Source organism: Schistocerca americana, chromosome 10 (genome assembly GCF_021461395.2).
Source record: "Schistocerca americana isolate TAMUIC-IGC-003095 chromosome 10, iqSchAmer2.1, whole genome shotgun sequence".
Lineage (NCBI taxonomy): Eukaryota > Metazoa > Arthropoda > Insecta > Orthoptera > Acrididae > Schistocerca > Schistocerca americana.
The window spans coordinates 118,082,266-118,154,354 of NC_060128.1; positions in this window are offsets into that span (position 1 = coordinate 118,082,266).

Sequence of the window (72,089 nt, forward strand, 5' to 3'; positions counted from 1 at the left end):
TACTTGTATAATCTCAACTACCTTGACAGCAAAAAATTAAATGGTGTTCCCGTTTCCAAACAACAATCTTCAGATGTGTTAAACAAACAACTAACCGAAAACTGCTGGCCGGTGTGGCCGTGCGGTTCTAGGCGCTTCAGTTTGGAACCGCGTGACGGCTACGGTCGCACGTTCGAATCCTGCCTCGGGCGTGGATGTGTGTGATGTCCTTAGGTTAATTAGGTTTAAGTAGTTTTAAGTTCTAGGGGACTGATGACCTCAGATGTTGAGTCCCAATGTGCTCAGAGCCATTTGAACCATTTTTTAACCGAAAACTGCCTTAGGTTAAACAGTTTAACAATCTTCAAGATAATACATAATACCAAAGTTTTCTTCGGTCCCGAGTTTCTCACGATCGTGAAAGAAGCAGGGGAGCTGGCGTGTCGAAACGACGGGAGTCAGGAAATAGTTAGAAGGAAATAAGCATAAATGGCTTCCTCTACCACATGTACTTGGAGATACTATCTAATCTAAAAATATCCGACTTCTAATAGCTATATTTATATATTCTGCAAATGACATAAATACCGATGTAATGCTTCTCGGTACACCGTCCCTATTCACCAATAGAAATATCTGCACTTACGCGCGGTATATAAAGAATAAGGTCTTGGTTGACTTACTTATTATTGCCCAGACCAAACTGCTGAAGACAGAGACTTGAAATTTAGAGATGTAGATTTTATAACGTAGGCAGCGTTTAGTAACGGCTTTATGGAAACTTCGTCCCTAAGAGGTGAAACAGGGGATGAAAGATTTTTTGAGAAATGTTTCTATTAAGTTAATTTTGCAGCCATAATTGCGAAAACAGGTGTTTTGTTTCTCGATCAGAAATAAAAAATACGTTTTTAAGCATTTTGTTTTTAACTCAGCCCCGAAGCGGATGAAATAGAGTTGGAAAGTTTTATGGGCATTTTCTATTATGAAATCAGTTTTGGATCGTAGACATGAAACAGAAAAAAAGGAAAAAAGCATGTTTCAGTGTTTCTGAATAGTCATCCCATGAGAGGGTGAAATAGGGGTGAAAGTTTTTTTGGAGATAATTATGACAGGATTACTGCAAGTAAATCTACGAAAATTTGTATTTAGTTTCTCCGTTAGAAATAGAAAACTACATGTTTCAGAGCTTTTGGAAATTCGGCCCCTGAGGAGGTGATTTAGGGAACGAAAATGTTTATGAAAATATTTCGATGTAACGGCTAGAAACAAAGAAGTGTGTGTCAGGGGATGAAAGTTTCTGTGGAAATATTGCCACAAGAACTGAAAAAGTAGGATTAACAAAAACCCCGACTCCAACTATAAAAAAAGAAAAGAAAAAGGTTCAAATGGCTATGAGCACTATGGGACTTAACATCTGAGGTCATCTGTCCCCTAGAACTTAGAACTACTTAAACCTAACTAACCTAAGGACATCACACACATCCTTGCCCGAGGCAGGATTCGAACCTGCGACCGTAGCGGTCGCGCGGTTCCAGACTGTAGCGCCTAAAACCGCTCGGTCACACCGGCGACTCCAACTATCAAAATTGCTTTTTGGGTCAGAAGAAGATTGGGAATAGACCACGCTTCTACGGCCAGTACTAACCATACAGTCTACGTGTGCGGAGAAAACGAAACTACGAATGAGAAAGGTATAATTGGCATGGACTGTTGAAATCTGTGTAAGAGAGGGAGACAGTAATTCAATAAGCGAAATAAAGCCCGCAGCACAATAACAACTACATCGTGGCCCCATCTCCGGCTATCTGTGCAGATCGCGTTACGGCCAAGACGGCTTATGTGGTGAGTATACTGTTGACATTTATTTTATTCCAGCGCCGCCTCCGTTCGCTTCTTATCCCGAAAGTGGCAACCATCCAAGGCGACGGCGTCGTCCTCAATTTGATTCTCGCAAGGCGTTGCGCCCGGTTTGGATTCGTGCCCGCCGCATACGTCTCGCTATCTCTTAGCGGGGCTCGGGTATTTATTCACACTTTGTGAAATGATCTCTTGCCGCACAAGTGCATAAGTTGGCTCCAACGCTCTCACACGAATGGCGTCCCAGAACTACTTCACGTAATATTCACTTTGCAGTTTCTGGCAACACCAGCGAAGATGCATAACTGAACTTTGCATCCCACAAACTACAGCCATTTTCGAAGTATCTATTGCCTTTCTGCAAGGTTGTTCAAAATTATATCCGGGTAACACTTCCGCGTTGCAAAAGGTTTTCACATTAATTACATCAGCGCTCTGATTAGTCACGGAGCTCGATATCAGTTTAGCAACTTAACACAGGAAATTCTTTATTCTGTATTTTCCCCGCAGATGACACCAACGATGTTTCGACTTCATAAATCATCATCAGCTGATCCACCCAGGTAGAAACAAGAAGTGGGCTACTACAAACAAAAACTTACAAAATGAAACTGACTTCTACATGATACTCTGACTCAACAAGAACTCGCGGAACAATTGCAGAAAACATTTTCTCTTCGGTTGAAACCTATAGGAAAGGTACAGAAAGTGGGAAAATAAGTTCTGCATGAACTGAATGAAAGGCAGCACGCAATTCTAAAGACCACATGTGAAATGGTGTTCGCCAGATGCAAGAGAGAGTTGCTTCTGCATCGAATAGTGACAGGTGCTGAAAAATGGATATATTTTGAGAATCCTAAGCGTCGTTAATCATGGGTGAATCCAGGCACACCGTTGACATCCATTGCAAGACAAAATCGCTTCGGAAAGAAGACAATGCTCTGTGTTTGGTGGGATTAGAAGGATGTCATCTACTATGAGCTGCTAAACCCTGCTGAAACCGTTAACACTGATCGCTGCTAACAGCAAATGATCGATTTAAATAGAGTATTACGTGAAAAATGACCGGAATGTGGAAAAAGGCAACACACAGCAATATTGCTCCACGATAACGCCCCATCACACACTGCAAAACGTGTCAGGGAAACGATCGAGACGTTCAGTTGGGAAACACTAGGGCATGCGACTTATTCTGCAGACTTGGTTCAGTCCGATCATCATCTATTTGCATCACTGGGATACTGTCTCGCTAAACAACGTTTCAGTTGGTATGAGAATGTACGAAAAATGCCTCGCTGACTGGTTCGATTCAAAAGAAAACCTTTCTTTTTTGCGTGGCATTTATAGCCGGCCGGAGAGGTGGGAGACTAGTATAAATAGCAATGGAGATTATTTTGAATAAAATATTGTTTATCAGTTTCAAACACCAGACGTGTAATTATTACAACACAATTCAGTTTTGTCCGCTACACCAGGTAGACACTGGTAAAAATAACGCCATCAAAACATCAATCGATTTGTGATTGTATCATAAAGCTCTTGTCGATTGAAGACGTCAACTTAGCAGCCCAATTCTAATTATTTGTGGAAAATTTTAATTTCCTGACTGAACACGAAGAACTCTGCGGTTGAGACTCATAAAATGCTGGTAAGACCTCTGGTGAGGCAACTATTAGTGAAAGAACGAGCAGAGAATAGCTTCAACGCTTCAAGAACGGTGATTTTGAAGTCTAAGACCGGCATACCGGAGGAAGAGGGAAATAAAATTAAGCAAGCAAGGAGTGGCCCTCACAATATAAATCTACTTTATGCCCCCACTGTGACTTCCGTCTTATTCTGTTTCACTCACGAATGGTTCGCGGAAGAACGATTGCCTGTAATCCTCGGTACAGCTCGAATCTCTCCTATTTCATCTTCAGGTCCTTCTCACAAAATATACGAAGGAGGGAACAATATATCTGCTGGCTCTTGTAAGAGCGTGTGTTCTCGGAACTTTAACAGTAAATCGTACCGTGATGCAGAATACTTCTCTTGCAGCGTTTGCCACTGTAGCTGGATGAGCATTTCCCTGACACTTTAGCGCTCACTAAACTAACCTTTAACGAAACGTGCTACTCGTCTTCCGATCGTTTGAATTTCCTCTATCAATCCGATCTGGTATGGATGGCAGATTGATGGTCAAACAAGTTTTCTGTAGGCTACTTACTTCCTTTGTTGTTGTTGTTGTTGTGGTCTTCAGTCCTGAGACTGGTTTGATGCACCTCTCCATGCTACTCTATCCTGTGCAAGCTTCTTCATCTCCCAGTACCTACTGCAACCTACATCCTTCTGAATCTGCTTAGTGTATTCATCTCTAGGTCTCCCTCTACGATTTTTACCCTCCACGCTGCCCTCCAATACTAAATTGGTGATCCCTTGATGCCTCAGAACATGTCCTACCAACCGATCCCTTCTTCTGGTCAAGTTGTGCCACAAACTTCTCTTCTCCCCAATGCTATTCAATACTTCCTCATTAGTTATGTGATCTACCCATCTAATCTTCAGCATTCTTCTGTAGCACCACATTTCGAAAGCTTCTATTCTCTTCTTGTCCAAACTATTTATCGTCCATGTTTCACTTCCATACATGGCTACACTCCATACAAATACTTTCAGAAGCGACTTCCTGCCACTTAAATCTATACTCGATGTTAACAAATTTCTCTTCTTCAGAAACGCTTTCCTTGCCATTGCCAGTCTACATTTTATATCCTCTGTACTTCGACCATCATCAGTCATTTTGCTCCCCAAATAGCAAAACTCCTTTACTACTTTAAGTGTCTCCTTTCCTAATCTAATCCCCTCAGCATCACCTGATTTAATTTGACTACATTCCATTATCCTCGTTTTGCTTTTGTTGATGTTCATCTTATATCCTCCTTTCAAGACACTGTCCATTCCGTTCAACTGCTCTTCCAAGTCCTTTGCTGTCTCTGACAGAATTACAATGTCATCGGCGAACCTCAAAGTTTTTACTTCTTCTCCATGAATTTTAATACCTACTCCGAATTTTTCTTTTGTTTCCTTTACTGCTTGCTCACCTTAGTAATCATTTACGTTTCCTGAGGATTCTTCCAATGAATCTGTCTAGCATCTGCCTTAGCTGTTATTGATTTTGTGTGGCCGTTCCACTTTAAACCGCTCCATACACATTCTCCCAGATATTTTATGCATATGACTGCTGGCAGTCCTTCTTCTGCAATATTGTAATTTGTCTATTATATATATGCGAAGCAGAGTGCATGTATGTATGTATGTATGTATGTATGTATGTATGTATGTATGTATGTCTAAAACATCCTCCCAGACCCTGGAGCGATTTCACCCACATTTGGCACCGAAGCAGCAGGCCTCACGAGTATCAACACTGTTTGATTTACGACAGCCTACCTCCAATAGAAATCGAGATACGTGCATAAACGTGTTTTCTTCAGTCCCGGAAGTGATACTGCCCTGTATTATAGGCATTTTGTGTTGGAGCTGCATTGGCCTGCTATATCGACCTACTTTGTAGAGCAGCCTACATGTCAGGGGCAAGAAACAACTTTGCAGGCCTCTATCTACAGGCTGCACTGTATGATAAGTGTGTTGGGATGCAGTAGTAATGATGATGATGATTGGTTTGTGGGGCACTCAACTGTGCAGTCATAAGAGCCCATACAAATTCCCAACCTGTACACAGTCCAATCTACCCAGTTTCACAAATGATGATGGAATGATGAGGACAACACAAACACCCAGTCCCCAGGCAGAGAAAATCCCCAACGTGGCCGGGAGTCGAAACCGGGACCCTGCGATCCAGAGGTAGCAAAGCTAGCCACTAGACCAAGAGCTGTGGAGTATAAGCCTGCTTCATCAACAAGCTTTGCATGGAGCCCTGTATGCTCCAAGGTTGTGCTCGTCTGTTCACTCCTAGCTATCTTGCTCAGTACATAGCTGAACCAAAACTTTCTATCTCCAAGCTCAATCGTTCCGTTTGCTAAGTCCTAAACTGCAGAGATGCTCACTCTCTCTCAGGCAAGCTGAGTAAAGAACACCATGTCCCCACTCTAGCCAAGCTGGGAATGGAAGACCACAATGGAGACTTCTCCCAGTCTGCTCTTCGCCTCGGTTTCCCCTCCAGCAAAATCACTTACGCCAGTTACAATGCAAGTCGCGTTAAGTATGCATCGCTTCCCAGCGCCATCAATGCCTGCTCTGGGAAGTGAATAAATTCCCACAAAATTTCCCTTCCTCTCAACGTCTGCTACTTATCTCCTCCCAGGCCACCCATCAAGGTTAGCGTCTGTACAAAACACTAATTTTTTCCGGAATTCTGATTCCCAGGAGAGTACTTCAAATTCCTTGGTCCTATGTTCCCACCGGAGGCTGGTGTATTTCATTCTGTCGATCTTCACCTGATTTACTTCAGACTCTGCAGACCGTGAATTCAGCGTGTAGTTGCCATAGTCACGAACACGCATATTTTGGCCTCTGTTGACCGTTCTACTGTAGCTTTGCGTGGCTTTCTTGCATGTTTCACTGAAAACGGGACGACGGACAATTATCAAGAGGTGTACAAGTTCTCTATCTGCTTCCAGGTACACCAGCATGGTGTCAACCACCCTCTCACTGTCACTCATCTTACAGCAGCTGGAGGCCACACCCCGCTACCACTTTCTCAGAGTTTGAGCCGTCCTAAGCTGCCTATTGTCGCTTCCCTTCGCCGCTCTGCAGCTCGGCAGCGGTCAGCTATGAATACTTCCTTGGGATAAACTAGCCTCCAGTAAATCGACGCATTTCCACAAAGTTTTCATGACATGTGAATTACTTTAAAACCATCACCCAACATTAATTATTTCAATGTGTCCATACTATACCCTCTAAAGATGCATTGTGCCCTGTCAGTCATTTTTATTCAGCCCTGCTGTTCACTCAACGTGGGTTCGGTGATCTTTAATGACTTCATGTAAGGGGCATAGTTCTTGCCATCTTACACAGGTAGCGGCCCAACGCTGCCTGCGATGGATAAATTCTTTAGAAAACTGCACTGGGGAATTACCAGATGGATACAAACAGACCAGTGACGCAATTGATCACGTGAAAGACTCATGGTGTGCTCGTGATGTATGCATGTAACTTTAGGCGTCAGGAGCGCATACAAAATGTTCAATTGGCTGAAATAAACTCGGAAGGAGTAAAAGAGGCTATATTTCGATGCAGTTTAAAGGTGGGGCCTTGTGCGGTTGGCAGGGGTAGTTTCGACAAGATGAAAGGAACACTCCCATTGGTCTGAAAAAGCCGTGACGTGAAGCACGAATGGGCACAGGTGAGGTACAGTTTGTTACGAAAGACACAATACCAAAACCTTCGTGGACTCTCTTCTGAACCAGCATCAAGTGTAGAACAGGGCGCATCACGCTCTGTACGATTCCAAAAGAGGAATTTGGATGAATTCAGCTAGAAATTAGCTGAAGAGTCGCTGAGCTCTGACAGCGGAGAAACGAAATAGCCACGTAGTTAATTGTTCTTGTGAGAACTGAGAGGGCAATGAAGTATCCTGCTCCATCCTATGCACGTGTATATCCCCATATTTTCCATACTAGGGATGAGTGCATGTTTTCTCACCTAAAGAGAAACATAGGACAGTTTCAACGGATAAAATCAGTAAAGATTTTCATAGCATTTTCAGAGGGCGAGAGCAGCCATGTAGTTAACAGCACGTCGCAGCTCAAGGTAAATGCCACTAGCAGAGGTGTAAAATTGTTAGATTCACCAGTTTGCATCCACTGTGAAAATGAACAACAGTGAGTAATCTTATGCTCATCTTGTCACAAAAACTAACCATCCTCTGTGGACATGATTCTCATCCTAAATAGTACCAAATTTAGAACCGGAATCGGATGATTTGTCATACTATTGACCATATTAGACAATTCTGCGCCATCTAGAAGTAAGAAAAATCTTGTATATAATCTTCTATTTAAACTTGATATTGTTGTGTTCAGTGTTATTTTGGCTAATCAGGATGTAATGCATTATCTTCACAACTGTCCTGAAATTATCATGTCACAATCTATGTAAACCTGTGTGCTTCTTTGACAACCATACAGACATTAAACAAATTGTGTATGACTGAACACCAATGTGCTCTGTCATAGAATAAGAGTCCACTCATAAACCCAAAAATTATTCTAGTGATGCTAACGCACTCACAGGGCGCTTTCGCTGATGTCTGACGAACGTGAAAAGGAGTGGAATGTCAGAACGCAACTCACATTCGTTTCCTGTGTTTGTTGTCGACGCCTGCCATGCCTAATGCTCAAAATGTTGAGCTTGAGTATTGCTACACGATTTTGATTGATACTGGAGAAAGAAATACCGCACCTTGAACTTCATCTGGACACAACAGAAGGGCAGACCTCTTGTTTTAATGTTCATCACAGATAAAAGTATAGAAGTGTTAACTTTAGTGAGAGTGAATATCATTTTCGTTTCCCAAACGACCGTTCCTGTGCTCTGGAAGGTGGCAGAATAAAGGAAGGTATGTTTCGCACCTTAGATAAGAACTTTATACATCGCAACATGAAGGTGAATATGACACCTAACTTAATTCGGCAGTAATGAGCAAATTCGCCTGTCAGTATGTAATGCAGAAAGGGATGACACTCGGTCGACAGTACAAAGACACCGATCCTATATGATGCATGTCTATAAGCAGAAGGTAGAACAAGCAGTGAGAGGAAACATTTTGGTTTGGAAGCAAGGGCGGGCAGAGGCGAATGCTGCGCCACGGGGAGCACCATGGGAATCATTTGAGGGGTGTCCCAGGTGAGTCTCAATGTCTGACCGACTAGGTGACTCAGACAGGAGAGAGAGTAATGGGCCAGGCCACCAGGAGGAGGACAAAGAAAGCTTTAGCAAATTACATTTCAGAACTCCAAATGGATACGAACAAAACCAGTGACGCATTCGATCACGTGAACTGAAAGTGGGACACACGAACGCATGTAACTTTTTAGGCGTCTGGACCGGGCGCAAAACGTCCGATTGGCGGAAACGCACTGGGAAAAAGTAAAGTTCCGAGATTTTGACGCAGTTTAATGGTAAGACCTTTGTAATTGGTAGAGAGAGTTTCCACAGAATAAGAGGAACGCTCCTACTGTTCGAAAAAAGCCATGGACCCAGGCGGGGAGACAGTTTGGCTATGAGAAATACAAGACGGAAACTTTCAGGCACTCTTCTCTGAACTGGTGTCTAGTGCAGAATGGGGCGCATATCGCTCTGTACGACGTAGAGGAGACACTTGTGTGAACACTGCGTTCACAGCGGCTGAAAAATAGCTAGAAATTAGCTGTAGCGTTGTTGAGCTCCAACTGTGGAGAAACGAACCAGCCAGTTAGTTAATTGTTCTTGTGAGAACTGAGAGGGCAATATAATATGCACGCTGCTCCAGCCATGTGCGTATATATGGCCACAGTCTGACGCTAGGGATGAATTCATGTTTTCTGGCATATCGAGAAACATAGGGAAAGTTTCTGCTGGAAAATTCAGCAAAGGTTTAATTAGTTTTATAGGAATTTCAGAGGGCGAGAGCAGCCAAGCAGATGATGGCTCATCACAGCTATGGTATAAACCGCGTGCAGAGGTGTCGTAAGCTTGTTGGTTCACCAGCTCGCATCCACTGTAAACTGGAGCAACCTTGGGTAATCTCTTGCTCAACTTGTCGCACAACTAACCATCCTCTGTAGACTTAATCGTTATCTTAAAAATAGTACCGAACGTTGGACCATAATCTGATACTGGCCAACATTATAATGTAATCGTAAGAATAATTTTGTAAAGAAACTTCTAGTTAAAATTTAATATTGTTGTGTTTAGGATTATTTAACTTTCTGAGAGTAAAAATTTAATACTGTTGTGTTTAGCATTAGTTCACTTTCAAAGGACGAGATGCGTCATTTTAACAACTGTCTTAGCATTGTCACATTGTAAACTGAGTAAAATCATGTATTTCCGTGAAAATATTGCAATATTAAACAATGTCATTACAGCTTACACAGTTGTGTTCAGTCATAGAATAAGAAACCACCTAACCATAACCTTACAGCTCCCCACATATGCGCTTAAGAGGGTCTGTCGTTACATGCGCAGAATGGGAGGGACATCCGTCATGTTGGTAGCACACGGGCTGCCTCATGTCCAGATGTGTGTATTCGAGTAACTGCAGCAGCAGTATGCCTTAGGAAATAGATATACTTGAGTTTATTTAGATAGCCCTATATATGTAGTCTACATCTACGTCTACATGGATACTCTGCAAATCACATTTAAGTGCCTGGCAGAGGGTTCATCGAACCACCTTCCCAATTATCCATTATTCCAATCTCGTTAGCACGCGGAAAGGATGAACACCTATATCTTTCCGTACGAGCTCTCATTCCCTTTATTTTATCTTGGTGATCGTTCCTCTCTATGTAGGTACGTGTCAACAAAATATTTTCGCATTCGGAGGAGAAAGTTGGTGATTGGAATTTCGTGAGAAGACGCCGTCGCAACGAAAAACGCCTTTCTTTTAACGATTTCCAGCCCAAATCCTGTATCATTTCTGTGATACTCTCTCCCATATTTCGCGATAATACAAAACGTGCTGCCTTCCTTTGAACTTTTTCGATGTATTCCGTCAGTCCTATCTGGTAAGCATCCCACACCGCGCAGCAGTATTCTAAAAAAGGGCGGACAAGCGTAGTGTAGGCAGTCTCCTTAGTAGGTCTGTTACATTTTCTAAGTGTCCTGTCAATAAAATGTAGTCTTTAGTTAGCTTTCCCCACAACATTTTCTGTGTGTTCCTTCCAATTTAAGTTGTTCGTAATGTAATACCTAGGTATTTCGTTGAATTTACGGCTTTTAGATTCGACAGATTTATCGTGTAACCGAAGTTTAAGAAGTTCCTTTTAGCACTCATGTGGATGACCTCACACTTTTCATTATTTAGGGTCAACTGCCACTTTTCGCACCATTCAGATATGTTTTCTAAATCGTTCTGAAGTTTGCTTTGTTCTTCTGATGACTTTATTAGTCGATAAACGACAGCGTCATCTGCAAACAACCGCAGACGACTGCTCAGATTGTCTCCAAAATCGTTTATATGGACAATGAACAACAAAGGGCCTGTAACACTACCTTGGGGAACGCCATAAATCACTTCTGTTTTACTCGATGACTTTCCGTCAATTACTACGAACTGTGACCTCTCTGACAGGAAATCACAAATCCAGTCACATAATTGAGATGATATTCCATAAGCAAGCAATTTCACTACGAGCCTCTTGTGTGGTACAGTGTCAAAAGCCTTCCGGAAATCCAGGAATACGGAATCAATCTGATATCCCTTGTCAATAGCACTCAGCACTTGATGTGAATAAAGAGCTAGTTGTGTTTCACAGGAACGATGTTTTCTAAACCCATGCTGACTGTGTGTCAATAGACCGTTTTCTTCAAGGTAATTCAATGTTCGAACACAATGTATGTTCTGAAATCGTGCTGCATATCAACGTTAACGATATGGCCCTGTAATTTAGTGGATTACTCTTACTACCTTTCTTGAATATTGGTGTGACCTGTGCAACTTTCCAGTCTTTCGGTACGGATCTTTCGTCGAGCGAACGGTTGTACATGATTGTTAAGTATGGAACTAATGCATCTAGCACACTGCGAAAGGAGCCTAATTGGTATACAGTCTCGACCAGAAGACTTGCTTTTATTAAGTAAGTTGCTTCACAACTCCGAGGATATTTACTTCTACGTTACTCATGTTGGCAGCGGTGATAGCAGTGATAGCTAAAGCTGCAGTATTTCCTACCGCCGCCGGCAGTGTTTAATCTGCAGTGAAGTAGAGACCCAGAAAGTCTTTGCTAAATATTCGAGAGACTCCTGTGACGAATAAAATGCCCGCACACGGATTCCATGAGGGGACAAATACCTCTGTATCTTCCACTTTCCCCCTCGACCCTCGAGGATGCCTATGGTGCGAACGCCATGGAGAGTACTTGCGCACCCACCCTATACTATCGGACTTTAATTTCCTCTACACTCAGCTCGATCTGACCTGAACGCGGTGCAGTACAATTGAGATGCGCCAGCAACATCTCTTACTAAGTATCGCACCCTCCCACCGTGGCAGCGCCGGCGCAGCGCTTATGAGACAGGAACAGCAGCGGCAGCGGTGGCGGATGTATCTTTCATGACACAAGTTGGCGCGGTATTTGCATTCATTTCCCAAGTTTTCTGCGCACCAACTTTCCCCGGGGCTAGGCGGCGGCGTCCTTGCTGGGCGGTGGTTTCTTATGGCGAGCGAGCGCGCTACGTGGCAGGGTTGTGGCGGCGTGGGTGAGTTAAGGGGAGGGGAGGGGAGGGGTGAGAGGGAGGGGGGATGTCCGCCCCCACCCCTGCTCCCGGATCCCCCCCCCCACCCCCCTAGGGAGGCGGCGTCCTGGAAACGAGCCGGCGTCCCGCGGGAACTGCGTCCCACAGCCCGCCTCACATCGCCTTTCCTTGCCGCGGGCGTAGCGGGCCGGCAGAGTTACGAAAGGCAGCCACTGTGCGCTGGCTGCTCACAGCCCAAAGTCACAGCAGGGCAGTCGCGCCCACGCAGCGAGCAACTGAGCCAGGTGACTGCTGGGAGGGTGAACGACCACTTGTTTTCGAATTTCTAGACGTGTCACACTCTCTATACTTGCCAATGATCGATATCCATTCGGTCGCATGAATGAAACGGAGAATGTACTTTATTCTCGTAGTTTCGGAGAATGTTCTCATGTTCACATGAATAGCTCCGAGAATATAGTTCACTTGAGGATGCTCTCAGCTCGAGTAAAAGGGTGTGGGGAAATTGCTCAACGTAAAGAACATTCTCCGATATCTTCAACTTTTGTAGTCCTGTCTTCCTCAGTTGCGTGTAATATTACGGTATATTGATAATTTTTACTTATGAACCGTCTGACAGCAACTGAATAAAAAACAATTTTAGTGCCATACGCGTTTCGCGTTTATTTTCTGCAAGGCATCATCAGTGGCAGGTTGCGTGGCCAATCTCTTACATATTACGCTCCTTTTGCATTTTTGGTGTTGTTCTTCTTCTTACGATCGCCAATTTGCGGTTTTTTCGACATTCCACAGCACTATGCACTGAACCCTTGTTTTAATGCAATGTCGAAAAAACCGCAAATTGGCGATCTTAAGAAGAACACCACCAAAAATGCAATAGGAGCGTAATATGTAAGAAATTGTCCACGCAACCTGCCACTGATGATGCCTTGCAGAAAATAATAAAATAAAAAATAAAGGCGAAACGCGTATGGCACTAAAATTGTGTTTTATTCAGTTGCTGTCAGAAGGTCGATAAGTAAAATAAAAAAATTATCAATATACCGTAACATTCTCCGATTTCGTACGAACAAAACTACAGAAGCTTCCCACAAACACACCCGCCCTCTGGGCCGAAGCGCAGGGGGTAGACACGTGTAATCTGGAGAGGGTATTTGTACTTTTTGTGGTCTATGTTTCAACGGTGAAAGTGCGTGAATTAATCGATATACTACAGCGTGTCGTATGGAACATTTTGTTACAGGTACGTCTTTGTTCCTGTTCAGTTCCGATACGCCGCGCGGGATTAGCTGAGCGGTCTCGGGCGCTGCAGTCATGGACTGTGCGGCTGGTCCCGGCGGAGGTTCGAGTCCTCCCTCAGGTGTGTGTGTGTGTGTGTGCGTGTGTGTGTGTGTGTGTGATTGTCCTTAGGATAATTTAGGTTAAGTAGTGTGTAAGCTTAGGGACTGATGACCTTAGCAGTTGTCCCATACGATTTCACATACATTTGAACATTTGAAGTTCCCATACGCCGTGCACGTGACGTATGCGTCTTGCTCTAGCCTGGCGGTTGCACACAATTGTTCCTCCGTTTTTTGAAGTGAACTCTAGCATACTTCGAGCTGAGTAAGTTCTGTTAGCGTTAAATATGATTGTATTTACTGAAAATGGCAGAATTTATGTTGCTCGTAAAGCAAAAAAGATAGACATAGCCCGAAGAAACAATGAAGAGAGAAACTGTACAAGTTTATAAAGGTTTGACAAACGTTACTTGGCCGGCAAACCGCCTTCCCAAAAATCATGAAAGAAGACGGGGGATAACCTTTCAAACGAAAGCAAAATGAAAACATCTTTGTGCTATTTAGCAAACCTAGGTTTTCAGACTGGTCTATGTGCAGACTTAGGTATACACAGACAGTTGCGTCAGTGACATTTTCAGACGTTCAGCATCATTTTTTTCTCTCAGCATAAATCTCATATTTTATTATGTTAGAAGTAAAAAGGCGGATGAGAAAAATTAATAACTGGTTTATCACAAAACTAGCGATTTGTTTCTCGTAATGAAACCGCAAGGACGACCACTTCAGTACTTGCATCGAACGACTCTTGCGCGCCATGTTTAACCGGAATTATCTCGTGTTAGAAAACGCTCACGGAGTTCCGATCTAGAGTAGATACAAATGTTGAAAATTCGGTAATATCGACAGAAAATGTATTCTCGTAAACTGTCCGTAACCGACTTAATAATTTGTCGCCGCACTTACAAGTGAAATCGAAACGCACCGCATTTCCTCCAGAACGCCTTGGTGCCTGTTTCATTTTTCTAATTGAGCAATTTATCTGTTTCATCTAGTCGAATGAAATGTGAGATTACTCGTGGGTCCTAAGCGGGATGCGGAAACGACGCACATTGAGAACCTTCTCAAGGAGTAGGGGAAGAAGTCCCTCCTCAGAGAATACGCTCCAAATTTTCTGTTCGTTCGAAATTGAGAGCTTTCCAAGAGAACGATCCTTTTCTCTGAGAATCTTCTCCGGGCAATGTTCTTATTCGTATGAAGAAACGCAGATCCCACCATTCTCCAAACTCATTCTGAAATTGTAGTGAGTGATACGAATATCCCTATTTGGCAGGACAAATTTGGACATGTGATGTTGAGGCAGTGTTAGATATTTGTGGACTGCATGACAGAAAACATAGGTATTCATAAGGCATGGTCCGACGTCAATATAACTTCGTACACCTACACATCCCTAGAGACTATATGAATAACTTACAGTTCCAGTTCCCTGTTAAAGGTGCAACGGTCAGCACATTTCATTAGTGCTGGTCGTGTTTAGTGTTGGTAGGGTGTGTATGGGGAGGGAACAATGTCAGACGCTCAGTGATCACTGTGAGAAACACGGAGATTCCGTGTACAAGTGTGAGGCAGCGTTATCAGCACCTGACAGAGTTTGATAGAGGTCTTACTGTGGTTATCGATTCGGTCAGCTGGTTGAATCGTACCGTGGTCAGATTTGTAGAGTATTCGGATCTGACAATGGTCCGCTGCTGGGCTGCATGGGAACTTGAGCATGACATTCGCTTTGTCAATGCTCCAGTCGCCAAGACCTCACCATTTTAGTGGGACATTGTCATACTGTGTATGAAGCGCATCGTAACCACTTCACATCCGCGCTTGTTATCCGAGAACAAGTAAAGAAAATGGATACCCTCATCTTATTTATAGACGTAATGGTAGGACCTTATGTAACTACATGCATTGTTACATACACAGGTAGGAATCAATTAGAAGAAATGGTTATTAACCAAGGTGTAAGACAGAGGTGTGGACTATCACGTAACTCTTTTTAACATACTCTAAGAAAAAAGAAAAGCGAGGCATCACAAAGTAATTATCTGACTGGAACAAAAAGCAGTAGATGTGATGTACGAGGGTTGGAACTTTGGCAACTGTTTATTTACAGTTCGTACAAGTAAACAGCTACAAATTCGTTGGGTAATAGACCGCGCCGCTCGAACTGTCAACATAACTGGCACTGTTAAGAGTATCCTACGACTTCCACATCGTTGGCGACGCGTTATACACAATGCTGGTGACTACTTTCAAGGTCAGTAAAACTTTGAAACACGTACCCATCTTCTACGAGCTGTAAATAAATAGTTGCCACTATTAAAGTTCCAACCCTCGTATATTTACAGACAAGCAAATGATTATAATTTCATTAAAGTTGGATGATTCATTCAAGAGGAAAAGCTTCATAAACTGAGCAAGTCAATAACGCATTGGTCCACCTCTGGCTCTTATGCAAGCAGTTATTAGGCCTTACACTGATTCTTAGTGTTGCTGGGTGTCCTCCTGAGGAATATCTGGCCCAGTTCTGTCCAACTAGAGAGTTAGACCGTCAAAATCCCTTAACAGTTGGGGGACCCTGCCTCCTAACGCTCCAAACGTTCATGATTGTGGAGAGACGCGGCGATCTTCACGCAGTCCGCAGCTCGTGGTCGTGCGGTAGTGTTCTCGCTTCCCACGCCCAGGTTCCCTGGTTCGATTCCCGGCGGGGTCAGGGATTTTCTCTGTCTCGTGATGACTGGGTGTTGCGTGATGTCCTTAGGTTAGTTAGGTTTAAGTAGTTCTAAGTTCTAGGGGACTGATGTTCATAGCTGTTAAGTCCCATAGTGCTCAGAGCCATTTGCACCAATTGATCTTCGAGTACAACTTAGGATTTGGCAAGCACGGAGACAAGCAGTATAAACTCTGCCCGTTTGTGAGTCACCATTGGTACCGTGCTGAAATTTAAGCCCGGGGTGGTTTCCCACGAGGGGCGACAAAGCGTGGCGTAGGTCATCGCAGAGGTACCACCGTGCTTTAAGGGTGCCGCGGATGACAACAAAAGAGGTCCTGATATGAAAAGAAATGCGACACCGGACCACCACTCCTAGCCGTTGAGCGGTCTGGTTGGCGAGATTCAGGTTGGGATCTTGTAACGTCCACCCTTGGGCGTACGTTAACTCTTTAAAGCCTGTACTATGATAAGTTGACGGGCTTCACCTTATAGGAAAGGATTTTAGTACATATGTTGACCGCGTGTACCTAAATGGAAGCAAAACCGGACTTATACCCAGTCAGTAACAACAATGATACATCAAGCAAGTATAAGTGCAATTACACATTAGGACAGGTAAGAAACGTACACTGCAGATGCTACTAATGGTTAATAATACGGTCGCCATCCTAATTAGGCATTGAGTGAGTTTTTCCCTTGTACAAGTAGATGTACGTACAAGCATAACCACACGTAGTAATACTGTATTATATGGTGGATTTTAGTGCCAGAAAAATCTACTGAATTAAGATTTTCCCTTTTTGTACTAGTTTGAACAAGCTATAAATACACAACATTACACTACAATGATTACTACGAACTGCGTTTTGTCTATTGATCCGACTGAAATCGGACATAGGTCACCCTAGGAATAGCACTTTTGACATACACACATACAATGTCAATTTTAATAATGGTAAAACACTGATAAATTTAGGTTTTATCTTGACTTTAACTTTGCTGGTCAAATCAGTGCAATCACTTCAGAATTTAAATGAATAGAAAAGAAAAGAGTGAAAGAGGGGAGGGGGGGAGTACCCTGAAACTGTTATGATCACGGTGTTGAAACCATTAACTATTGGAAACATAAATTACTCAAGAAATACAAAATATGAATTATTACTCTTATTGTCCAATTACTTCCTCATTTAACTACCATTATTTTTGTCTCAAATTAATTAAACTTCCTTACTAAGTCAATTCCAAATTTATCTTAGTACTCTGTCAGACCTTTGCTCTTTACTCATATTTTCATTAACAATAAAGCTCATTAAGATTCATTCTAGCATAAATAGGTCTGCAGTTAATTCTTATTAACATAAACTTTAAATCTTCATTTCGGGACACTCGGATTGCACAACATGTGGAAAGGACCCTGTCTAGGTTAGTGATTAGGATAATTCATTGATAGAACAAATCTGGTAAAAGTTAATTTATTATTGAACAGTCAGGAACAAAATTAACACTGGTCCACACGAATACAATTCTAAAGATTCAACCTGTGCGAGTCGATGCGGCGGTTGGCGGGCGGCGAGATGGCGAGACGCACAGTACACATACAATCACAGCTATGGCTTTTGCTGTAGCGGCACCTTGCTTCTTCTTGGCGTCGTAATCCTTTTCAATCCAGTGCCATTAGAATATAGCCATGCTGTATAGTCGTCGGACACGGCACATCCGAGGCTCAATGGAACCACTTTTTCCAGAATAGCCTCCTCGATCCGGTACGTGTTCCTCAGACCGATGCCCAACTCCGACTGTATTACTGAGCCCGTTATGCCGTGCCGCGCCCGTGTGCATTTTCCCGCGCTCGCCTGCCATCCACCTTTTTCCGCTCCCCTACAGACAGGGTATTCACCCGAGGTTTTGCATTCCACATATCTTAATGCATTGCCTACGCATGGACCAGGCGCACAATTACAATTTCAGACATGTTACAATAGATTCAACAGGGATTACACCTCAATTTTGTTATAGCATTGCTTGAAATCTGACATAAATATTAATATTCACATCTAAAGTTGCTTACATTTTCTTTAACATAATGACACGAAAAGAAAAAGAAATGAAATTAAAACATTACGTACATTAATTCATCGAAATTCCAAAGAAAATTTTTATTATATGTTCAGTAGTTGTTGTTACAATCTCACCGCAGTCTGCGCGTCTCCAGACATGTCTTCGACCTGGAAGCTCATTGACTGGAGTAGAACTGCCTTTACTGATGTCCTTTGTCGAATTGAGCCCCAATGACCAGCAAAGTGTCTGGAAACGCTCCGGAGAGCAGTGGGGAACCAGCATGCGTATTCCCCACCATGAGACCCGTCAACCAGGAGTGTTGGTCGGGGCGGCATTTATTTTCATAGCAGGATCTCTTCGAATGTCATCCGCGGTGGCGTTAAAGTACAGTGGTAAGCCGACGTTATTCTACGCTCCGTTTTGTTTCCCTTCATGGCAAGTCATCCTGCGCTTACATTTCAGCAATATTGAAAGAGGACTGTTCTATTTGACGTGACGATTTTTAAGGACGTTTCCACCATAAATGTGAATGAAGATGCGAACTTGACAAATGTACTCAGCCTCTGTAGTATCGATATATCCATGTTCTTTGTAGGACCGTGTTTGAGACCTGAGATGGTGGCAGAAAAAGTCACTTGTTTTGTAGAGACTAGCAGTCTGTGTGTGCTAGTCTACCTATGCATTTGGTTTGAAGAGGATGTAAGTGACCCTGCTGTGTACTGGAAGCTGACAAAGTTTTGAGGAAAAATATTGAAGAAACGAGATCACATGAATGGAAGTATGACAATAGTCAGTTTTGATGGTTATACTTGAAAGGAGAGACAGCATTGGTCGTATTTTTTTTTTTTTTTTGTTTATTATCGTAAATTCGATTTTCGGTCACTTAGTGACCATCTTCAGTGCTGTAATATATAACTTAAATTGGTAAGCACTGGTGTCAATAAGCTTACGGCGATCACATAGACTGAGCTATGTGATACAGTCTGATGGTGATACAGTCTTTTTATATTTGTGACTGTGTAGTTTCTCATTGTTAGAACATTGAGTTTTAAGTATGCTGTAGAAATTTTGTATAATGCTCAATATGGTTTCGTCTTATAGTTGAAACAAATGTCAAGGGAGGTAACTGTATACATGGAAGTTATTAAGAAATATTTTGCTAACTCGTCTGAGTGTGAGAAATTTATGAAAAGGTGAATTGTTGTCATCGCTTAAAGAAGCATAGCTAAACTTTGAGTCTTTGTTCTCTTTTATCAGTCGTTAAGATTAGTTCCCAATTTTCATTTTTTACCTTCACGAACTCTGTTTGCACGCTCGCACTGAAAATCGCGAGTTGTGTGCTGAGAAGCATTTTTATGAAAACTGGTAAGATACCGGTCTTGCATTGCACGTCGCAAGCACGGTGAATGAAATTTGATTTTGACAGTCTCATCATTGTTCCAATAGTGACAGGTTGCAAAGCAGACGAGCGTTCCGTGTGCACAGGCAGGCCCACAAATTAAATGATCATCAAAATTGATGTCCACTGTAAGCTACAGTGACTGTCAGAGCGTATTTGTGAAAATAGTATCAGTTCTGAGGCTTTACACCAGTAAAGGATTTCAGCCAAGTGCGACCTCGTGAATTTTCGAACAGTTTGATCAGACAGTCAGATGAGTTAATTTTTATGTTCATTTTCCATGTAATAATTGTAACAGTTCTGATACCATGGCCGTTTGCATAAAAATTAACAATATACAGGGCCCACATTGTGAGCTGCGTCATTTTGTTTGCAGTCAGTTGGTGTATGTAAATTTCATTGAAAACGGATTGCTTTGTTGTAGACTAATTGTTCAGTATACTGGCTAGCCTAACTTTCCCATCGTGTAGCGTGATCTCCACAAATTTCCGTTTAAAATTAAATTTTCGCTTGGTTCTGTTGCCTTGGACTGAGATTTACGTATCTCCATACCAAAATGACTTTTTTACACATTTCTCACAAGGGAACCTCCCCATCGCACCCCCCTCAGATTTAGTTATAAGTTGGCACAGTGGATAGATCTTGAAAAACTGAACACAGATCAATCGAGAAAACATGAAGAAGTTGTGTGGAACTATGAAAAAAATAAGCAAAATATACAAACTGAGTAGCCCATGAAAAAGATAAGCAACATCAAGGATAATGTAAGCTTAGGAGTGCCGTGGTCCCGTGGTTAGCGTGAGCAACTGCAGAACGCGAAGTCCTTGGTTCAAATCTTCCCTCGCGTGAAAATTTTACTTTTTTTATTTTCGCAAAGTTATGATCTGTCCGCTCGTTCATTAACGTTTCTGTTCACTGTACTAAGTTTAGTGTCTATATTTTGCGACCGCACCGCAAAACCGTGCGATTAGTAGACGAAAGGACATGCCTCTCCAATGGTAACCGAATACATTTGATCGCAAGGTCATAGGTCAACCGATTCCTCCACAGGAAAACACGTCTGATGTATTCTATTCGACACTGGTGACGGCATGTGCGTCACATGACATGAATATGTTGTCGACCCACCTACCTTGTACACTTGGCGAATGGTTAAAAAGATTCTTCTACCTTGCCCGATTTAGGTTTTCCTGTGGATGTGAGAACCACTCCCAAAAAAAAGTGATCACATCGGACGGACAGATAATAATTGTCTGAAAATAAAAAATTAAACTTTTCACTTGAGGGAAGACTTGAACCAAGGATCTCTGGCTCGGCAGCTGCTCACCCTAACCACGGGACCACGACGCTCCTGTGCTGACATTAGCCTTGATGTAGCCTGTCGTGTGCATGGACTACTCAGTTTGTATATTTTGCTTTTTTTTTCATAGTTCCTGTTTTCTCGATGGTCTGTGTTTAGTTTTTCAAGGAATGTCCACTGTGCCAACTTATAACTAAATCTGAGGAGGTGCGATGGGGATGTTCCCTTGTCAGATGCAATAAACTTTCAACATAATGCCAGCTTGCATACGACGAGTGTTTCTACTGCTTGTCCTCGGGCTTGCCAAACCGTACCTTGGCCAGCAAGGTCGCCGGATCTGTATCTTCATCCTTCGTAAATGAAAGCAAACGGAGTATGTAAGACAGCGAATCATGAGTACCTGGAAGTGATTCTGTTTGCAGATGATGTTGATAACATTGCTCAAAAGAACTAACGTGACTATCAAAGATCCGTGTACCAGTTGAGCTAAATATGCAAACACTACAGTTTACAAGTTTCTGATAATAAATCGAAAATATTGTCATTCCGAGGAAAATATTCGGTCAGATCGGAAAATGTTTTATATGATTCAGTTTTATAACAGATCTCTCGAATCACTTGCTTAGTCTGTTCAAAAATGTGGTTCAAATGGCTCTAAGCACTATTGGACTTAGCATCCGAGGTCATCAGTCCCTAGACTTAGAACTACGTAAACTTAACATCACACACATCAATACCCGAAGCAGTATTCGAACCTGCGACCGTAGCAGCAGCGCGCTTCCGGACTGATGCGCCTAGAACCGCTCGGCCAAAACGGCCGCCACTTACGCTGTGATATATGTTTTAAATCTGAACCCTCTACTGAAAATAAAATTCCCATTTAGAATGGCGGATCCTTTATTATCTCAAGAAAGTGAAAGCTAGGTTACTAACCGCCCCCCCCCCCCGCCAAATATATATATATATATATATATATATATATATATATATATATATATATATATATATATATGAGAAACAAACAAAGGGCTGCAAAAGAAGGGGTATCAGTACAAAGGAATACGCAATAAATAAATATTTTTGCTGTTTCGGTACTACAAATAAAGACACATTGAAACTCTGCAGTGTATTAAAAGAAGAATTAAAATGAATGCGTAAACCCTCACAATGAAGTAATCATTATCATCCGTCGTTTCGAGAAGTACGTCCTGTTGCCTCGTATGGCCTCATTCTATGTCTTTTAATGTCGACCCACTTTTCCCTTTCCTGTATGTACTTAATCTATAATTTGTTGACGCAGTCCACATTCTTTGAAGTAATCTGATAGAAGTATTATCTCTAGCTTTTCGACTATTTTCATCTTAAGCTTTTTGACCATGGCACGAATAAGTTTATTATCTAGAGTAAGCAGTTACTCTCAGAAATTTAATTTCAATGGTTGAAATGCTTCTTTTTTATTGATATACTATGACTTCTGCTTTTCATTAATCGGAAGTCGACTATTACTCATAATCAACTACTCTTTAATTGAGCAAATCAACTGGTTTCAATTCTTGGGCTACAAACTACCTTCTATAAATGATCCAGATATATTTTCTTAATAAAAACATTATATTAATATAAACATAAGAAACTCAATTAGAGTGCATTCAGCAACACCTGTGAAGAATGCAGAACCGGTAATTAGTCAAGACAGAAAGTAGTTTATCAGTATATCAAATTTGAGCATTCTAATTAATGTTTTTGAAGGCTTCACTTTCTAAAATCAGGAAATAAAATAGTTAGAATCAGCAGTTAAAATCACAAACTAAAATGTATTAAAAAAAAATTTAACAATAGGAGAATGCTGATTAATGCAAAGGAGAGAAGGAAAACAAAATTTACAGGACTACTAGTTTGGTATAATTTAGCTGTGAACACCTCGAAGTAAAAATACTAGGATGAAAATCAAGATGTGGTCAAAGCAGACCAGTAGAAAATTAGGATGTATTGAGTGGAATGACCTTCAATAGATGTAACCGAATAGCATAGAGGACGAGACGCGGAAAAGAATAATTGCAGGATGAAAGCGTTACTACTAGCAGCTAAGTTGATGATTGCGCCGTATTCATCTCAAATAACGTTATAAAGTATTAATTTATAAGCATTTCTCAGTTTTTGTGTAGTTTATCCTATGATTCATTCGTGGACAATGATGTAATCAAGATATCACGAAGTCTGCCATATCGTCTGCTACAGGAGGTTTCGAACTTCAGCAGTCGGGCGATTCCTTCGTGTAAATTGAATGGCAGTGGTACATCTTCATCAGGTCTAAAGAATTCCCACCGAAAATTCACTAGCATCGCGTAATTCACGGCTGCGGAACGGACCGAAGAAGAAACGTGAAAGAGATGCGACGTAAAAGGGGACGAGAATGATGTGAGGAGAAAGAAAAGAGAAGGAGTACTTTAGTACAGCAGCTATCAATAGCCTCAATCTCGTTTCTCTTAATAAGGTTGGCGCCGGTTGGTGGAGAAGGGGTAGAAGGGGGACGGGGGTTGGGAAAATGAGGGTGGGGCGTAGGGGGTTGAGGAGCAGAGGTTGGCAACATTGATTTATACAGTGGCTCGGGCAGCGCCGGCAGAATGCCGCTCTAATTATCGCCTGGACCTCCACGTTCCATTACCAACCTCACGCCGCTGAAAAGCCAAGGTCCGGGCGAGGAAGAGGTACAAATGCGGTAAGGTCGGCAATTATTACGGCTATTATGAGTGTCATTTCTGCGGCTACATCTGGTAGAAAAGACGCAGTACCAGGGGGTGGGAGGAAGGGAGAGCGGAAGAAGTAGGGAGGGAGAGGTATTCTGTGAAAGAATGGTGTTATGGGGGAGGGGAGGAGGGGGGAGGGGAAGGAGGGATTCTGCTCGCGGTGAGACGCGAGAGCTGGAGAGCGAAGCGCTTGCCAATTAGGCGAGTCGGGCGCGAAGGGAAAATTTAATTGAATCGCGTGAGAAATACAAACGCTGCCAATGATAGCGCCGGGAAATTGCCCCCCGTAGTCCGCCGCGGGAGGCGAGGAGAAATGTTCCCCGGCTGCCGGGCGGCGGTTGGCACCACTGCGAGGCAACTTTGTTAGTTTGCAGTGTTGATATTTCATTAGCGCCGAAGAAACGCGCGGAAATGGAGCCAAGCAACTGTGTTTCCTCGGCCGCGACCCCTCCTGCCGCCTTTCTGCTCGCTGTTTCTTATCTCGTGTGTGACAGAAGGCGGCGCTATAGCACAATGCTGCTCCGACGAATCTCCCCATAAGAGTGCAGCGCTCGCTTCATTTGTTCCATTCACGAGACATTCCGAAATTTTACGCAATAGGTAATGGTGTACCATATGTTGCGTTCTTCGTTGATCCTAATGTACTTAACTTATATTCGGCTTGCGCTGAAAATCGATGGGGATTTTAGTACTTTTTGAAGATGGGGCGCGTACACCGCTCGCCACGAAAAAGACATGACAGGAGTGTCAAATACGTTTCTTCATTTGTGGGTTCACAGCTCGGCGTTACTTTTTGAACGCTAAAACCATTTTTTATGTATTTTTATTCAAAATGAAATTTCTCCAACTGTACTTAAGATTTTTTATATGCTTCGCTACTAGTTTCGGCTTTGCGTCAACGCAATCTTCAGGCACGTACACTTGGTTGAAATCAGTTGTGTGTGGCTCGGTCTAGAAATCCGACTTCGCTTCTAGTTTCGGCGTTGCGTCAACGCCATCTTCATGCCCGTACACTTTGCTGACTTCTAGACTGAGCCACACACAACTGATTTCAGCGAAGTGTACGTGCCTGAAGATGGCGTTGACACAACGCCGAAACTAATAGCAAAGTAAACAAAAATATCTTAAGTATAGCTGGAGGAATTTAATTTTTAATAAAAATACATAAAAATATTCTGATTGGCTACAGGTCACACTAGAATGGTTTTAGCGTTCAAAAATTATACCAGCTGTGTCCCACCTTCGTCCACTTTAAATACGGATGTACGAAGATATTTTTATGTAGGTGATGTTGATAACTGTACCTGATCATGTACATCACTGGTCGGTTTCGCCTCGTGGAACGAACGAGGAAACAGTATCGTACAACCTGGGGTATTACGAAGTCATATTTCAGCTTCAATGTGAACCGATAAACACGGAAGATTACAATTTTACAAAACCGCAACATTTATGAAGCAATTTCTATTTTACTTTGGGTATTGTGTTGGTGAAATAATTGTAAATTTTATAAATCCCTTACAATCTAACGAGCACGAAAGAACTCTTGTACCGTTGGCGCAGAAAAATTTTAACAAAGTTACACCATTTTTTATCCAGCGGCAGGCTGTTAACGAAGGTACGAGCATATGGAATAAGTCAACTGATATGTGAGTGATTCGAAGACTTCTTAAATAATACAACCCAATATGTTGTCCACGAAAGCGAGTGTTCATCAGAATCAAGGGTATCTTCAGGAGTGCCCCAGGAAGTGCGATAGGACTGCTGAGGTGCCCTACGTAGATAAATGAGTTGGCTGACAGGGTGGACAACAATCTGCGATTGTTTGCTGATGGCCGGAAGCGGTGGCCGAGTTGTTCTAGGCACTTCAGTCCGGAACCGCCCGACTGCTAGGGCCGCAGGTTCGAATCTTGCCTCGGGCATGGATGTGTGTGATGTCCTCAGGTTAGTTAGATTTAAGTAGTTCTAATTTATAGGGGACTGATGACCTCCGAAGTTAAATCCAATAGTGCTCAGAGCCATTTGAACCATTTGTTTGCTGATGATTCCGTGGTGTACGATAGGGTGTCGAAGTTGTGTATCTGTAGAAAGATGCAAGTCGACTTGGACATAATTTCCAGTTGGTGTGAGGAATGGCAGCTACCTCTAAACGCAGAAAAATGTAAGTTAATGCGGATGAATAGGAAGACTAAACCTGTACTGTTCGAATACAGTATTTCTAGTGACTTGCTCGACGTAGTCAAGTCGCTTAAATATGTGGGCGTAGCGATGCAAAGCCATATTAAGTGGAACGGTTATGTGAGAACTGTGGTAGGGAAGGCGAGTGGTCGCGCCGTTTATTGGGAAAATTTTAGCAAAGAGTTATTCACCTGTAAAGGAAACCGCATATAGGACGCCAGTGCGACCTATTCTTGAGTACAGTCGAGTGTTTGGGATCAGTACCAGATCGGATTGAACGAAGACATTGAAGCAGTTCAGAGGCGGTTTGTCAGATTTGTTACCGGCAGATTCGAACAATACGCAAGTGTTACCGAGATATAACTAATAACGAGGTATTGAATAGAATTGGGGAGAAGAGAAATTTGTGGCACAACTTGACTAGAAGAAGGGATGGGTTGGTAGGACATATTCTGAGGCATCAAGGAATCACCAATTTAGTATTGGAGGGCAGCGGGTAAAAATCGTAGAGGGAGACCAAGAGATGAATACACTAAACAGATTCAGAAGGATGTAGGTTGCAGTAGGTACTGGGAGATGAAGAAGCTTGCACCGGATAGAGTAGCAGGGAGAGCTGCATCAAACCAGTCTCTGGACTGAAGACCACAACAACAACAACAACAACAACAACAACAACCGAGATGTTTCGTGAACTCAAATGGGAATCGCTGGAGGGAAACGATTTTCTTTTCGAGAAACAGTGTTGAGAAAATTTAAGGAACCGCATTTGAAGGTGACTGCCGAACGATTCTACTACTGCGAACAAACATCGCGCGTAAAGACAACGAAGATATGATACCAGAAATTAGGACCCGTACGGAGACGTACAAACTCCTTTTTCTCTCGTTCTATTTACTAGTGGAACGGGAAAGAAAAATGACAATTGGTGCTACATGCAGCGTACGGTAGCTTGCGGAGTATCTATGTAGATTGAGGTACGCAACTTACTGTGACGTTATTGTAAGCAGTTTTCACGTGCACTGTGTAACGTACAGTATTTTATTAAGAACAGTGACAGGGCACTTGTGTGCAGATACTACGACCAGGTGACTGTACCGCTCTCCGCTGGTAAACATCGACTCTCCACAAATTATAACATTCTGAACATATTTGTTGAGCATTTCCTGTTCTCATGTTTTTACGTCTCTGGTTCTGGAAGGAATACTGCGCTGTGAAATGCCGTAAGCAGGTACTTGGTTTCCGTTTATCACAACATTTCAGGTATGTGACGTGGTACGCTATGCGATCTTGCAAGCAAAATTAGATGGTTCAAATGGCTCTGAGCACTATGCGACTTAACTTCTGAGGTCATTAGTCGCCTAGAACTTAGAACTAATTAAACCTAACTAACCTAAGGACATCACACACATCCATGCCCGAGGCAGGATTCGAACCTGCGACCGTAGCGGTCGCTCGGCTCCAGACTGTAGCGCCTATAACCGCACGGCCACTCCGGCCGGCTCACAATTCAGTGTTCAAGACATTATATTCGGATTTTCGACGAGTGTGTAAGGGGCAGTCAAATGAAAACGAGACAGCCTGGAATAAATCAACTAAACTTTTCATTATTTAAAAACTAATCACTATAGGTGTTAATACATTTATTGCAAAGGGAGACAGGACTGTGAATGTCTTCCTGGAAGCAAATCGGTTACTACGAATTTCTTTATTCAGCTCTCAAAAAATACGTAAGAGGAGACATTGGTACTGTACTAAGAACGTGAATGGCTTCCCAGCGTAGTTCAAACAACCTTGGCGACATGCGGGCGGGCACTATCTTGTAACCCAATGATGCCGCCCGTCAACATTTCTGGGCGTTTGGACTAGACGGCACGCTTCAATTTTCGGTAAGGGAAAACGCAGCGCTGACGCCTTGTTCTATAAAGACAATGAGCAGCGGGCACTTGAGTTTGCTAAACAACTCCGTAACGCTATCAAGGTTACCAAATAACCCTGTGACGAAACGCGCCGCTCTTCTTTGGATCTTCTCTATCGCTTCCGTCAACCCGATCTGGAACGGATCCCACACTGATGAGCAATACTCAAGTATAGGTCGAACGAGTGTTTTGTAAGCTACCTCCCTTGTTGATGGACTACAGTTTCTAAGGACTCTCCCAATGAATCTCAACCTGGTACCCGCCTTACCAACAATTAATTTTATATGATCATTCCACTTCAAATCGTTCCGCACGCACACTCCCACATATTTTACAGAAGTAACTGCTACCAGTGTTTGTTCCGCTATCATATAATCATACAATAAAGGATCCTTCTTTCTATGTATTCGCAATACATTACATTTGTCTATGTTAAGGGACAGTTGCCACTCCCTGCACCAAGTGCCTATCCGCTGCAGATCTTCCTGCATTTCGCTACAATTTTCTAACGCTGCAACTTCTCTGTATACTACAGCATCATCCGCGAAAAGCCGCATGGAACTTCCGACACTATCTACTAGGTCATTTATATATATTGTGAAAAGCAATGGTCCCATAACACTCCCCTGTGGCACGCCAGAGGTTACTTTAACGCCTGTAGACGTTTCTCCATTGATAACAACATGCTGTGTTCTGTTTGATAAAAACTCTTCAATCCAGCCACACAGCTGGTCTGATATTCCGTAGGCTCTTACTTTGTTTATCAGGGACAATGCGGAACTGCATTTAACGCCGTCCGGAAGTCAAGGAAAATAGCATCTACCTGGGAGCCTGTATCTAATATTTTCTGGGTCTCATGAACAAATAAAGCGAGTTGGGTCTCACATGATCGCTGTTTCCGTAATCCATGTTGATTCCTACATAGTAGATTCTGGGTTTCCAAAAACGACGTGATACTCGAGCAAAAAACATGTTCTAAAATTCTACAACAGATCGACGTCAGAGATATAGGTCTATAGTTTTGCGCATCTGCTCGACGACCCTTCTTGAAGACTGGGACTACCTGTGCTCTTCTCCAATCATTTTGAACCTTCCGTTCCTCTAGAGACGTGCGGTACACGGCTGTTAGAAGGGGGGCAAGTACTTTCGCGTACTCTGTGTAGAAACGAATTGGTATCCCGTCAGGTCCAGTGGACTTTCCTCTGTTGAGTGATTCCAGTTGCTTTTCTATTCCTTGGACACTTATTTCGATGTTAGCCATTTTTTCGTTTGTGCGAGGATTTAGAGAAGGAACTGCAGTGCGGTCTTCCTCTGTGAAACAGCTTTGGAAAAAGGTATTTAGTATTTCAGCTTTACGCGTGTCATCCTCTGTTTTAATGCCATCATCATCCCGGAGTGTCTGGATATGCTGTTTCGAGCCACTTACTGATTTAGCGTAAGACCAGAACTTCCTAGGATTTTCTGTCAAGTCGGTACATAGAATTTTACTTTCGAATTCACTGAACGCTTCACGCATAGCCCTCCTTACGCTAACTTTGACATCGTTTAGCTTCTGTCTGTCTGAGAGGTTTTGGCTGCGTTTAAACTTGCAGTGAAGCTCTCTTTGCTTTCGCAGTAGTTTCCTAACTTTGTTGTTGAACCACGGTGGGTTTTTCCCGTCCCTCACAGTTTTACTCGGCACGTACCTGCCTAAAACGCATTTTACGATTGCCTTAAACATTTTCCATAAGCACTCAACATTGTCAGTGTCGGAACAGAAATTTTCGCTTTGATCTGTTAGGTAGTCTGAAATCTACGTTTTTGGACCCTAGCAGAAGAAAACATTCGTGGCCGTCGATTTGCTTCTAACGAAGAGATGCACGCCTGTTTACAGTCGTGGTTCCGTATGCACCCGCAAACATTTTTCTATGGACGCACTGAGTGTCTTGTCTCACAGTGGGACAAATGTATTATACGTTATGGCGATTAATTTTGAAATAATGAACAGATTATTTACTTTTTCCATCTGTCTCATTTTATTTCACTGTCCCTTACGAGAACAGGTCCCTGGTTCCACGTAAATCGTTTTTAAACACAACGACACACTTTTCACCAACACTAGTGTGACGTAACGGCTGTAAGGACGGATCGTGAGTCGTGTTAGCGTATCGCAGTCTGTAGAGCACTTGTTCGCTAAAGGTAAAGGTACTAGGTCCGAGTGTGCGTCCGGTACAGACTTTTAATCTGACAGCAGATTTCAGTTTAACTACGGTTGCAGTTTGCAAACTGTAGCGATGGTAAGAAAATTCTTCAACTTTTACTGTGTATTGGCTTGTTGATATTTGATATTGCTGGCACTTGCAAATAGCCATAGACCAGAGCCGAACATTAATGCACTACGTGATGTAAAGAAAGTAATCTGTATGAAAGATTTCTGGCGGCCTACGCTGGACGTAAAAATGGTTGTGGCATTCAGATAAAGTGAGATTGTTATCAAGAGTACTACATGCATCGATATTCAAATGATCAGGATTTCAGAGCAATTGGACTAAGCAGATAGTAGTAAAACCGTCTACACTGTGTGTATGTATGTATATGTGTGTGCGTGTGCGTGCGCGTGTGTGCGAAAAGAGATTAAGCAGCGCTCATCCGCATCTTCGATAAACAAATTGCTTGCACTTCAAAGCTAAGTGGTGCCGTTTTTGTAGACGCAGCAGTTATTGATCTATGTCTACCGCACTCTTATATAACAGTGGTTTTAAGAGAAAATTTTATAAACCGGACTCTCCGGCTCCTTCCGCCCCTCCCTCCCTCCTTTCACTTCCTTAAGCGAACCCCCCTGGTCCCTGGCGCTGGATTTTCCTGGACTCCAGTGGGACTAAGTGTTAATAGTAGTTTAGGCTCTTAACACTCTGTAGCGGACACCATAAGTAGTCCACATGTTCCTTGTCAGTTTGACATCACGTGTTCTGAAAATGAAAAAAAAATTCCATTGTTCTACATTTTCCGTTATTTGTTCTCGATATTAAGGGTAAAAATTTTAAAGTAATTTCTCTTTTCACTCTGCAGCGGAGTGTGCGCTGATTTTGAACTTCCTGGCAGATTAAAACTTTGTGCCAGACCGAGACTCGAACTCGGGACCTTTGCCTCTCGCGGGCAAGTGCTCTACCAACTGAGCTAACCAAGCGGAGCACTTGCCCGCGGAAGGCAAAGGTCCCGAGTTCGAGTCTCGATCAGACACACAGTTTTAATCTGCCAGAAAGTAATTACTGTTTTCGAAAAGTAAGGTTTAAGTCTGTAGTTTCCGACGAAATTGTTTCATTTAGATGTTAGGTTAAACATTTATTTGGTTAACAAAATGTAGGCTGTACTTGTGTAAACTGAACCCCCTTCAATTGCTTAAAAGAGATGCCCTTACGTTTTTATGTTTTAAGTCTGTCTGTATTGATACACACACTTATTCTCTTTGAATTCTGTTGCAAATTTGGGGGGGGGGGGGGGGGGGAAATAATGAGGAAGGTTGATCAAATGAAGAGGAGTTCTTCTAACACAACTACAGCTATTGCTGCAGTTCAGAAAAAGGAAATGGGCTATCAGAAGGCAAGTAAAGGTTCTGATGCTCGAAAAACAACACCTCTGAAGCTGCCCATCATGTATATATTGTCCAAAAGTTAAGCATAATCACGAAAAGACGAGATATTGCCTTATCAGATTGTCAGAAGGAATACTGAACAAGCTACAGCTTAATGGGAAGACATCTGGCATAGAGCAGTGGCGAAACATGATATTAGAAAACTTATGATAGCTAAGATACACGTTCGTAAGAAAATAACACAACTGGGAAGTCTCTTCCAAAATAAAAGGTTGTTGTTGTTGTGGTCTTCAGTTCAGAGACTGCTTTGATGCAGCTCTCCATGCTACTCTATCCTGTGCAAGCTTTTTCATCTCCCAGTACCTACTGCAACCTACATCCTTCTGAATCTGCTTAGTGTATTCATCTCTTGGTCTCCCCCTACGGCTTTTACCCTCCACGCTGCCCTCCACTACTAAATTGGTGATCCCTTGATGCCTCAGAACACGTCCTACCAACCGATACCTTCTTCTGGTCAAGTTGTGCCACAAACTTCTCTTCTCCCCAATCCTATTCAATACTTCCTCATTAGTTATGTGATCTATCCATCTAATCTTCAGCAATCTTCTGTAGCACCACATTTCGAAAGCTTCTATTCTCTTCTTGTCCAAACTACTTACCGTCCATGTTTCACTTTCATACATGGCTACACACCATACAAATACTTTCAGAAATGACTTCCTGACACTTAAATCTATACTCGATGTTAACAAATTTCTCTTCTTCAGAAACGCTTTCCTTGCCATTGTCAGTCTACATTTTATATCCTCTCTACTTCGACCATCATCAGTTATTTTGCTCCCCAAATAGCAAAACTCCTTTACTACTTTAAGTGTCTCATTTCCTAATCTAATTCCCTCAACATCACCCGACTTAATTCGACTACATTCCATTATCTTCGTTTTTCTTTTGTTGATGTTCATCTTATATCCTCCCTTCAAGACACCATCCATTCCGTTCAACTGCTCTTCCAAGTCCTTTGCTGTCTCTGACAGAATTACGATGTCATCGGCGAACCTCAAAGTTTTTATTTCTTCTCCATGGATTTTAATACCTACTCCGAATTTTTGTTTTGTTTCCTTTACTGCTTGCTCAATATACAGATTGAATAACATCGGGGAGAGGCTACAACCCTGTCTCACTCTCTTCTCAACCACTGCTTCCCTTTCATGTCCCTCGACTCTTATAACTGCCATCTGGTTTCTGTACAAATTGTAAATAGCCTTTCGCTCCCTGTATTTTACCCCTACCACCTTTAGAATTGGTATTGTTAGGAAATAAGGTTACCCACAACAGCCAAACACGCTGCACAGCATAGTAGCTGCTCTCTACGAGGTGGTTCAAGAGCTGTCTTGGTAGTCGGATCCCATTTCCCAGCAAGGGTGGTGCGGAGGTTAGGAAGCGTCCTTAGTGGAGGTGATAAAATGCCATTCCAGTCCCTGATGCATATCAGACATGTTCTATATGATTCACATCCGGGGACCTCGCTGGTCAATCCATGCCACGGTTATCTTCATATCTTCAACGCCAAGCAATTATATCACCAAAGCGTCCATAAAGAGGAAGTCAGGACCAACTGAACCTCTGGAAAGTCGAACATGTGGCAGCAGTATCCACATCTGTACCTCTGACTGTTTTCAGTATTCCCCAGATCACTAACCAAGATATGCAGCTCCGTACGGTCATTCGACACGATGCGTCCCCACACCCTTATGCCATCACCACCCAGTCTCTTTCCTCTATCTTCCAGGGGCCGTGTCGGCTACCGGGATGCACAGTGAAGAGGTATCATCTTTGAAGGATACATTCCTCCATTCTCCATCTACATACATATACAGTGCAAGCCACCGTACGGTGCGTGGCAGAGGGTACCCTCTACCACTGCTACTCATTTACTTTCCTGTTCCAGTCACAAACATAACGAGGGGAAAAGCGACTGTACGCCTCCGTGTCAGCGCTAACTTCTCGTATCTTACCTTCGTGGTCCTTACCAAAAATTTACGTGGTCGATACTAGTATCGTTAGTCAGCTTCAAATGCGGTTCTCTAAATTTTGTCAATAGTGTAACTCGAAAAGAACGTCAACTTCCCATCGGAGATCCCCCATTTTAGTGCCCGATGCATCTCCGTAATACTTGAGTCTCGAACCTACCGGTAACAAATCTAGCAGCCCGCCTCTGAATGCTTGATGTCTTCCATTAATCCGACCTGGGTACGGATCCCAAATACTCGAGCAGAACTCAAGAACAAGTCGCATCAACATCCTATATGCGGTCTCTGTACAGATGAACCACGCTCTCCTAGAACTCCTCGACCATTCGCCTACCGTACCGGAATCCACAGACGCTCTTTTTCATTTCACATCACTTTTAAACGTTGATTTCCTCAAGCAAGACAGTATTAATGCTGTATCCGAACATCAATGGTTTGTTTTTCCTGCTCGTTCGCGTTAACTTACATGTTTCTTCATTAAGAGCAGGGCTTAACAACTGGCCGGTTTTGAGCGCGAATGCTCGCGTCTGCTCAGGCACGCGCTCGCGAGCGGGTGCAAGGTCGCGGAGTAGGGAGGGAGGGAGGGGAAATCCGCGCGCACGTTTGAATGTGATCTTGCGTTCTTAGCAGATTTAACTAGCCATCTGAATGCTTTGAACATTTTACTACAAGGTAAAGATCTGCTAATTACTAATTTCATAGATCGAATACCAGCTTTTAAAATGAAATTGACACTTTGGGTGAGTCAGCTGGAAACAGGAAACCTATCTCGTTTTCCTAAATTATCATCCATGCAGGATGTTCACAAAGACTGTGAACGTTATTCACATACTTCAGTTGATCAGCGCTTTCAAGATCTGACAGCACTAGATAGTGATTTTGATCTGTTCTCTCCATATTCAGCGAATATTTAAGAGATTCGTCATGAGCTGCAGCAAGAAATTATTGACCTGCAGTGTGACAGAGGATACAGAGACAAATTTCAGAACAAGAAACACATTTTGGAATTCTACAGACACTTCCCTCAGGATAGATTTCCTCGTTTGCACAAACTGGCGGCTACAATAATATCAATGCTCGGTTCCACGTATGTTTGTGAACAACTGTTCTCTGCAATGAAATGTAACAAGATGCGCCTGAGAAACGCATTGTCTGATCGAAATTTAAACTGCACGCTGCGCCTAAAATGCACAAGAACAATTACTCCGAACATAGACGCAATTGTAAAGGGCAAGAAGTACAAGATAACCGAGAATCCCACACTTCAGTGACACCTTTTATTGTGTAACAGTTCACAAATTAATGCGAATGTAGAGGCATACACTAAGCTAATAAAATTATGTGGCATGTGAACATTTTCCTTTATTTGTTTCATTTGTCGCAGTAATAATTCGTGAGTGATATCCCTGCAGGTGGCCGCGGATTTACATTGACTGGCGGCAGCTGTTGTGTGCCCCACGTGACTTTCCCCACTCTCCGCTCTGGTCCGGTAGTGGGGGTAGCATGCTCGCACCTTGCTGCTCACAGCTTGCTCTGCGATCACGTATGTTGTGAAGCCCTGATTTAGCGCCTACTGACATTAATGACACCAACTACAATTTTGTCTAGTCAACTTGTATCCTCTTGCAGTCACTCCACTTGGACACCTTCCAGGACATCACAGCATCGTCAGTGAAAATAGCAAATTGCTGTCCACCCTGTCCACCAGATCATTTATCTTTATAGAAGGTAACAGCTGTCCCTTCAGTGGGGTAGCCCTCATGATATCCTTGTCTCTGATGAACACTTGCCATTGGTTTCTACTCCTTAGAACTCTTCCAGCCACTCACATATCGCGGAACCTATTCCATATACTCGCATTATCGTCTACTGGGCCAGCAGTTCAAATTTCATTCGTCTGCTCTTTCACTTATAGGTGCTTCACGTTTTTTGTCAGCCAGTGTAGAATATAAGGAAGACAGAGGAACATATTACGAGGTGCATTCAAGTTCTAAGGCCTCCGATTTTTCTCCAGACTGGAAAGAGATAGAAACATGCGCATTGTTTTAAAATGAGGTCACGTTCATTGTAAATACATCCCAGAGATGGCAGCACCATACGGCAGATGGAATTTTACCGCCAGCGGCGAGAATGAGAACTGTTTTAAATACTTAAAATGGCGACGTTTTCCTTACTTGAACAGCGTGCGATCATTCGTTTTCTGAATTTGCGTGGTGTGAAACCAATTGACATTCATCGACAGTTTAAGGAGACATGTGGTGATGGAGTTATGGATGTGTCGAACGTGAGTTCGTGGGTGCGACAGTTTAATGAAGGCAGAACATCGTGTGTCAACAAACCGAAACAACCTCAGGGTCGCACAAGCAGGTCTGACGACATGATCGAGAAAGTGGAGAGAATTGTTTTGGGGGATCGCCGAATGACTGTTGAACAGATCGCCTACAGAGTTGGCATGTCTGTGGGTTCTGTGCACACAATCCTGCATGACGAGCTGAAAACGCGAAAAGTGTCATCCAGGTGGGTGCCACGAATGCTGACGGACGACCACATGGCTGCCCGTGTGGCATGTTGCCAAGAAATGTTGACGCGCAATGACAGCATGAATAGGACTTTCTTTTCGTCGGTTGTGACAATGGATGAGACGTGGATGCCATTTTTCAATACAGGAACAAAGCGCCAGTCAGCTCGATGGAAGCACACAGATTCACTGCCACCAAAAAAATTTCGGGTAACCGCCAGTGCTGAAAAAATGATGGTGTCCATGTTCTGGGACAGCGAGGGCGTAATCCTTACCCATTGCGTTCCAAAAGGCACTACGGTAACAGGTGCATCCTTCCTGCACTGCAACAAAAGCGTCCGGGAAGGGCTGCGCGTGAGCTGTTTCACCAAGCCAACGCACCCGCACATCGAGGTAACGTTACGCAACAGTTTCTTCGTGATAACAACTTTGAAGTGATTCCTCATGCTCCCTACTCACCTGACCTGGCTCCTAGTGTCTTTTGGCTTTTTCCAACAATGAAAGACACTCTCCGTGCTGCTATTGCCTCAGCGATTTTCCAGTGGTCAAAACAGACTCCTAAAGAAGCCTTTGCGGCTGCCATGGAATCATGTCGTCAGCGTTGTGAAAAATGTGTACGTCTGCAGGGCGATTACGTCGAGAAGTAACGCCAGTTTCATCGATTTCGGGTGAGTAGTTAATTAGAAAAAAATCGGAGGCCTTAGAACTTGAATGCACCTCGTATTTCTACTGGTACTTTGTCAGTGTTGCTGTTATTTATTTTTTAAATCATAAGCTCTTGTAGCATGTCGATGTGAGAAAGTGCGATTCTGTCGATTTTTGTCTCTTATTCGTGGATGTAATTTGCAGTTACCGACAATAATGGATAGTTGTACTCTTACGGCGATAGCACCGTTCTCCCTAAGGCGCACTGTCCAATTACTGCCGTGGTGTTAGCAGGGACAGATTTCACCGGACATCGGAGCAGGACCTCGTGTAGGACACGGAAGTGGGGGTTGAGTTGGGCGGCGTGAACGGAGGGAAACGTAATGACCGTGTCCAGTGCAGTTAGCCGCAGCCGCTCCGGGAGTCTCCAAATCTCCAATCAGCGGTGTGTGACGCCATGTTCACACCCACTCTCTGCTACCCAATTACAACAGCTGTGGCATTTCATTTATTGAGAGGGACCTGAAACTCAAGCTGCACTGAGATAATGCGATGAGCTGCTTGGTACTGGTTAGGTAACCAAAGTGAATTCGTACCGGGTTGTTTTGATGCAGCCGTACAAAAAGCCCACACTGATAAAATCGTGCAGTAAGCTGGAAGGAGTAACATTAATACTCTCTCTCTCTCTCTCTCTCTCTCTCTCTCTCTCTCTCTCTCTCTCTCTCTAACTGTCCTCAGTACTTGGACGTGAGTACGTCCTTTATACAGGGGTTGGACAAAAATAGGTGAACACCGAGAGAAATGGGCGCCCGAACATAAACGCAGATGCTGGCAAAGCCTGCAGGTTGCACTGTTATGTCTGACCACAAACGACACGTGTGCAATGTCCTCAGTACCTTTCAAGTGTCAATCGTGGTCAGAACAGTGTTCCGTGTAGTTGTGAGTGCATTATGTTGGAGCTCGGTAAATTCGAACGGGGGCAAATAGGTGGATGTTTCCGTAATCAAGGTAGCGGAAGGGTTCTCTGTTTGAAGAGGCATCGTATCGAAGATTTATGCCACATACAGGGAAAGTGGAAAAAAACATCATCCGCCAAGTCACAATGCAAACGAAAGTGTGTGTTGAGTGATGGCGACGGGTAGTGAATCGAGAGGACTGCGACTTAAATGAGAGGCTGTACGCTACAAACCTCACTTCAAAACTGTACATCGCACTCGTGCACCACAACAACACTAAGGCAGTTCCATTGTCTGGGGATTGCACAACTGGCTGGAACTCGAAAGCCACACATCAGCGATATAAATGCTCGTACGAGGGAAAAGTGCTGCTTAAGTCATAAATCTGGACTATGGAGTAAATCAAGATAGTCATGTGGTCGGAAGAGTCTTGTTTCACGCTGTTTCTAACTTCCGTCTAAGTTTACGCCGTATGGAAAAGATCTGATGGTGATCTGGGCAATCGTATCGTGGTATTCCACGGACCCAAGGTTACTCTGTAAGATCACTTTGCTACCAAGGATTTTGTGACCATTTTGGCTGATCTAGTCCATCGGATGGTACAGTGTTTGTTCCCCAACAACAGTGGTGTGTTCCAAGAGGACAGGGCCCCTGTTCACACCGTCCAGGACTGGTTTCATCAGCATGGCGATGAACTGTCTCATCTCCTAGTCACCAAATGTATTACTGACCCTTTTTTGTATACTTTGGAAACAGGTGTGCGTGACTAGTATCTACCACCTTCATCTTTACCTGAATTTGCCATTATTTTGAAGGAAGGGTCTAGTAAGAGTGCCTTGAAAACCATACAGGACTTGTATTTATTTATTTATTTATTAACACTTTTCTGTCCGCAGGTCTCGTACAAATTTATTCGCTTGGCGCAGGCAGCGCTAATTCGGATTACTTGGCTTGTCGCCTGCGGCTTGTCACCTTTCCGTTGATGACAAGCTTCAAACACATTGACTTTTGCGTGCTTTAATTTTTCCGGAATTCCTCTATTTTGCCATATCGTTCCACAAATTCGAATTTCCTTTTAAAGTAACTTCTCTGCAAGTTCAAATGGTTCAAATGTCTCTGAGTATTATGCGACTTCACTTCTGAGGTCATCAGTCCCCTAGAACTTAGAACTACTTAAACCTAACTAACCTAAGGACATCACACACATCCATGCCCGAGGCAGGATTCGAACCTGCGACCGTAGCGGTCGCGCGGTTCCAGACTGTAGCGCCTAGAACTGCTCGGCGACTCCGGCCGGCTCTCTGCAAGTTCTACACTGTTATAATAATTATCCACGTAGAAATGATGCCAATTTCCATAAGAAGGTGTCCATAGTTCCATCAGTGTTTTTCCTAAAGGTTGTCCAGCGCCAGAATATATCTTGAACGAGGAAATGTATCCCGTACTCGAATCACACAGCATACGAATGAGTATGCCGTATTTCGTAATTTTCTATGGATTGTACACTTAATTTAACTGTCCGCGCCAAGGTATCATTACTTTATCCTTTGAGATGTTGTGACTTAGGTTAAAAGTTTCTTTAAACTTAAAAATAATCAATTACGAACTGCATTTTGAAATGCCAGTCCGGTTTCTTGCTGTCGCAAAAATGTAAAAATGATAATATGTGTCGACCAGTTATCATCGATCCTCGCTATTTTTACAGTTTCCATAAGGATAGGAAGCTCATACCATTTTCTGAGTTCGGGTCCCGTAATTTCGACAAATTTGGCTATTTTTATCCAGTATCATTCTATTGCAATTTTGACTGTAATACTTGTTGATTATATATTCAAATAGATCGTTCCCAATATATAATTCTACGACATCCACGACACTGTTTTTATCTTTGGGTTATATTTGTGGACTCGGAGACCCTAGAAATTTATTATTGGTCCTCAGTAGATCATAGTCAGTCTTCTTCGTCCGATTCATCCGAATCAGTTGGCAACCGTAGCGTCCGCCGAATTTTTCTTGGACGTATTTCACTGTCTTCTGACGATTCTGCTTCGCCGGCCGCAGTGGGCGAACTGTTCCAGGAGCTTCAGTCTGGAACCGCGCGACCGCTACGGTCGCAGGTTCGAATCCTGCCTCGGGCATGGATGTGTGTGATGTCCTTAGGTTAGTTCGGTTTAAATAGTTCTAAGTTCTAGGCGACTGATGACCTCAGAAGTTAAGTCGCATAGAGCTCAAGAGCCATTTGAACCATTTGATAAAGCCGAAGATAACCACATTCTTAATGCCATGCTGACATACGTTTGGAAAGCCATAAAATAGCCATTCTGCATGGTGCGAATTCAGGAAGTGTTTCGAAGGTTTGTGGAGGCACGGGGCACCAGATGTCTCCCCAGAAGTGACGCGAATTCCCGCAAATTACGAATCGGTCGTTTATTAATGCGGAGTAGGGTCTCATTACGTCCCAGATATTTTCCATTGGGTTCTGATCACGCGAACTGGGAGACCTAGGCATCACTGCGAATTTATCACGCTCCTCAAACCACTGCAGCACGATTCTGGCCCTGTGACACGGACAGTTCTCTTGCTCGAAGATGCTATCGCCATGAGGGAAGACATCAAGCACCAAAGAATGGAAGGTGTCCGCAGTAATGTTCAAGCAATCCATATCTGTCATGGTGCCTTCTATTGCTACGGTTTCGCCTTTTCCGAAAGATGACTGTCAGATGGCGGGCCGTAACAGTTTGCCCTTTTTTCAAAGCCGCTTCCGACAGTGTGTTTACCCACGTTCGGCTGTATCGTCGCTAGAACAATCACGCAGCATCACGCGATATTCAGTTTCTTTGAGGATTGCAGTCATAACCTTGTCGCTCTTCAGTGTACATTCCCTTAACTGTGATTGAAAATAAGAAGACAATAATATGACCACTTTATTAATGAAGCGATGTTTTATTCTGTCCAGGATTATTAATTCTTGTTGCTCTTAGAGAAACGAAGTATTGGCAAGCTGAGTAGAAAGGATTGGCTTACAAGGAGAACACGGCAAGTGCCATAACTCGATTTCCCAGAAACTTCATTCAGTAGAGGAGGAGTCACAATATCGGTAAAAACGCGACCGTTTCTGAGAAAACGACTGTCGAAGTTTTCAACGTAGCTTAGAAGCTTTTTAGTGCTTAATAAACTCAGCCGACTGGTGGCATAGCGGCTGAGGTGGTTGAATCTCACTTTTTAGTCCCGTATTCGAAACCTGATTATTTTTATTTTATTTTATTCATCTTTCTAGCCTTTTTCATGGAAGGCTGCTACACGAAAGTTTCCTATCAATTTAGGGGGTTAATACTGCGTTATGTTAACTGTCGAATTACAACAGAGTCTCAAAATTAGTGTCAAATCTTTCTTATATAATGGAAGGCCTGAAGATCATTTTGAATCCTCGTATGTTAATATTTCATTCTTATTTCAAATCTTAATTCATATATTTTGTTCTCGTGTTTATGCTTTGGTGAAACTGGTACATTCCCTTGGAGCTTACCGATAGTAGAGACACTCCTAACACAGAAATTCCAAACACCACGCGCACCGCGCGAAGGTAGGTTTGACACATCGATATTTCTTCGTATGAATCTCACTCGTGAAGGAGACGTCGTTAACGTTGTTGAAGATTTCGCGAGATGGCTGTTATTCCGCGGCAAACCACGAATAATGGACCACATTACCAAAAACTGCCGCTTTCTTCCACTCATTTTTTAAATACGTTCACCGTACAGCTAGTACACAATTAAGGGCAGATTGATTACAGTATAAATTGGAAAACATTCTTGTGGTTATCTTGTACGGAGCCGGGTAAATAAACGGAAAACCCAAATAAAAATAAAAATCGAGTTTCGAGCACAGGATGCAAAAAGTGCGAAGCAGAGACGTTAACCACTGTGCCACAGCGTCCGGCCATCCTGATTGACGTTTACCATGATTTCCCTAAATAACATCAGCCAAATGCCGGCGCGGTTCCTCTATAAGGCAGACTTACTTCCCCGTCCTTCTCCAATCCGATGGGACCGATAACCTCGCTATTTGATTTCCTTTCCAAAATCAGTCAACTAACTACTGCACTCTGAGGTTTGCAATTCCTCTAACCTACTAGATACCTTACAGGGCATCAGAGAGGCCGCTGTGGAGAAATGTACAATATTACACAGGCTTATCTGGATAGTATAGTAAAGAGCATGTCTAACGCATTCAGAAGTGTGATCAATTACGAGGAGGGCCACTTGGTTCATTATCAGTGTATTATGCAAGATGATGGCGAGAAGAAACTGTAGTGTTTTAGCAGCGGAACATTTTGTAATCTTTCATTTCAACTTTTTTTGTGGAAAAGTGTTTATGTTCTTTATTTTTGTTTTCTTATGACTGTACCTGACACAACAAAATCAGTTTTGTTTCCTGTTGTGTTCAGTATTGACAAAAAGCAATACGGCATGCAACATTTATTTTGAGCACTGTATTTGATCTGATGGGGTGCTTCATGAAAGATCTACTCAAGCACCATTCGCTCAGATGGTAGTGCACTTACCCGCAAAAGGCAAAGGTCCCGAGTTCGAGTCTCGGTCCGGCACACAGTTTTAATTTGCCAGGAAGTTTCAACATTCGCAATGGTAGACAGAGGGAGCGAGGGAAGGATTGTACACGGAATACCTTCTGTCACCACGTAGCACGGGCTGGCTTCTAACAATATACACTACTGGCCATTAAGACTGCTACACCAAGAAGAAATGCAGATGATAAAAGGGTATTCATTGGACAAATATATTATACTAGAACTGACATGTGATTACATTTTCACGCAATTTGGGTGCATAGATCCTGAGAAATCAGTAGCCAGAACAACCACCTCTGGCTGTAATAACGGCCTTGATACGCCGGCGCCGTGAGTCAAACAGAGCTTGGACGGCGTGTACAGGTACAGCTGACAGTGCAGCTTCAACACTATACCACAGTTCATCAAGAATAGTGACTGGCGTATTGTAACGAGCCAGTTGCTCGGCCACTATTGACCAGACGTTTTCAGTTGGTGAGAGATCTGAAGAATGTGCTGGTCAGGGCTGCAGTCGAACATTTCCTGTACCCAGAAAGGCCCGTACAGGACCTGCAACATGCGGTCGTGCACAATCCCGCTGAAATGTACGGTTTCGCAGGGATCGAATGAGGAGTAGAGCCAAGGGTCGTAACACATCTGAAATGTAGCGTCCACTGTTCGAAGTATCGTCAATGCGGACAAGAGGTGACCTAGACGTGTAACCAATGGCACCCCATACCATCACGCCGGATTCATCCGAAAATATGACGTTCTACCATTCGTGCACCTAGGTTCGTCGTTGAGTACACCATCGCAGGCGCTCCTGTCTGTGATGCAGCGTCTAGGGTAACTGCACCCATGGTCTCCGAGCTGATAGCCCATGCTCCTGCAAACGTCGTCGGACTGTTCGTGCAGATGGTTGTTGTCTTGCAAACGTCCCCATCTGTTGACTCAGGGATCGAGACGTGGCTGCACGATCGGTTACAGCCATGCGGATAAGCTGCCTCTCATCTCGACTGCTAGTGATACGAGGCCGGTGGGATCCAGCACGGCATTCCGTATTACCCTCCTGAATCCACCGATTCCATATTCTGCTAACAGTCATTGGATTTCGATCAACGCAAGCAACAATGTCGCGATAGGATAAACCGAAATCGCGAGAGGCTACAATCCGACCTTTATCAAAGTCGGAAACGTGATGGTACGCATTTCTCTTCCTTGCACGAGGCATCACAACAATGTTTCAACAGGGAACGCCGGTCAACTGGTGTTTGTGTATGAGAAATCGGTTGGAAACTTTCCTCATGTCAGCACGTTGTAGGTGTCGCCACGGACGCCAACCTTGTGTGAATGCTCTGAAAAGCTGATCATTTGCATATCACAGTATCTTCTTCCTGTCGCGTCTGTAGCACGTCGTCTTCGTGGTGTAGGAATTGAAATGGCCAGTACTGAAAGTATGTCGATGTGTAATGCATGTAGCTCTACGTCAGTGTTCTAACCTTAACTTGTTGGACCTACACCAAAATTCCCACCATTCAGACCGGTAAGGGTTCTGTAATTTGTCATACCTCCCCGTTGTGTCATCTTACTTTAGATAGAGCTGTAAGGCCACCTGCAGGTCACAGGAAGAGCGTACCCAGGGGGTCTGAGGATCTCGCTGTGGGCGCCTGAGCCGCGGCCCACAGCACGGCGGTCCATTTATCTCGCGTGTCGGCGCCACGAGACGCCGCCTCCCCTGTCCCCCCCCTTCCTCCCCCGCACAGTGACGGTCCCCCACCCCCTTCCCTCGGTGTGCTATGCTGCGCGCCCAGATAGCGGCGCTCGGCGCCCCCTCCAGCTGTCTGTCTGTCGGGCTGCGTTCACGAGCAGCGAGGCGCGAACCCCTGATAAGCCGGCACGCCCGCGCTACAGAGCGCCGCCACACTCGCGACCCGTTCACGTCCGGACGGACTAGGGATGGCGGCTATACCCGAAACAACTGTGTTTTTTTTTTGTCTCCACTTTAAGATGACTTAAAAACGCACAAAGTAACAAGTTTCTGAAATAAATTGCTGTTATTTCCAGCAATAAACATAGATTTCGAACATAGCCTAAAAAATTCTACTGCAGGGGAAGGAATAGAAGATCTCGATCTATATGAAGTCGAGGATGTCTCAGAAATTGGCCTCTTCAACAAACAGACTGAAAGTTAAGGAGGCGGGCTCAGTGACAACGAGAGCTAAATATTACGAGTTCACCACTTTCCTCGATCGTCTGTTTTCTGGATAGCATCAGTTCTTCACTCTGAAGCAACCACAAAATAAAGGGGTCAATTATTGTCCCCAATTTATAGCACATCAATAAAATTACATTAATCAACTTTACCTTCTCTTCCAAGGACCATTGTGGATGTTTTTCCTTATATGATGTCAGAAGTTTGTTGTTCCTCCTCGCGATTTTAATCCCTTAATGCAAATGGAGCGTCGTACATTATTTCCACCACACTTCGCAAAATGCGAGCAAATTAAGGATCATGCCATTCGGCAATATAACCGATTTCCAAGGACGATGCCGACAAACTACCATACGGGCCGGCCGGTATGGCCGAGTGGTTCTAGGCGCTTCAGTCTGGAACCGCGCTACCGTTACGGTCGCAGGTTCCAATCCTGCTTCGGGCATGGCTGTGTGTGATGTCCTTAGGATAGTTAGGTTTAAGTCTCATAGTGCTCAAAAGACTAAAATACCATACGGATATAAGACTGGCCGGGAGAAAGTCTTGTACAGGGCACAGTACCGTATAACATACCTCACCATACGGCAACAGGTACATTAATATTTCAGAGTATTGTACCTATTCTTATGCCATGAGTTTGTTGTTAGTTTCCAACTGTTGGCGTTATTAAAATAGCAATGATTGCTTTTCACGTTTTCTTTAACGAGACAATATTTCATAGTACTGGGAATTTTAAGCAACTGTAAAAAAATTATTTAAAAACCAAAAATTTTAGCACGACTACTGTGGCAAATTGGTATGCCAGTTTTTCCCGAGTTTGTTAATAACAACTTTTAAAAACCCTGTTACGACTGAGAACATTACAGTCACATATTGCTATATAATACTGATTCGTTTAAGCTACACCGGCTACTCAGTACTAGAAGAACGATATCGGTTTCAATCAGTCGGTGTTTCCCATCCATTGGCCACACTCAATCGAAATCAGTGATGATTTAGGACCACACCAGTCCCCAACATTTTGGCCACTCCAAACCATGTCCAACGCAGGTAATAACCAAAAAATCGTCAGGTGACCGAAATAATCGTATCAGGTAAAAATAAGTGTGTTTCACTGAATTTTTTCCTTCCACATAGGCGATATGCAACTGTCAGTATTTTAGTTGCAAAAAATTCTTTGGATGATATCAATTGACCACAGACAGTGTTACTGTTAGGATTAGCCATAAATTTATTTTATGTTATTCACTACTAAGTACCTTCGGAAGTGTAAGATTATCAGGTATAAAATTATTGTCACATAGTGTTATATGATGCTGATTCGTTTATGCTACTGTTTCGTGGTTCGTTTTATTTAGACTGTTCTGAGCACATTTGCTAGAGATACGCTTTGTGTTTATCTCACTGGGAAGGTGTTCCACCAGTGAGGTCTCTGGGTCCTCTTTGTTGCCAGCAGGCTATCAGTGAATCAACACAGGAAGAGCAATGTTCTCCTGGGAGATGGCGGTTTGCGCGGAAGTAAGGTTGCGGCCTGCTTCTCGCTTTTCTTGTCAGATCCAGCACCTCTGATAACCCTGAGCGGAAGTTGTAATGCCACCATTGCCATCCCAAGAGAATATTTGAGGACGACATTTTCGCCCATTCAGGCACCAAAGGACGAGACATTGAGACGCCACCAACCAACATTGAAATGTCCGTTTCTTTCGCTCCAAAATTTGGTACATCCAATCGAACTGAATCGCCCCGCCAAAATACTTGTTGTAAAAGCTGACCAATCCATAGGACCACATTTGTTAAGGTGTATTATCTATGCAACAATAGGAAGTTTCTGCAGTGTTTCACCGTATTTTCACGAAATAAGTGACATTCTCATCCATCGTATTGGCAACAGCATTGAACCCACTCAGCCACATAGAGCTTTTTGGGAGTTACGGGGAGAGACTTATGTTTTGAGGTCATTTGATCAGCATCCACCTCAGGGTCACTCATCTTCTGGCTGCCGTTTAGTGATTTTGTGAAAATGTAAGTGCCGTAACTGCAGCAGCACAATCCATATTCCGAGCAAGTCGTCACTTGCTTACTTTGCCACAGGACTTGTGATCATTAATTTGATAATTTTGGTTAAAATTTGGGCCATCATATTGTATCGTTAACTTTGATTTCGCGATCTGCCGAGCTCAGCAGGTCCTGCTACATTTTCTCCACACCGCCTTCCACTCCTTTTGGTATCTCCCCACAGTGTTGTTATCATTTTGTAATTTGATTACAGTTTTAAGGAATTTTCTTCACTGTTAATTTCTATTGTGATTTTTTCAGTCACAGGAACAAATAAATATCTGTTAATTCAGGCTTGACTTGGATTCCAAGATCCCTTACATTCTCCTACAAATTTTCCATCATTATGCAACACACTATCAATAAATATAACCTGGTTCACGCCTAAATTTGTTGTTATCGATGTGACGGCGCTATCATTGTGCACAGCGGCCAAACTCAAAGGTCAGTTACATTAAGAATTCAGAGAAAAGAACAACTACTGCACTCGCTTGTCTTGTGTGATCAAGATTTGTTTTATAAGGAGCATTGCACTTGGCTCCGCGACTCCGATCCAGCACTGGAACACGGCTTTCTACATTAAATGCGCCCACGTCGGTTACACTCAACGTACCTACCTACGTCACACTATTTTAGAACTGGAACCTTGAGATGTGCTCATTTGGTATAAGTGTTGATGCGACTGCTTGTGTGGAGCTAAAATTTTACGTTTGGGTCTCTGTGTGCCACAGGTTTTCAGTTGGGACGAGATAGTCATCCAATCAATACTTGTAGCAACACGTTTCTGGTTGATGGGAAAAGCAATACAAATGGAATAAAAGTAGCATCTGAAAGAAAGAAAGAAAGAAAGACTGCCAAATACGATTAAAACAATAAGAAACACAGAAAATTTTTAAATGGGTAGTAACACATCCAACACATAAATAATGAAAATAGCAATGACACACAACTCAATAAATATTTCACTGCAGAAAATGAAACCTGAACTAGCGAACTCCTACAGTTATTTAGGAAATATGCTCTATTGAGATGGTAGCTCTACCGGACATAAAAGAATAGGCACAACTTATGGAATGGAAACATTTGAAAAATACAAGAAATAAGGGGAAGAGCCATGAAATCAAACAGAGGAAAGGATTCGCAAAATGATTGTTTTTTTCCCTCAAGGATTTGGCTCAGAAAGGAAAGAGAGGAAAATATTTGGAAAGCTTTGATATCTGACTTTTCAGAAAAACTGAGAAAATTAAACGAGAAGCCAGAGTGAACAATGATGAGTTCTAAACAGTAAACAAGATGTAAATTAGAAAGAGTAAAGCAAAGTGTGTTGGACACTTACTAAGGGAGAACTGTTAGCAGAAGTCCTCCACTGAAGGAAAACTATAAATAAAAATAAGCAGAGGTTCTAGAAGAAGGTATTGACATAACTCAGGGTAGCAATAACCCAAAAGAAAATTGGAACTCTGCCACCAACCGTAAGGTTGGTTTGACCATCACACTCGTTTATTAGGCGTTGTCCTGTTGGAAATGATATGGCCTTGCCTACCTTTGTCCTTTAAACTGACTCAATACAGCCAGTCATATGGGAACCTACGGTTTAAGTTGGATCTCGAACGGCAGAGCCGCTTGGCGTTTCCCACAAAAGAAATCACTACCATAGTTCAAAGAGGCGGTAAGAGGCAGAAAAAAAGTCATAGCACCGACCGGAGATTGAACTCATAACAAGACCTAAGGGATACAGAAACGAGTATGATATCGCGGAGGACGAAGTTCAGCTGAAGGCAGTCTTTTGATACATTTACTCGTTACCATGATGAAAGATAGCTGGAGTAAAAATAGGAAGCGAAACGTTATTAACAACTTGTACAAAAACTAGACTGCAGTTGTAACAGTCGATGGACAGGTAATTAAGACAGGATTGTAGCATCTCCCGAATTTAATTCAATCGACGCTGAGCAAGTTGAGAAGGAAACAAATGATAAATTTTCGGATGCAATCGGCAAATATTAGAGGCGGCAAATGATCTGAAGGGGCAATTGAACAGAATGGGTAGTTTTGAAGAGAGATTATAAGAGGAATATTAACAGAAGTGAAACAAGTGTAATTGAACGTGCCACTACTTTATTATAAAGGTGGATCGGTCGACAGGACACATCCTGAGGTATCACGGAATTTTCAGTTTGTTAATGGAGGGGACTGTGGGGATAAAAATAATAGACTGAGACGAAGACTCGAACACAGTAACGAGGTTAAAATGGGTGTACGTTGCACTAGTTACGTAGATAAGAAAAGGCTTGCATAGGATACGTTAACGTGTAGAGCTGATCAAACCATTCTTCCATTCTTCCGACTGCAGATTACAGCAACATCGTGATTTGCAATAATCAACTCAAATGAAAATTTTCGAAAATTGCTATGCCTTTTCCATATCACATAAAATTATCTTTCTCTGCAGTCTTGGAATTCTTCGTTCTTGGGCATCTTCTACCTCAAACCTTAATAAATTTTTCCTCTTACTATCCCATTACATGACCAATACAGTTAGTTTCTGCAGTATTTCGCAAACTGAGGAGTGGAACAAATAGTGACACATTTTAAGTTGAAAATATTTTCTCCTCGCAACCTATCGAGACAGAAAGAAAAGATTCGTGAAAACTGGACAGACAATTGGGAGGCGGAGCTATGTACATGTTCTATAGATGTGTGTAATCTAAAACTGCTGAGCACCGGGGTCAGAACACAGAGAGACTGAAGCTTTACGGCGGAATAAATTCCGAGCCACGTAATGGCCCCCGCCATTCGACATTCGCGGCAAGCCATCAAGCTCGTATGAGCCTCATACGTACTTCTGTTTCATTCCGGCGGGGAGATAAAAACCGCGCTGCTATGGAAGTTTAATTCGCCTTTACGCCAATAGCAATCGCACACGACGGAGTCGGCAAAACCCCAGTCCGGAATTGCATATCTGCAACGCAAGGAAATCTCATCAGCACAAACGATCGCCGTCCGCAAGATGGCCTCTGTAGGCGTGGGGAGTGGGAGGGGAGGGGGGGATGGGGAGGGGTGGTGGTGGTGGTATCGGGCGCTACAAGGCTGACGGCGATCCTCTAACGACCCCCTGTCAGGAAACCAACACACACGCCCACACACATGTGTCCATTCGACTGGTGTTGGTATTGTTCGGGGTGAGGGGTGGGTAGTCGGGTCGTTGAGCCGTGTAAAACTGCGCTCATTAAAACTCCAGCCGATATCCGGTCTGGCAGTAACGGGTTAATGGCTCACGGCCGTTAGAACGCAGGTACGTTTGCGCCAGTTGCCAAAAGTCCCCGTCCGGAGAGGAAAATCCCTGAAGCTCACATTTAGCTCACAAATGGAAATTGTAATAATAAAAAAAACGTGCGGGAGGGAGTGTGCACTGTTTGAAATCTGAACAAGGAGGGCTTTGCGAGGGTCCCGTAGCATAGCCTATGACGCACGCACGCACGCACAAACACACATGATTGTGGAGAGCTATATATGATACTGCAGTTATACAACAGTCGATGCAATTCTTGAGGATGTCCAGTTTTCATACGAGGAGGCGAAGATAAAATGGGATTAAATCTACGTATGCTTCAGAGCAATATTGCTGGTCATACCAGCAAATGCACACGATTGGATGCTACCACACTGTGAGACATTGCAGATGTATTGCAAACTCATGATTTCTGATTCATTTTCATTGTTGTTCGACGACATTCTGAAACGCTGCGTTAGCATACCATCTCTACTTAGTTAGCTGCGGATTTTTTATCTCATCTATGCGGTGAAATGTAATCATGATGTGGTGTCATTTCACCGGTTATTAACAGCCCAGTGAAAAGCCATTGACTTACACTACTTGGGAAACTACTCCTCTGCACATTTCGACGCATTGAGGTCTTCATCTCCATCCATCCGTAAAGACCTAGGACTTCATCTGATTTAATGTACACGTGATTAAAACTGTGCCTGGCACTGGTATTCGAGCCCAGAAATTTTGCCTTTTGCTGGTACGTTTATAAGGTAATTCAGGGGTCCTGGTGGAAGTTAAATTGTGAAGGTGTGGCAAGGTTACATGGCGTAATCTCACGCAAAAGGAAAAGTTGTATCCTTGAGATGCGTAACTCATATGGAGAAGCCTCAGTAGTCCAATCCCAACAAATAAAGAAAATTTAAGTAATTTAACATTATGCTTGCAGTTATGGATTCACACTGAACATATAATCACGATTTCAACGATAATAAATCACTGCCGTGCTGCCTGATTAATTTAAAAGTCGAAAATATTAATTGGTCAATCTGTACATTAAGGTAAGCTGCCTGGAAAAATAGTAAAAATTTTCATATAGTTTATGTGGCTCTAAGTAAATGAAGATTGTAGAACAACATAAGTGCTTCTGGCTGAACATTTTGACATACAATTAATCACATTAGTTCGCGTATTGACTTCATTAAAAAATTTTGTGAAGATCAATAAATTACATGATCTACTTACCAGTCAGTACTTTGAATCTATTCATATTTACCTATCTTACTTAGATGCTTGAAACTTTAACAAAATGTCTATCTAAAAAGTAAACTGCAACATGCAACATGCAACATGCAACATGCAAATATTTACATCTGATAATCAAAATTCAGAGTAGTTCTCTGTAAGTAATCAGTACGTATTTTTCTTCCTGATGGTAGTACTTTAGTTTCTGTACTTTAGTGTCTCTCCAATTACTATCCTGAAACAATTCGAACTTCTAACTCAGAGGGACGTGTTGTGCATAAAATAAACATATCAGGAAATTTAACTATCGGAAAACTCAATTCAAAGTTATATTTGATCTATGACTCACGTCTTTTGTTCCTAACACATTTCAACTGCTAAACTATCTTGGTTTAAATGTCCCTCATATTCTCTCTTCCTTTGGTTCTTTCTCCTAGTTATTCTGGCCTCTTCAGATCCCCCAAGGACCCACTTTTCAGATTTGCCCATTCTAATAGAATCAGCTGCCACCAGTGATTGCCTGATACTGAACCCAAATCATTTTCCTAGCAACACCAGAACTTCACAATAGGATCAGAACACTTTTTGGAGACATAACTTTCGCTAATGACAAAAAATCAAAAACTCAAGTTTATAAGTAAAACAATACACGAAACCCAAAGATATTCACAGAAAAACATAATTCCATCGAAAACAGGGTTGCCAACTCTATAAGCAGCTGTATAGTATGTCTCTCTCGAATGGGAGCCTAATGACAACGCCTGATATGTGAAAGCAGAGGAAATATGGGTATCGCTGCATACTGGGGGATATTTAATAAACAACTATTCGATGTCCAATTGAGTTCTTTTAACTATCATTTTGCTCATAAAACTCTAAGCACTGTTTAAATGTGAAACACAAAAAATCGATTTTTTTGAAGTATATTGACAAGGAGACGACGTTAAGATCAATTGTCCCCAGCTAACGGGAACAACCGACGAGTTGTCTTAGTAGATGACCACGAAATTGTTGGGGTGGATTATTATTCTTGTTCACCAATCAACCAAATGAAAAGAGAAGAAGAAGAAGAAGAAGATGATGATGATGATGATGCCGATAAACCTCAGTAGAATTTGTGGCTGTTACATTCGAATTTCGGCTACAAACAATCCATTCTGTAGGGACACTAGTTCCTCCTGCAGTCGTCGAATTGGTGCTCCAAAAGGTTACCCAACTCAACCCAAAATGTCCCAGGTGCGGTTTCACAGACAGCTAGCCTTATTGATACTGTGTTGTTAATGGGTGGGGTGGGGTGGGGTGGGGTAGGGTAGGTGGTTACAGCGTTGTCTAATTGTTCTTCCTCGAAGCTGCCGTTATTTCCTTGTCAGTAGCCACTTGAACGTGACGTGGATCAATACTATTGCTGCTTCTTTCATGCTAGCGGTCTGCGGGGCTGCACCTGAGTCTTTGTGTTACGGATTCTGTAGCCAGGTGTTCGTCTACTGTTCGTATTACAGACCCTGACTTCGAAGGTACTGTGAAAGGGAACATAATTCAGAATCGCAACAGTGTGAAAGTGAAGACGAATTTGTTTTACCACGTGTGAATTCCTTGAATGAAACAAGTGAATATAGTGATGACAGAAGCGCAGGGACTGGATGTTTAGCTGAACATTCGGCTAGAAATATATTTGTTCGAAATATATATATCGCTGGTCGACAAAGCCCCTTCTCAAGCAATCTCGTGCTCAGCAGCACAACACCGTTCTTTCGCCAATGGTGCGACCACCTGCTGTAGTAGGCAATAATCCAGATCCTCTTAGTATTTGCAATTTATTTACAAGCGACGGTATTTTGAGTATCACACTGAATGGGACTAATGTAAAGATCAACTAAAAAAGCCTGAAAAAATTTGGAATGAAGCTGATTTATGTGAACTAAAAGCATTATCGCTTTACTATTTTATTCAACTATTTTCAAATGCAGGAGAAAAGATTATAAATCATTTTATGGCACAGACAGTACTGGACGTGATGTATTTAGATGCGTTATATACAAAAACCGGTTTGATGTACTACTAGCCGACCGGGGTGGACGAGTGGTTCTAGGCGCTACAGTCTGGAACCGCGCGACCGCTAAGGTCGCAGGTTCGAATCCTGCCTCGGTCATGGATGTGTGTGCTGTCCCTAGGTTAGTTAGGCTTAAGTAGTTCTAAGTTCTATGGGACTGATGACCTTAGAAGTTCCATAGTACTCAGAACCATTTGATGTACTACTAACATTCCTGACATTAGATGACCCTGAAACCTGTTTTGAACGCAAGTAAAACAATCCTTTGGATCCGACGTCAGATGTGTTTAGAAAATTTATTGACAACTGTCATATATTGTACAGTATTGGATAATGCGCGTGTATCCTTTAAATGCTGGTATCGTTTCATCGTAAATGTAGCTTCGAGCTGTACATTCGGAACCAACCGTGCAGGTGTTCAAAAAAATGGCTCTGAGCACTATGGGACTTACATCTGTGGTCATCAGTCCCCTAGAACTTAGAACTAAACTAACCTAAGGACCTCACACACATCCATGCCCGAGGCAGGATTCGAACCTGCGACCGTAGCAGTCGCGCGGTTCCAGACTGAGCGCCTAGAACCGCATGACCACCGCGGCCGGCCGCGCGGTGTGGCCGCGTGGTTTGAGGCGCCATGTGACGGATTGCGCGGCCCCTCCCACCTGAGGTTCGAGTCCTCCCTCGGGCATGGGTGTGTGTGTTGTTCTTAACGTAAGTTAGTTTAAGTATTGTGCAAGTCTAGGGACCGATGACCTAGCAATTTGGTCCCTTAGGAATTCACACACATTTGAACATTTGAAAGTCATGTACCTTACTGACGCTCACATTAGGTTTCTGTTTACTGCATATGTTTACGAAGGTATTAATATGGACAAAAATGTAAGCACAGTAGGGAAAAAATTCCATAAACCATCTCATGTAGTGATTAGACTAGCTAAACCAATTGAAAAAACTAGCTGTAATATTACTGCAGACAAATGGTGTAGCTCAATGGAGTTAGAAACATGTCTCAAATGAAGAGGACAACGTACGTAAGGAAAATACCTGTGGAATATTTAGCTGTAAAAAAAACAAGGAAGTCGCTTTTGCAATACATGCATTCACGAATGATCTAACTATACTTTCATTCATGCTGAAAAATGGTAGGGTAGTGATTCTAATATCGTCTATGCAACATGGTGAATGTAAAGATGGTGATACAGGAAATGGAAATTTGTAGTCAGCACCGTGGGACCAAACTACTGAAGTCATCGGTTCCTAGCTTACGCACTACTTAATCTAACTAACTTACGCTAAGGCCAACACACACACACACACACACACACACACACACACACACACACACACACACACACACACACACACACACACACACACACATTCCCAAGAGAGGACTCGAACCTCCGTCAGGGTTAGTCGCGCGAACCGTGGCAAGGCGCCTGAGACCGCACAGCTACCCCTCGCAGCTGATACCCCTCGCAGCTAGGTTATACAGATAAACCAGATATAATTTAATACTATAATCACACTAAAAGTGGTGTTGATGCTGTAGGTGAGAAGTGTGCCCTTTATTCAAATGCACGACGTACCCAACGATGGCCAATGGCATTGCTTTTTCGCATGATGGGCATAAGTGGGGTGAATGCCGTTGTCCTTCACAACTGCTATGAAGACCCTACTCAAATCAGCTGACGAAGCTTGCATACACGTCGATGCATCACAAATGGAAAAGCGAGTCAGCAACTCTTACATCACTCGTGAACTCCGTATTACCATTCGCCGTGTAGAAGAACCGAGGGGAGAAATAGATGTAGAACGACTGGGAAAACACAAAACATGCTCCACTTGGGACCCAAAACAGAACAGTCAGATTTCTTATTTTCGCCATTGTTACAAGAAGCCTATCAGCCTTGAATCCTTTACAAAAATTTGCAGTGTGCTCAAAGAAAACTTGAGAATGAAATGAAAACAGTAAAAGGCTGGTATGAGGAACTTCTAGACAGAGTAAACAGTGAAGAAGCTACTGATCCTGAACAGGAACGTAAACTGTAATGGCCATGAACATATATTTTTTGTTAATGTACAGTTTACCTGGATAATAATATAATAAAAGCTATTTTCAACTCAATTTTCATGATGTTTTGTACAGTTATCATGGTTTGAAGGAAAAAGGGCGTAAACACATCGTATTTTGGATAACATATCACAAATGGAAGAAATATCTTCAGTTGTAAGGAATGATTCGGTATGTTAAAAGTAAGGTGTAAGACAGAATTATTACATCATTGAAATATTACTGTTTTTCAGCGGTATATGAACATGCAAATCTTCAACTCACTGTTACTGGAAATGCACTTATCGGATTTACGCCCATAGTCCGTCAAACTCCTCGTAGGCGCTCGACCAAGCGCGCCTATCACAAGGGAGGCCACAGAGACACCCACAACCAACACGCCACCAACGCCCTCTCGACAGCATGTACTTAGGCTGCCACCGATGAGTGGAGGGACTCACTCACTCACTCAGTGATCCAGTTTGGCGCCTGCCAGTTTACTCGCAGAGCGGGTTTAGTGGCTCTGAGCACTATGGGACTTAACATCAGTGGTCATCAGTCCCCTAGAACTTAGAACTACTTAAACCTAACTAACCTACGGACATCACAAACATCCATGCCCGAGGCAGGATTCGAACCTGCGACCGTAGCAGTCACGCGGTTCCGGACTGAGCGCCTAGAACCGCTAGACCACCGCGGCCGGCGGCGGGTTTAGTTCGCCACAGCCTATGACAGTACATAGCGACCGGATTAGTGACTATAGCAAAGACTATTCTTCCTCAACCATAACTGTACTTTACATCAGTATGCAAGAGGACTATTACTGATGAGCTTATACCACAACACATCGACTGTATTCAAGTTAAGTAAAGTTTCCAGTTCACGTGAATAAAGAACCATATTGCCCGCGTCTCGTGGTCGTGTGGTAGCGTTCTCGCTTCCCACGCCCGGGTTCCCGGGTTCGATTCCCGGCGGGGTCAGGGATTTTCTCTGCCTCGTGATGGCTGGGTGTTGTGTGATGTCCTTATGTTAGTTAGGTTTAAGTAGTTCTAAGTTCTAGGGGACTGATGACCATAGAAGTTAAGTCCCATAGTGCTCAGAGCCATTTTAAAGAACCATATTAATCCATGTGTGCATTTGTCTCGTAGAAAGGGGATACTGGTCACCCATAACAGCATCCTCTCACTTGCCTCCTTACTGTACAAGAACCTACACACAATATTACAGCTTTGTTGATCTTGTAATTAAATGTTTCCCTGAAACATTTAAGTCCCTTCATTATCTACGATGATGATCAAAGCAGAAGAAGTGAATTACAATTTATGCTGCAGCCGGGACTCGAACCTGGGTGTTCTTGGTTGCGAGGCAAAAATGTTAACCATTACACCACCGCAGTACAATGGTCAATATTTCTACACGAATTACCCATTATCATAGATAATGAAGAGACTTAAATGTCTCAGGGAAACATATAAGATCTCCTGTGGTACTGGACTTTCCCCATTACGTCCAACGCTGGGGTATCGGAGAACCCTGGCATTAGTGACTATGTAAGGGAGATTAATCAGAAGATATGAATTGAAGTTTGTGTTAGAAAGGGCACTCAATCTGGGTAGTACTAGTGTTGTACTAGTTAGCATTTGTGCCTAGCAAGCAAGAAGATCCGTGTTCGAGTCCCGGTCACAGCACAAATTTTAATTCATTTTTTCTGCTTCGATCTTTCTTGTATTACAGTTCTGGTTCGCAGTGTCCGAAGTAAGATGAAAAAATAAGCAAATAAAAAACCTGTGGTACCACACGAATCGAGACATGAGCTGAGCCCTCTTCAGAGTACTTTGCTTGAGTATGGTGGCGGTGGGAATACAGCCACATTGTAATCTCTAGTACAACGCCTGTCTCCTCCCTAGCCTGATGGTAGCTGTTGTTTTCTGAGTGTGGCGAGCAGAACTAGCTAGCTTCATCAGACAGGCCGGTGAGCACAATAAAAACCTACCCTCTCCTCTCCCGTCCCCCACCCGCTGCCCTACTCACCCCCATCACAACTCGCGGCGTCCAGACGCGGCGTGGCCCTTGTGGCGTGACCCTGCGCTCTCTTCCCCGAGGAATTTATGGAATGAATGCAATTTAATTTGGCGGCCAGGCCGGGCGACCGGCTGGGGAGTGCGCTGTTTGCGAGAGGGATGGGCAGGGGGGCGTGGGGGGAGGGGGCGGAGAGAGGGAGGGGCAGCAGTGGGAGGAAGGGAGGGAGAGAGTTGTGGGTGCGATCTCCCGGGCCGGGCTGTTGTGCTGCGGGACACTGCGCAGCGCTGATGGGCCGCCCGCAGGGGGTGGCGGGGCGGGGGTGGAAGCGAGGCGCGCTGGGGGCAAGTGAAGAAGTGGTGGCAGCCGCGCAAAGTGGATCGGCGAGTCACAGCGGCCGCGGGTCGACGCCCGTTACACTGCACCCGTCGCGGGAGGCACCGGTCCTAATATTCCCTCATATACGAGGCCCGTATTACATTTCAAGTAATACAACACTGTGCGTCGTCCAGAATGACCAGCACTTTAGTAATGATAAAACCAGCGGCTGTATCTGAATGTAACGTCATTTTTTCTTTTCGTCATACTCTTCTAGATTCGACAGCATATGGTGTCAACCCCCCTCCCCTCCCCCCATGAACCACAGACCTTGCCGTTGGCGGGGAGGCTTGCGTGCCTCAGCGATACAGATAGCCGTACAACCACAATGGAAGGGTATCTGTTGAGAGGCCAGACAAACGTGTGATTCCTGAAGAGGGGCAGTACCATTTTCAGTAGTTGCAGGGGCAACAGTCTGGATGATTGACTGATCTGGCCTTTTAAGACTAACCAAAGCGGCCTTGCTGTGCTGGTACTGCGAACGGCTGAAAGCAAGGGGAAACTACAGCCATAATTTTTCCCGAGGGCATGCAGCTTTACTGTATGGTTAAATGATGATGGTGTGCTCTTGGGTAAAATATTCCGGAGGTAAAATAGTCCACCATTCGGATCTCCGTGCGGGGACTACTCAGGAGGACGTCGATATCAGGAGAAAGGAAACTGGCGTTCTACGGATCGGAGCGTGGAATGTCAGATCCCTTAATCGGACAGGTAGGTTAGAAAATTTAAAAAGAGAAATGGATCATCAAGGGATAATACACTAAGCAGATTCAGAAGAATGTAGGCTGCAGTAAGTACTGGGAGATGAAGCAACTGCCACAGGATAGAGTAGCATGGAGAGCTGCATCAAAGCAGTCTCAGGACTGAAGACCACAACAGCACAACATGGTATCGTCTTCAGGCCCCGAACGTAAACTATCATTTACAACTGTGTTCATGAACAGTGAGCAGAATCGTATGCAGCGGGTCAAAATTAACTGGATTCCGTGCCTTCCGTGGTAATTACAAGCCGAGCATGTGCAGACGACTACTCATTTATTGCCAGGGGAGGTACGAAACCCAGTTAATTTTGGCCAGGTGCATGCGATTCTGTTCATCGGATATGAAAACTGTTGTGTATGGCAGGTTACGTTCGGTGCCTGAAGATGACACCGATAATAATAAACGTCGTTAGATTCAAATACAGCCGCAGGTTCTGTTACCATTATTCAAGTACAAGGTGTCTGGCTGCAGTCACACTTAATGGATTACCAGAGAATGGCCAGTGTACACCGCAGAGAAGGCTGTCATCTGCAGAACCTCAGGGAACCGTGATACAGTTGCCGAAACGTTGAAATAAGATGTATCATCTCCAATACGTACCCTACTCATGCAGTCATAGTTACGATACTGTAGCCCCTATGTTGTTAAGAGGAACGATGCAGCATTTCTTCAGACATAGGGGCTCACCTTACGCCATCTGACGTCCTGGTTTCTGAACACGACTGGGAGACACCTGGCTGCACACTCCGCCACTTTCATTCATTTCTACTGAGCACAACGTGTTATGTTGCTTTATCTACAGCGTTACAGTTATTGGATCATACGAAATAAAATGATCATAACTTTTGCACGGTTTCCGTTAGCAACTTCAAACCGCACGGTTAGCCACGTGGCATGATGGGAATTAGTAGGCAGATTATACGGTTTGATTTAGCGACGAAGCTCACTGTCATTTGGTTGGGTTCGTCAAGAAGAAAATTTGGCTCATTTGAGGGACTGAGAATTCGCATTTCGCGACCGAGAACTCTCTTCACCCTCAAATGGTTACTGTGTGGTGTGCATTGTCCAGTCACGGAATGACCGGCGCGATATTCCTTGATGGCACGGTGACTACCGAAAGGTACGTGAAGGTTTTGGAATCTGGTTTCATCGCCACTATCCAAAGTTGCCTTACTTTCGAAAAGACGTGCTTCATCCAAGACGAAGATCACCCCATTTATTTTATTTTATTCACTTATACGTCTAGTTCCGTAGGACCAAATTGAGGAGCAAAAATCCAGGATCATGGAACGTATCAGTATATGAAATTACTACACAAAAGCAATAACATAACATAAAATGTTTTTAAGACCAAAAAATCCAAGCCAATAAGTTTAAGTAAACGCAGTCACCAATATAACATAGCAATCAGCTTAATTTTTCAAGGAAAACCTCGAAAGAACAGAAGAAGAGACCCATCAGAAAACGTTCGATTTCGATTTGAAAGGGCGTGCATTAGTGCTAAGATTTTTTATTTCTGTTGGTGCCTTATTGAAAATGGATGCAGCAATATACTGCACACCTCTTCGCACGACAGTTGAGGAAATGCGATCCAAATGCAGATAATTTCTGCCGAATATTAACTGAGTGAAAGCTGCTTATTCTTCGGAATATACAGGGAGAGTCACCTAACATTACCGCTGGATATGTTTCGTAAACCACATCAAATACTAACGGACCGATTCCACAGACCGAACGTGAGGAGAGGGGCTAGTGTAATTGGTTAATACACTCCTGGAAATGGAAAAAAGAACACATTGACACCGGTGTGTCAGACCCACCATACTTGCTCCGGACACTGCGAGAGGGCTGTACAAGCAATGATCACACGCACGGCACAGCGGACACACCAGGAACCGCGGTGTTGGCCGTCGAATGGCGCTAGCTGCGCAGCATTTGTGCACCGCCGCCGTCAGTGTCAGCCAGTTTGCCGTGGCATACGGAGCTCCATCGCAGTCTTTAACACTGGTAGCATGCCGCGACAGCGTGGACGTGAACCGTATGTGCAGTTGACGGACTTTGAGCGAGGGCGTATAGTGGGCATGCGGGAGGCCGGGTGGACGTACCGCCGAATTGCTCAACACGTGGGGCGTGAGGTCTCCACAGTACATCGATGTTGTCGCCAGTGGTCGGCGGAAGGTGCACGTGCCCGTCGACCTGGGACCGGACCGCAGCGACGCACGGATGCACGTCAAGACCGTAGGATCCTACGCAGTGCCGTAGGGGACCGCACCGCCACTTCCCAGCAAATTAGGGACACTGTTGCTCCTGGGGTATCGGCGAGGACCATTCCCAACCGTCTCCATGAAGCTGGGCTACGGTCCCGCACACCGTTAGGCCGTCTTCCGCTCACGCCCCAACATCGTGCAGCCCGCCTCCAGTGGTGTCGCGACAGGCGTGAATGGAGGGACGAATGGAGACGTGTCGTCATCAGCGATGAGAGTCGCTTCTGCCTTGGTGCCAATGATGTATGCGTGTTTGGCGCCGTGCAGGTGAGCGCCACAATCCGGACTGCATACGACCGAGGCACACAGGGCCAACACCCGGCATCATGGTGTGGGGAGCGATCTCCTACACTGGCCGTACACCACTGGTGATCGTCGAGGGGACACTGAATAGTGCACGGTACATCCAAACCGTCATCGAACCCATCGTTCTACCATTCCTAGACCGGCAAGGGAACTTGCTGTTCGCATGTATCCCGTGCCACCCAACGTGCTCTAGAAGGTGTAAGTCAACTACCCTGGCCAGCAAGATCTCCGGATCTGTCCCCCATTGAGCATGTTTGGGACTGGATGAAGCGTCGTCTCACGCGGTCTGCACGTCCAGCACGAACGCTGGTCCAACTGAGGCGCCAGGTGGAAATGGCATGGCAAGCCGTTCCACAGGACTACATCCAGCATCTCTACGATCGTCTCCATGGGAGAATAGCAGCCTGCATTGCTGCGAAAGGTGGATATACACTGTACTAGTGCCGACATTGTGCATGCTCTGTTGCCTGTGTCTATGTGCCTGTGGTTCTGTCAGTGTGATCATGTGATGTATCTGACCCCAGGAATGTGTCAATAAAGTTTCCCCTTCCTGGGACAATGAATTCACGGTGTTCTTATTTCAATTTCCAGGGGTGTACAAACCATAAAAAAATGCACGGAAGTATGTTTTTTAACACGAACCCACGTTTTTTTAAAAATGGAACCACGTTAGTTTTGTTAGCACGTCTGAACATATAAACAAATACGTAATCAGCGCCGTTTGTTGCATTGTAAAATGTTAATTACATCTGGAGATATTGTAACCTAAAGTTGACGCTTGAGTACCACTCCTCCGCTGTTCGATCGTGTGTGTCGGAGAGCACCGAATTACGTAGGGATCCAAAGGGAACGGTGATGGACCTTAGGTACAGAAGAGACTGGAACAGCACATTACGTCCACATGCTAACACCTTTTTATTGGTCTTTTTCTCTGACGCACATGTACATTACCATGAGGGGTTAGGTACACGTACATACGTGGTTTCCGTTTTCAATTACGGAGTGGAATAGAGTGTGTCCCGACATGTCAGGCCAATAGATGTTCAATGTGGTGGCCATCATTTGCTGCACACAATTGCAATCTCTGGCGTAATGAATGTCGTACACGCCGCAGTACATCTGTGTAATGCCGCCGCAGGCTGCCACAATACGTTGTTTCATATCCTCTGGGGTTGTAGGCACATCACGGAACACATTCTCCTTTAACGTACCCCACAGAAAGAAGTCCAGAGGTGTAAGATCAGGAGAACGGGCTGGCCAATTTATGCGTCCTCCACGTCCTATGAAACACCCGTCGAACATCCTGTCAAGGGTCAGCCTAGTGTTAATTGCGGATGGGCAGGTGCACCATCATGCTGATACCACATACGTCGACGCGTTTCCAGTGGGACATTTTCGAGCAACGTTGGCAGATCATTCTGTAGAAACGCGATGTATGTTGCAGCTGTTTGGGCCCCTGCAATGAAGTGAGGACCAATGAGGTGGTCGCCAATGATTCCGCACCATACATTTACAGTCCACGGTCGCTGTCGCTCTACCTGTCTGAGCCAGCGAGGATTGTCCTCGGACCAGTAATGCATGTTTCATAGATTCACTGCCCCGTGGTTTGTGAAACCCGCTTCATCGGTAAACAGGTAGAACTGCAACGCATTCTCTGTTAATGCCCATTGACAGAATTGCACTCGATGATTAAAGTCATCACCATGTAATTCCTGATGTAGCGACACATGAAATAGGTGAAAGCGGTGAGGATGCAGTATGCACATGTCACTACTTTGACTCAGTCCACCGGCACTCGCAATGTCCCGTGTACTCGTGTGTGGGTTCATGGCAACAGCAGCTAACACACCAACTGCACCCGCTTCTCCTGTGACAGGCCTGTTACGGACCCGTTTGCGTGCTACGACCATACCTGTTGCATACAGTTGGCGGTAGATGTTTTGCAATGTGCGGCACGTTGGATGCTCTCTGTCCGGGTACCGTTCTGCATACACCCTGCAGGCTTCAGCTGCATTTCGTCGACACTCGCCATAGATATCATCTCCGCCTGTTCAGAGTTCGAATACACCATGGTCACAGTTCCTACAACACTACACTATCACAGACGTCTGGTAACATGGTGTACTACAGTTGGTCTGCGTGCCGAGACGAATGCAGAATAACAGTAGCAGCAAGCGCTACATGCGGACACTGCGACAGCTAGACCAAACCACAACAGTGCACTACAGCCACACCCGTAAACACGGTCGTCATCGTAAACATGTCCCTGCAGATGCTGCTCGCCGACCGTGGCACGTGTTTGTTACAACACGCAACTGAACGTCGGGGGTTTCAAGCGTCAAGTTTAGGTTACAATATCTCCGGATGTAATTAACATTTTACAATGCAACAAACGGCACTGATTACGTATTTGTTTATATGTTCAGATGTGCAACCAAAACTAACGTGGGTCCATTTAAAAAAAAAACGTAGGTTTGTGTTAAAAAACATACTTCCGTGCATTTTTGTATGGTTTGTATTAAACAATTACACTAGCCCCTCTTCTCATGTTCGGTCTGTGAAATCGGTTCGTCAGTATTTGATGTGGTTTACGAAATATATCCAGCGGTAACGTTAGGTGATTCACCCTGTATATTGAGAGGCCTATGTCAGAATACCCAGAGTAGTCAAAAGGGGTCGACAAGAGGTTCGCAAACATACACCGCTTATTGCCGAACTGCCCGTTTCTGAGCCAAAAATATACTTCGAGAATGGTAAGATTTACTTCAAAATATAATACCATATGACATAAGCGAATGAAAATAAGCAGACTAATTTTCGTGTCGAACGATCACATATTTCAGACACCGTTCGAACAGTAAAAATGGCAACATGAAATCTTTGAACAAAAACCTGAATGTGTGCTTTTCACGACGGGTTACTACCTATCTGGACACCTAATGACATGCACCTTCTGTGAAATTGAAACGTTGGATTTTGTTAAACTGTGTGTTAGAAACTTCAAAAACCGAGGCTTACTGCGATTTAGCGTTAGCTTATTTTCTACAAGCCATGAACTTGTGTCATGAACTGTACTGTTTGAACAGGGCCAATGTTGCTCACAACCTCCTTTACTACCAAACTAGTGTCATCAGCAAACAGAAATATTTTATAGTTACCTGTAATACTAGAGGGCATATCATTTATTTAAACAAGGAACAGGAGTGGCCCCAACACTGATCCCTGGGGTATCTCCCATTTGACCGTGCCGCACTCAGACCCCACACCACAGCCATTCTCAACACTATGAATAATGACCTTTTGCTGTCTGTTGTTAAAGTAAGAGGTGAACTAGTTGTGCGCTACTCCCTGTAAAGTAGACGAGTGCTTGACGTCCTGAAGCAGCACTTTGGGGACCGCATTCTGGCCTTGGGGTATGCAGAACCCACCGGCATTGGCCTCGATTGGCCGCCATGCTCTCCACGGGGCTGTATTAAAGACAAGGTGAAGAGCGATAATTCCAAAAGCATTGTTGAGCTGAAAACAGCCATTCAGGAGGTCATCGACAGCGTCGCTGTTCCGACACTTCAGCGAGCTATGTACAATTTCGCTATTCGTCTGCGCCACATCATCGCCAATCATGGTAGGCATTTTGAACACGTCATAACCTAAATCCGAATATCTGTAATGACGTTTACATGTTAAATAAAGAGTGTGTATGCCGTAGTTTGTAACTAATTTACGTTCTGAAACTTCCTGACATTGAAACTGTGTGACGGACCGAGACTCGAACTCGGGACCTTTGCCTTTCGCGGGCAAGTGCTGAACTGTGAGGATGGGTCGTGAGTCGTGCTTGGGTAGCTCAGTTGGTAGAGCACTTACCCGCGAAAGGCAAAGGTCCCGGGTTCGAGTCTCGGTCCGGCACTCAGTTCTAATCTGTCAGCAAGTTTCGTGTCAGCCTACATTCCGCTACAGAGTGAAAATCTCATTCTGGAACTTACGTTTTCTTCATATAGTTGAATAATTGTCACCTTGTATCTCGCCTTTATGTTTTGGAGAGCAGAGTATCTCGCATCACTACATTCATCCACGTGATATCGCAGTAATTCTGAACACTAGGAATGAACGACAACTACTACCTTACGTCTGTGAAATCATCTAATATTAAAACGCATAACTTGAATTCACAGTGGCGCTGCCTCGGTAGAGAATTTTGACAGCACTGTGTCCAGAGACAGGCAGCGAACGCCGCGGATACTCCCAGATATCATTCCAGTCACCATCTGACATGTCCGCCCCAGTAGCTGAGTGGTCAGCGTGACGGATTGCCGTCCTCTGGGCCCGGGTTCGATTCCCGGCTGGGTCGGAGATTTTCTCCGCTCAGGGACTGGGTGTTGTGTTGTGTTCATCATCATTTCATCCCCATCCGGCGTGCAGGTCGCCCAATGTGGCGCCGAATGTAATAAGACCTGCGATATGGCGGCCGGACCTGCCCCGCGAGGGGCCTCCCGGCCAATGACGCCAAACGCTCATTTCCATTTACCATCTGACATTCATGTTCAACAGATCGATCGCTGCTGCCGTGTCGCTAATTGACTGCTGCAGGCTGGATTTACAACGACATTCACTGGACGGGAGGTCACAGTGAAGAACAGATTTTCCAGAGAAATGCTTCATTGAAATTATCCAGCACACCTAAAATATGGTGATGTAGGTAGGTCACGTTCAATGTTTCGATTACATTAGACGCGAAAGTTTTTGTTTGCATGGAGGTTCACAGGCTCTAAATGGTTAAAAAAAAGAATACATTGTCTGTTGTAGGATGTATTGTGCTTTATTAATGTAGTGCTATTGGCTACTTTCGGATGCGAGCAATTATCAAGCACACTTCATATGTCATGTATTTCATATCGTGCGCATCACATTCTTTTATGTCAGATACATAAAACCAGAAGTCGTTTTAAGTATGTGACACAAGAGAATGTTCAAAAATGGTTCAAATGGATCTGAGCACTATGGGACTTAACTTCTAGGGTTATCAGTCCCCTAGAACTTAGAACTACTTAAACCTAACTAACCTAAGGGCGTCACACACATCCATGCCCGAGACAGGATTCGAATCTGCGACCGTAGCGGTCGCGCGGTTCCAGACTGTACCGCTTAGAATAGCTCGGCCACTCCGACCGGCCGAGAGTGTGTGCTGAGCACGATAGGTAATACATGATACAGCACGTGTGCTTGATAATGGCTCACGTCCGAAATTAGCTAATAGCACGATATTAATCAAGCACAATACATCCTACAACAACAATATTTTATTTCACGTAAAGGTGACTGACACCCTGCGACGTCCGGACAAGTAATTATTCCGGTTACAATTATTATTATTATTATTATTATTGATATAAAATGTAGGCTGGCAATGGCAAGGAAAGCGTTTCTGAAGAAGAGAAATTTGTTAACATCCAGTATTGATTTAAATGTCAGGAAGTCATTTCTGAAAGTATTTGTATGGAGTGTAGCCATGTATGGAAGTGAAACATGGACGATAAATAGTTTGGACAAGAAGAGAATAGAAGCTTTCGAAATGTGGTGCTACAGAAGAATGCTGAAGATTAGATGGGTAGATCACATAACTAATGAGGAAGTATTGAATAGGATTGGGGAGAAGAGAAGTTTGTGGCACAACTTGACCAGAAGAAGGGATCGGTTGGTAGGACATGTTCTGAGGCATCAAGGGATCACCAATTTAGTATTGGAGGGCAGCATGGAGGGTAAAAATCGTAGAGGGAGACCAAGAGATGAATACACTAAGCAGATTCAGAAGGATGTAGGTTGCAGTAGGTACTGGGAGATGAAAAAGCTTGCACAGGATAGAGTAGCATGGAGAGCTGCATCAAACCAGTCTCAGGACTGAAGACCACAACAACAACAACATTATATTATGTTCATTACGAATCTCGGAGGATGGGGAGGAAATTGCGATACCTGACTTCAACCAGTGGCGTAGCAACATGCAATCTACATGTGTTTACATGGGCCATGAAGAAAAATCAATCCTGCTTCCAGTTTACTCCGAGTACGTTATCCGGCAAAATTGCTGCTAAACGAATTCCAGCCACACGTACCACAACATTACCGGCCACAACTGACGAGCAATATTTGCAACACAACACATTTCCGTGCCAGAAGTGCTTGTAAGCGTCCACAGTATTTCCACAAAATGGACGAATGCGAGTTAGTTGACGCGACTGCAGCTCTACTGCCTTTGCATCACACAAGGAATAAACTTAGACACGATTAGATAAATTAGGCATTGTGGGTAAGTTCTCTTTTAAGCAAGCGAAATGATTCAGAATTTTTATTAGTGAACTAATCCGGACACACATTTGTTCCATAGTTCTACCACAATGTCGAAACACGATTTCGAATATTTCGTACAAGCAACTGGTCTAAAAATTGTTAAAACCGATACAAATGTGAGAGAGTGAATACCAGTTACATCCCGACTGACAATCACCCTTCAGTTTTTAACTACTGGTCATCTGGACGTAAGTTTAATGTACCTCTTCAAAGCGCAGTATTCGTCAATAAACCTCAAATCATCAGAAGTGTGCGATGCTTCGGCAGGCGGACTGAAAGATTTCATTAAGGGAAGTTTGAAATAAGTTTGAAATAAGTTTACAGTTCTTATTTTTTTGATCAACTGCACACGCCACCGTTCTTCAATTACTGCTTCAGGTACGTTTCGATGTAGTACGAAACTCCTGGCATCAAATGCAAACCACGTGGATGAACAGGGACCAGCGCTTCCACCCTTCCTGTGCAACTTGTTTGGTTCGCATTTGCCACAGGTTAGAAAACATGGGAATATTTTGAATGCTTCATCTAACGTGGATATGAGCCATCGTCAGAAGTTTGCCAACTGTTTTTTTGAGATTGCAGTCTTTGTACTCATGAACTTCCTGCTGCTGTACGGCTCACATCGACAAGTTACAAAATATGTGGCTATATGTACGAGAGCAGAACTTTGTAACAAAAGCGAAACGATATTAGTCTTCTTCCTCAGACGTGTGACTAGAGCGCTTTTGGTGCGACAAGCAGGAAGCAGAGGCAAGAGTGAGAGGGAAGCGTTTACGGACAAGCTCAGAGAGAGATATACTTCCCTGCAATAAAAATATTCTCCACCCTTGGCGGACAAAACCAGTAACCTCTCGACAATACGTCTGCAGCTACCTACATCATCAGTAACACTGCCCAGTAATACTGCAAAATTTCTGTCCACTGCAACTATATTACAGTAGTGTTGACGGCAACGCTATAGTGGCTAAATATTGCCATAAAATAAGGCCCATCTAAACGCACCTTTACATATGAAATACAAATCAATGGCATACATTTAAGAATTATTTTGGAGGAACTTAACTTTTCTGTAATGACGGACGTATTATCCTCTTCTTGCAGACTAGCTTAATCAAATACTTGCAATTAGCGATTCCGCTCAGAAGCAGCTGCCATTATGAGAGGTCGTTCATTAAAAACTGACGTACTTCTTAATCTGACCCTCGGCTAGCTATGGCATCGCTTAAAACGCCACCTGATTCTTAAACGACAACGATGTAGGATCTGTTTTTAGAAGATGACATTTACTGAACTACACGAAATAAAATAGTCGTAACTTCTGAACGGTTTGCGTTAGGGCGTTCAAACTGTACAGCAGTTGACTGCGGCACGAGATGGGAATTATTATGCGCTTGTATTGTTAGGTTCAGCAACGAAAGCCACTTTCATTTTGATGGGTTCGTCAGTTGCGTCAGTTGCATTTGCGAGTGGGAATCCCCATTTTGCGATCGAGAAGTCTGTTCGCCCTCAACGGGTGACTGTGTGACGTGCACAGAACACAAATTCATCAGCGACCATATATTTTATAAGACATGCGTATTACAATTAAGAGCCGAAGGAACTGGTGCATCTGCCTAATATCATGTATGCCCCGCGCAAGCACGCGGAAGTGCCGAAACACGACGTGGTATGGAGTCGACTAATGTCTGAAGTAGTGCTGGAGCGAACCGACACCACGAATCCTGCAGGGCTGTCCATAAATCGGTATGAGTACAAGGGGGTGGAGATCCATTCTGAACAGCATATTGAAAGGCATACCAGATATGTTCAACAATGTTCATGACTGGCGAGTATGGCAGCCAGCGGAAGCGTTTAAGCTAAGAAGACTGTTTCTGGAGCGACTGTGTAGCAATTCTGGACGTGTTCGGTGTCGCATTGTCCTGCTAGAATTGCCCAAGTCCGTCGGAATCCACAATGGGCACGAATGGATGCACGTGATCAGACAGGATGTTTACGTACGTGTCGACTGTCAGATTAGTATCTAAACGTGTCGGGGGTCGCATGTCACTCCAACTGCACACGCCCCACACCATCACAGAGCCTCCATTAGCTTGAACAATCCCTTGTTGACATGCAGTGTCCTTGGGTTTATGAGGTTATGTCCATACCCGTACACGTCCATCCACTCGATAGAATTTGGAACGAGACTCGCCCGACAAGGCAGCACGTTTCCCGTCATCAACAGTCCAATGTCGGTGTCGGAGGGCCCAGGCGAGGGGAAGGCTTTGTCTCGTGCAGTCATCAAGGGTACAAGAGTCGACTTTCGGATTCGAAAGCCCATATTGTTGACGTTTCGTTGAATGGTTCGACCGCTGATTCTTGTTAATGACCCGGCATTCAAATCTGCAGCAATTTGTGGAAGGGATGCACTTCTGTCACATTGAACGATTCTCTTCATTCATCGTTGGTCCCGTTCCTGTAGGGCATTTTTCCCGCTGCAGCGATGTCGGAGATTTGACGTCTTACCGGATTCCTGATATTCTTGGTACGCTCGTGAAGTAGTCGTACGGGTAAGCCCCACTTCATTGTTACCTTGGAAATGCTGTGTCCTATCGCTCGTGCGCCAACTATAACACCAAATTCAAACCCACTTAAATCTTGACAACCTGCCACTTTAACAGCGGTAACCGATCTAACAACTACGCCAGACACTTGTTGTCTTACATAGACGTTGCCAACCACAGCGCCGTATTCTGCCTGTTTACGTATCTCTGTATTTGAATACGCGCTCCTACACCAGTTTCTTACGCGCTTTAGCGTATAAACCGATGCATTCACAGCGTGCGAGCTGTTATTAAAAAAAGAAGGCCGGTTTGTGGATATTCAGCTGTTAAGTGTCCTCTCGAAAGAAAGGAAGATTGTTTAACTTTTGTGTGTCCAACCTTTTTGCAGGAAGTCTCTGGGACTACGGCCGTTTACTATCGTCACGAAAAACAAGAACACCTACAGCCGTCCTTATGATTTTATTTTATTTTGTCGCTACCAGTTTCGACGCTTCATTGCGTCATCTTCAGGCTGTTGTGATGCGGTACAGGGTGATACGATCCCCATGCAAAACCCATCAGTTGCCAGCATTACTGATTCGCAGATAATGTGTCAGCACTGTTGACAGTTGATGGTTGGAGTGCTGACACATTGTCTGCGAATCCAGTAATGCTGGCAACTGATGGGTTTTGCATGGGGATCGTATCACCCTGTACCGCATCACAACAGCCTGAAGATGACGCAATGAAGCGTCGAAACTGGTAGCGACAAAATAAAATAAAACCATAAGGACGGCTGTAGGTGTTTTTATTTTTCGTCATTCTGTTTAACGTCTCGCCGAGGTCATTAGAGGCGGACCACAAGCTCGGACTGTGACAAGGATGGGGATGGAAATCGGCCGTGCTCTGTTAAAGGACTCTTCCCGGCATTTGCGTGATTTAGGTACATCACGGAAAACCTAAATCTAGATGGCCGGGCGTGGGTTTGAGCCTCCGTCCTCCAGACCGTGCGTCCAGTGTGGTAACATCGAGACGGACAAAGTAGTCTTGCGGCCGAACTGGGCCGCCTGCTCTCGCCGGAGTGATGGCAGCCCTGTCCGCACGTCAGCCGTCCGCTTATCTCTTTCGCGTGACGTGTCCAGATGCGCCGCACGCACCCGACGCTGCGTGAGCGGCACGCACTGTGGTACCGCATCCAGAGCTGCATACGTGGCCCCGATATCACACTCTCAAGGGGTGGCGAAGTATTATCGCCACATCGGAATTAGGTTAATTACGGATTAACCCGCAGTTGGGGGCTAACTGTCATGCTAATTAATGTTGGCTATAATTTGATTCGTGATATTATGTGCGTTGTCAGATATGCTGTCGGTATACGGGCAGACACAGACAATTTTCTACAGACTTTCGCACTTAGGTTGCTGCGTAATCGTCACTTATTTACTTTCATAAGCAAAATAAGCCTTTCATCACATTTGCAAACTGATTATGAAGGTGTGGAGAATCTTTTTGAGGAAAGTAGCGTATACCTCCTACACAGTTCTAAGGTAAAAGGATTTGTCTTTTAAACAGGAATTGCACTGGAGATCAGTGAGTCCCATCTGCACATGCACAGTGACTCTTTCAGCTGATATGGCAAACAATCTCGAAAACATCTCCAAAACAGACGTAACACGGGCAGTGTCCCATAACGTTTGGAAAATTTACGACCTAATTCTTCCAAGGCCACAATGAATTCTTCAAACCTCGTGCACTGGACTGTGTTCGTCAGAATTTTTGTTTCTACAGTGCAGTTTTCCTAGTAACTGCATCCACATCAAATGAGTAATTGGTTGTTTCTCCACGTTGCAGTGTCTTACCTCGGGCAGTGTGCAATCAAGCCCACTTCAATTGTGAGGTCTACAATACATTTCGGATACTCTGATTTTCGTTCCTGCTTTCCTTTTTGTTTCATAAATTCAAGAATAGCGAAGATTAAATCGGAGAGTCGTATAGGCATACGCTTGACTTAACCAACGTACTTTCCAGTGATATACAAACTTTGCACTCTCGTCGTGTAATTCCATGGAAAAGAGTTGCAACTGTCAGTGGAACAATTCGTGGGACTGCAAAAAAATTTTCATTCATACCACCAAATTCATCATATGGTTCATGGCTGCAAATTTAGCATGAAGTGCTTCTTGATGTACACAGCTATGATGTAATTGTGTCGATCACTGTAATTGTTTGCTCTTTCATTGTCAACTAAATCTTAAAATTCCTTCTGCATGGCATTGTAATGTCCATGGAAAATTTGTGGCACCTGTCGGCTGTCCGACTGTGTATCGGATAACAGATATTGGGAGTTCTTATCCTTCTCTTATGTCGTTCGCACTCGTTTTAAAGGCTTGTGACGACAGATAGCCGGACTGCCTCTCTTTGAGCAAACAGCCACTGGAACTGTG